Source organism: Thermobia domestica, chromosome 8, assembly GCF_964235325.1.
Source record: "Thermobia domestica chromosome 8, izTheDome1.hap1.1, whole genome shotgun sequence".
Lineage (NCBI taxonomy): Eukaryota > Metazoa > Arthropoda > Insecta > Zygentoma > Lepismatidae > Thermobia > Thermobia domestica.
In genome coordinates, this window is record NC_137461.1 from 25550387 (window position 1) to 25622475 (window position 72089).

The 72089-nt window shown below is 35.8% G+C and overlaps 1 protein-coding gene across 1 annotated transcript; it reads left to right on the top strand.

Moving 5' to 3' along the window:
- The first annotated feature begins 14758 nt into the window (after positions 1-14758).
- Positions 14759-59723, top strand: LOC145692067 (odorant receptor coreceptor-like). The gene is made up of 5 exons (XM_081767357.1): positions 14759-15804; positions 34761-34860; positions 37452-37556; positions 38542-38697; positions 59454-59723. Exons 1-5 carry the CDS (start codon positions 14759-14761, stop codon positions 59721-59723), a joined length of 1677 nt encoding a protein of 558 aa, XP_081623483.1.
- Positions 59724-72089: the final 12366 nt, after the last annotated feature.

Sequence of the window (72089 nt, forward strand, 5' to 3'; positions counted from 1 at the left end):
TGCATGTGAATTATGCTAGATCTAGCACCAAGATGCTAGATATGGCTTCACTGGTGGAAATGTTTGAAACGAAAATAGGTGGCAGTAGTAAGGACAGTGTGACCACTTCACTTTTTCCAGAAAAGTTGTAGCTGTCTCACAGGCTTGAGCTTCAGTTAAAATGTTATCTTTGATATATTTGCTGTTTACTTTTCCTTATTTTGAAAATTAAAAAAGAAAAGAAAAATATAATACCCATTATAATATTTAAAAATAAGCGCAAACTACATATAACCATTTCATTGAAGCCTGATGTATAGGCGGATATGAACCCAAGGGCGCCTATCCTGTGGGGTTTGGGAGACCTCCCCAATGCTCATGTGACCCCCATGTATTTTTATGAGTATGTAATTTTATATGGATTTTTATTGTTAATTTTTTATTGCTACGTATTGTTATATGCAGGGTAGATTGATTTAAATCAGTCTGATTTAAATCACGATTTTAATCAAGATTTAAATCGCTTGATTTTTTAAATAAAAATCGTTGATTTAAATCAAAATCCGAAATAAATTAATTTAAAGTGAAAATAAGTAAAATCCCGTTTCTGTTTTGTTATTTCGATTATGGAAGATAATAATCATAATACAATGAGACTCAAATGTATTTAAGCACAGTATGAAAACGAGTATCATGCAGGGGATGATTAGGGAAAATCCCGCTTTGAACGGGTAACGGGTGAATCCTGCTTTCTTCTCTCCGTAACATACGGTTTTTAAATCGTTAACTATTCCAACGGGAAAATAACCATGGCCATTTAAGGCGAAAATTCTCTTGTGTCCACGTCTATTTGTAGTGTTGCCACGAGACGAGACATTTCTCGTGTCCCGTCTCGTCTCGTCTCGTAAACGAGACGAGACACGAGACGAGACGGAACCCTTTTAGACGAGACACGAGACGGGACAGACTGCTTGTCCCGTCTCGAAAACGAGACGAGACACGAGACGAGACGGGACGTCTCGTGAAATGTCTCGTCCCGTCTCGTGTCTCGAAAATGCAAACGCTGGCGGGAATGGCCAAGATTGAAATTGCCAGTGGTCATATAGATTGCAAAAGGAAAATCCCCTTTGTGAGAAAACATGTTGAAAAGCCTTCATAGAAAAGTGTCCTCTGTCTATTGAATGAATCAATCGTGATACATGAGCTTCCAGGAATATCATCCTTAATGTCTTGTCCCCAATTCCCCTTGCTGTAAACTGAGGAATTCTCATTTCTTTTTTTTTTCAATTTCTGGCTGGAATGATGACAAACAAAATCAAAGACAGGGAAGATTTTTACAAGGTCAGGAAACCGAACTACCACCCCATCTATTCAATTTGAAAACTGGATAAGGTCTACACTCATTACAGGCTGTAGTTGAAAGTTCTGGTTGAGATGGCGGATTCTCTGGTGGCGGTATTCTTTTTGCTATATGAACCGAAATTAACCGAAAACGGCAATCGAAGTATGTCATCTTGCAACTAATATTTTGTCTTCTCTCTCGTTCTCTCTCTCTCTCTCTCTCACACACACACACACATACACACAAAAATACACTTTTACCATTTTACCAATCGCTCGCTTATTATACAGCAGTCATGTTGTAAAATTCACCTCTTCGTTTGGAAGGCGGGCGCAGGACAAAAAAAGCAGATATTATCGACGAACCCTTCAAATTGTTTGCTTTCAGCAAATTTATGATACTAACAATAACACTTTAAATGAAGAGGTTTTACAGGGGGACCTTCGTTTTGTTACGCGGAAATGTTTGATCTGACCAGTGTGCGAAATTGCCCTCTGCTTCCAAGGTTCGCCGACCCTACTGTTCCTTTCCTCTTTTAAGGTCGCGTCATAACTACCCTTCTTTGAAAACCGAAGATGCAGTAAAATTGTGACGTCACGGCGAGAGCAGAAACAGCTTTCGCCCAAGGTCCTTGTCATTCACCCTTGTTTGTTTCTTTGATTTTTGCAGGAAAGTGAGTGATTCTTGCTTTCCTGTATTAAGAAAACATTAATTACTGTAGTGCTCGTGTTAGCCTATAAGCATGTCGAATTCTACACTAAGTATTTGTCGCAATTATAGTAGAAATACTACGGGTTCCAAAGTTATTTATCATGTATTTCCCTCAGTTCCTTTGCGGAAAGTTTGGCGAAAGAAATGCTGTCGGAAAGATATCTTTAAAGTTGAAAACGCCAGCGTCTATTCCGATCATTTTATTCCCGAAGCTTATGGACATAATTTAAAATGTGAGCTTCTAAATATTCTACCCAAGAAAAAGTTTAAACAAGACGTGCCTTCACTAAACTTACCTTTACTATACGGAACCGTGTTGATGTAAATAATGAAAGAATTAAATGTACGGAAGTTAGGTGTTTAAAGAAAAAACAAATCAGACATTGGGGTGCAGCCAGATGAAATAACTATTGTGACTGAAATAAAAAATAACTCTTTGTTTATGTTATTTTTCGTTTGTTTTGTGGAGAGTGAGGGGCATAAACCAAAGGAAGAGCTCTCCTTTTTGCGTAAAGAGAACGAAAAACTGAAGTCTAACAGTATGTACAAAGCCAAAATAATATGTTTATAAACGAAGTTAAAATAATTGGAAAGCAAATATAATAAAGAATTAATTTCAAAGGCCAGTTCTAAAATATAATATTGTGATCGTTTCAATAAAGTGGTTAATAACCAGAAGTGGATATATTACGAAAAAGTTTTATACAGGGCCAAGTAAATATGCTAATGAATGGCAAGAAAAAACTAAGATGGATTGATTAAGATATCATTCGTGCATTAACACAACATGCCTCATTGATAAATTATACAATCATCTGCGGTTACAAGTTCGAATCCCCGTACCCAATGTGTCAACATTTCGACGTTGTATGATTGCGAATAGATCACGACAATATAAGAAACTTTAATCCAAAATGGCCACCCAAAAATCAACTTTTTTTAGACTACTAGCTAATCTGGGTGTACTGTCATGAGTTTGTTACACAAACGGGGCAACCACCATATAGTGGCACACATCCTGCGGTTATGGGAACAGATTTGTACCATGGAGGTGAAGACTGGCCCCAAGCATTCTTTGGTCCGATGTGTCGTTCAGCTCCCATTACTATGGCACTTTAAGTAGAGCTTACTGTGCAGTAACATATAAAATTTCAATCAAATACTTTCCATTACTCAATAAAATTATTTGGTTCCGAGCTTTTTTTAAAAAAAAAAATAATTGCAACAAATCTAAACATGCTAAAATGAAAAGTAGTTTTTGGATTGGTATGGAAACCTAAAGGCTGGAATATATGAAATCAAAGTGTACACACATATCTATCTCTCTATCTCTATTTATCTATATATCTTTCCATCTCTCTGTCTCTCTGTCTGTCTGTCTGTCTCTCTCTCTCTGTCTGTCTGTCTGTCTGTCTGTCTCTCTCTCTCTCTCTCTCTCTCTCTCACTATATATATATATATATATATATGTATACAGACACTATAAAGCAAGTGGGCTGATAGTACACGATAGTGTCGGGGATGGTGACACCTTTACATCGAACTTTGCTTGTCGTGTAAACATTATTTGACATTAGTGTCTTCATCTTCAACGTACCTATGAGCAATTTACTGTATATTTGTGTATTGAAACTGGTGAAACAAATTTCAATGTTTCAGAATGTAAAAAAAAAAAAAAAGCCAGGGTCGAGAAGCCTCAGACAACTAACAGCAGAGATATATTATCTTGTAAACTATTTGCCCTTGCCTTGTGAGCTTATTTGAATTTATTTTTAAGACCTTTAGGCAACTTTGGCCCACCCCGAATGGATGATGATGGGAAAATTAGTGGAATGAAGAAAGTGGTAGGATACTAGACAACTTCGAGAAAACACACACATTCGAAAAATGAAATGAAATGAAAGGAAATATTTGAGTTTTAGGTCCCACGGTAATGCCGGTTAGGCTAAAGGAGACGGCGATGATGAGTAATGAATGAAATAGTGGAATGAAGAAAGTGGGATGCAACGGGAGAACTCCGAGAAAACCCACGCACCCGGTGTTTGTCCACCACAAAGTTCACTTGGCAGGGGCTGGGATCGAACCCGAGACCCCAAGCGCCAGAGGTGAAAGCTCTACCACTGAGCTACCGCGGCCCCCACACACATTCGATGTTTGTCCACCACAAAGCTTACATGGCACTAACCGAGATCGAACCGACTACCACATACACCAGAGGTGAAGGCTTCACGGTGTAGTTACCGTGACATTTCTTGTCTTTGTGTTCTGGTTAATACTTGTAACTTAGTTGTATCTTGATTAGCATGGGGCAGCCTGCTACATTTAACTTTCGTTCCCATGGTATGCTGCCATATTTTTTACGAGACGAGACAAACGAGACGAGACGAGACGAGACGGGACAGAACCTCTCGAGACGAGACACGAGACGGGACGAGCGCATTTTTTCGAGACGAGACACGAGACGAGGCACGCTTTACACGAGACGAGACGAGACAGCCTGAAGTCTCGTCTCGTCTCGTCTCGTGGCAACACTATCTATTTGTTTGTTTCCAGCTAATAGGAGTGCATTTAGAGGGGTTCGATCCCCTCTCCTAAAAAAATAAAATAAAATAAAACTAAGCGAAATTTATATACTAAATACATAGAAGTTCCTCGGGACCATAATACGGCAAATTTTGGATGTGTTAAAATATTGAATAATACTTTTGATAAAGTGGATACTTGCAAATATCTAGGATCAGTATTAACAGACGAAAACGATATTTACGAAGAAATTAAATGCCGACTAAAAGCAGGGAATTCGTATTATTATTCAGTTCAAAATCTCTTGTCGCGAATTCTGTCGAGGAATTTGAAGCTAAAAATATATAAAACTATATCATGCCTCTTGTTCTGTATGTTTGGGAAACATGGTCGTTTACTATGATGGATGAACATAGACTAAAAGTATTTGAGAACAAGATCCTGAGACCAATATTCGGACCCAAGAGGAACGGGAATGCGGAATGGCGGAAACTTCACAACGAGGAACTACATAATTTATACGGATTACCAAACATGTTAGGGTCATCAAGTCTAGGAGGCTTAGGTGGGCAGATCATGTAGTTAGAATGGAAGAAAGTAGAAACGCTTTCAAAGTTTTGACTGGAAGACCAATCGAAAAACGACCATTAGGAAGACCTAGGCGCAGCTGGAAGGACAATATTAAGATGCATCTCGCAGAAACAGGAATATAAAGTAGAAACTGGATCCAATTGGCTAAGGATAGAAGTCAATGGATAGCTATTGTAAACGTGGCATTGAAGCTCCGGGTTCCATAGGTCATAGAGTTAGTTACTTAATTTTAGGTGCAATTTATGTACTTTATATGTATTTCGTGCGCTAGCTTGTTCGGATCTTTTTTTTTTTTTTTTTTTTTTTTTTAATATGCCCCTGCGAAATATCAGTAACTTTCGTGAAAAGAAAAGTGTTATGTTGATAAACGTTACTATACTTTCTCCTTAATGCTGAAGAAACATTGTTTGGGATTGAAATAGGTTAACGATTGGGGATTAATTCAAATTTCAACCTCAATACTTTCACTTAAATGGCATAATTAATATTTAATACTAATTCCTAATGTTTTTCTTCAGTTCGCAATTTGTATTATACGAGGAGAAAGATTTGATTTAAATCAAAAAATCGATTTAAATCAAAACATCAACAAAAATTATTTTTAAAAAAATCACGATTTTTCCCACGCTGGTTATATGTGTATTTTTATGAGTATACAATATTTGACATATTTTGAGTTCAATTTGTCTTAAACCCCTCATATATGCCTTCTTACACCCTTATGTGCAACAAAATGCACATCTGAATGGGCTAACGTTACAGAGAAATCGTCGTATTTGCTTGAACCGTCCGCTAGAGCAAAAATTAAGGAGGCTTACTAGATTTAATTATTCGTTTTAACATGAAAAACTAATTAGTAACTAAAATTGGGATAACATTTTACTGTATGTCTTTGTTTATTGATTTGCTTATTTACTATTAACACTAGCAGTGTTACCAGTAACATTTTGATTAAGTCCCTAAGGCTAAGGTAAAACGTTCCTACTTCTCACCGAAAAGTTCCGAAGGGAAATTTTAATTTAAATATTAATACGGGAAATATTACACATGCCATTATGCATAACCTGTAGGCCATATATATTTTCACTCACCAGATATCTTTTATGCGTGGTAATGCTTTGATCAAACGAAGATGAAACAATAAGCATCGATAAACTTCGAATCTGATATGAAGAGGGGCTAAGTACAAGCTACCTCTCTACGAAATATAGCTTATATTTATATTAGTAAAGCTTATCAAACGTTAAAAGTTGTTGATTATGCCTGATCAAACAATGATCAAACGATTGGAACAATAAACAGTCCAATCGAAGGTGAACGGGAAGGGGGTGGGGGAGCAGTCCTACTTTTCTAACCTCTATAGCTCTTTTCAGGGGCAGATCCAGGACCGACTTCTGAGGGGGGGCGGTAGGTTTTCATATGGCTACTCTTAAGGGCTTCAAACTTTCGGATGGGTTTTATTTATATATATAAAATAAGAAAGTCTCCTCTTCTGGAATCCGATCGCCCCCCCCCCCTGGCTCTTTTAGTAAAATTGATCAAACATTGGAAATTGTTTATTGAACTTGGTCAAACAAAGATCAAACGATTACCATCGAGCAATTTCGAATTTGGCTTGAAGGGCCTAGCATGTAGTTTGCTCCTCCTACTAAGAATAGTTTATATTTATGCTGGTGAAAATATTCAAACGTCAGAAATTGTTGAATATAACTTATCAAACGATGATCAAATGATTCGCACACAAAAAAATAAATTCATCGTAAAGGAGGACTGTGTATTGACTTCTAGTGTTCAGTGTGAGGTGGGTCTAACTGCACTCAGGTCAAGAAAGGGACTGTGTATTGATTTCTAGTGTTATAATATACTGCCTACAATGTAAAGCAATATAGAAAACCATACATAAATCCCAGTGACGTTTCGTGACATAAATGTTCGGTAGTTTACAGCCATTATAAAATTCTAATCCAATAATAATTCTTTCAGTATTCTAAAGTAAAACGCTAAAAATCAATGAATCATATATAACAACCGCATATACTTAAACATAATAAAAAGTACTCATTTATAACAAATTGTCGATTTCACTGGTATGTGAATCAATTCTGCCGTTCCTCGGGGCAGCCAATTCGTCAATAACTTTTTTGAAGTCTAGATTTTACCATTTTTCTCCATTGACACTATAGATAATTCATAGAGATGATTCTGAATTATGACTTTTCTTTAAATCCTTTTCTATTCTTTAACTACTCTTTGGTTAGCAAGAGGCTGCGCCCCCAGACCCCCGAGTTTACTTGGCCTATGGCCTAGCATTTCTTATCTATCAGCCTTTGCATCAACATTGAATTTCGTGAACTTGCTCCTCATATTTCCTAAATTTGCCCATCCGGAGGCTTCACCTCTACACACTGTCTTTGCTGGGCCTACGGCCTCGCACCTCTTGAACCCACAGTTCTATCGTTCCTTTTCATATTTTTAACTACCTAAAAGATAGGATTTTTGTATCCCAAGAAAACGCCCATTTAAATAGCATGGGAATTTTTCATCCCTCTTTAGACCCCTAAAAAATTAAAAATATTCACTTCTTGCAATTTTCCTGTGGATTAGTCCCGGAAGGCTACAATCATGTCAAGTTTCATCATTCTAATCCTACCGGAAGTACGTAAACATTTTGGGGTGTAGAAGACGTCCCATATAAATAATATGGGAAAGATTTTTCAGTTCCCCATAAAACCACTCTACGCTTGGAAATTTTTATTTCTAATGGATTCACTTAGGTAACGCTAAAGAAAACGTACAACCATATGGCATTTCAAATTTTTATTCCAATTCTAAGTACCTGAAACATGAGATTATAGGCCCCAAAAAAGGCGCATTTAAATAACATTGGAAAATTCTTCATCCCCTCTTTCGACCCCCTAAAAATTAAAAATATTGACTCCCGAAAAGCTCCAATCATGCCAAATTTAATCATTGTAGTCCTACAGGAAGTGCTCAATAATTTATGTCAGCTCATGAAGTTTTCTATATAGTTAAGATACAACAAAGCAACTTTAAGTTTCTGAAGTGGACATATCAATATTCATGTTTCATTCATTTGTTCCAAGCATAATCTTCGTAGTATTGACGAAAATGACATGAAATGTTTTCAGTATAACGTCCTTAGATTATGTCCTTAGTTTAAAACAGAAGAAGAATAAAGCAAGTGGACTCGTATTCTATTTAAAGAACAACCGATTCATTTATTGATTGAGTTTTAATGGGGACACAATGTTTTTTTTTTTTTTTTTTTGATGCTACTCAAAAAAAAATATAGGAAGGCAAACATTCTGTGTTGCTAACTATCAGAAATAAAGATTACATGAGGGTTTGTATTTTGTCGTGATTTTCGAAACATGTCATTCTGATCGCTTTCAGCATTAAATATTGGGCTTCAGAAAGCACCTCCAAATGACAATTGACTCAAAGTAGATGAACCAATGATGCGTAACTGTGCTTCTTGCGAATTCTAATAGTGCTCTTATTTGAACGATGTACTATGATTTTGTTCGTTGAGAAACGGACTTCTTCTAGATGATTGGTATTTATTTTCATCATTCAATATTTGATAAATATATTCCAGGAATTCTTCAGTTTCGTTGGGCACACCGTTGCGTTGCCCCCGCACATATCAAATTGAGGGTTATTGACAATACAATTCAAAGAGTCACTTTTAGTTTACTTCGATCAGACATTTTGTTCTCAAGTTATGGTTGTTGTTACATTTGTTCCACAAATTTTTGGCTGGTCATAACGCAGAAAGCATGCATTTCTGCAACCAGGTTATTCTATACTTTTCGTTTTATCTAGATGTTAGGAATCACCTCCCAAACGTTCTCAGTGTTCTTTTGAAACACTCTGTATATATAAATTTGGTCACACCTTTCGGTGCTCCAGTATTAGGTACTGGCAGTAGTGGTATCCCGGAAAACTATATATATATATATATAGGCCCGGATTTAGGGGGCGTGCAAAAGTAACACTAAAGAAAACGTACAACCATACCGAATTTCAAATTTTTATGTCCTAAGCATTTCCAGGGCAATTCCTCATTCACGCCACATTTGAAAACTCAACTTAATTCAAATATACTGGCACTTATTTGGTGGACCCTTCCTCAGAAAATCCTGGATCCGGCCCTATATATACAGGGTGGGCCATTTTAATTAATCCATGGAAATATCTGAAAAATGATAAAACATAGAAGAAATTTTTGAAGTACACGTTATATATTGCTAAGGGGGAAAACCAATTCCGCCAAAAGTACCCCTCCCTGCCCCCCTAAGTGGGGGTAACGGGGGGTAACTTTGAAATGTCAAATGGGAACATGGGTCGAGTAATACCTCGTTCGAAAGGTCTTGGAAAACTAAGTAACGCTGTACCAAAAGATATTTCATATTGTGCACCAGTTTCAAAATGGCCGCCATGATATTGTTCGGAAACTCCAGTACCCGTAATATGAAAACCATGGAAGGTAAATGAATGGAACAAAATTGAAATAAGTAAATATCATAGGGCATATCGAATGATGTAATCCCTGTGATCCCAGTGGCCTCCCTGAAGGGGTCTTGTGGGCTAACTTCAAAATTCCAATGTCCGACCGGACAACGGTTCGGGCGTACTTTTGACCTACCCAATGCTGTTTGGAAGGCAGACTTCATGCATAGAGAATTGGTGCACTAAGTTAACGCGGATGGCCACAGTTCCATTTTCATTAACTATTAGCATTCATGTCATATTGTGAGCTTGAGGGACGAAACGGTGTGTACGTATATCCCCGAAATGCTTTCTAAATAACCAGCACGCATTGCATAATTTTTTTTTTTTTTTTAGTCACTACAGCGTCATCCTTACAAACAACTGTTTCAACCACACCATACCTATTTGTAAGGTTAGCCTTAATTTACAAATTAAAGTAGAGTTCTCATTTGAACTTCCAAAGTTACTTTCCACCCCACTCACATACAGAGCACAGGGAGAGATTATTTTGCAGGACTTGGATTTCTCTCTATACATTATGGCAATTTTACTCTAATATTTTTATCTCTGTTGTATTATTCTCGAGCCTTGGAACGCCTCCGTGGTTTTCCTATTTAATTTTCGTTATTTTCATTTATGTCTAACCGTATTCATACTATGGGCACTAGACGTTTTCTTAGACACAGTCACCTGTCTTTGCGATCATTTTGAAAACGGTGTCTCATGTCGAAAATTTACTTACAGAAGCTGTTTGATATTAATTTGTCTATGTAACGTGATGTTACTCGCTTCAAGCTGCTATTTGAAATTTTCAAGTTGGCCCCGGATACCTTTCAGTTGGCCTCTGGAGTCACCCCGACAACACCTCTCGATGTGCCTTACGTCAGTTAGCTACTCCAGTTTTTCTTTTGTTGATTTATCTCCAATCGCTTTCATACTACGGGTACTAAACCTTGTCTCTGACACGGATACTATGTTTCGGCGGCCTTTTGAGAACACTGCCATTTCACATCAATCGTTTTCTCCTGCAATATGTTAGATTTTGCAAGATTTATCGAACGAGGTACCACTCGACTCATGTTTTACTATTTGAAATTTTGAAGTTAGCCCCCAAGACCCCTTTAGGGAGGCTACTGGGATCACAAGGATCACACCATTCGATATGCCCTACGATATTTACGTATTTCAATTTTGTTCCATTCATTTACCTTCCATGGTTTTCACACTGCGGATACTGGAGTTTCCGAATCATATTATGGCGGCCATTTTGAAACCGGTGCACAATATGGAACATCTTTTGGTACAGCGTTACTTAGTTTTCCAAGACCTTTCGAACGAGGTATTACTCGACCCATGTTCCCATTTGACATTTCAAAGTTACCCCCCGTTACCCCCATTTAGGGGGGGCGAGGAGGGGTACTTTTGGCGGAATTGGTTTTCCCCCTTAGCAATATATAACGTGTACTTGAAACATTTCTTCTATATTTTATCATTTTTCAGATATTTCCATGGATTAATTAAAATGGCCCACCCTGTATATATATATATATATATATATATATATATATATATATATATATATATATATATATATATGTAGATAGATATAGATATAGATATATAGTTGATTTTCAATTTAACGTCCCTTTCAACAGCGAGGCTATATGAAACGGAGCCTACTGATTAACGTGAATCACAAGCACATTAGCTCACGCCGGGTATCGAACCCGGGTCTCCATTGCCAAAGGTTCGTACGCTAACCGCTTAGCCAGGAAAGAGCTCCAGAAGGCCATGAGACCGTGCTGGCTCAGTAGTTGAGCAAATACTTCTGACATGTCTTATTCCTGGTTTGATCTAAGCTCCGGCCAAGTGGATTTTGCTATGGACAAACACCATGTAAGTTGATTTCGTCTGGGTTTTTCGGTCTCCTTTAAGCTCGTTTATCCCGCCATTATCATGTATTAGCCTCGGTGCATAATTGTGTGACATTAAACTAAAATTAAGAAATAAAATAAAATCTTTTAAGTTTTACGTCCCAAGGTTATTCCAGCTAGGCTAAAGGAGACAGTGGTGATGAGAAATGAATGAAATGATAGAATAAAGCCAGTGGAAGAAAGGGAGAACTCCAAGGAAACTCACGCACACAATGTTTGTCCACCACGAAGTTCACTTGGCGCTAGCTGGGATCGAATCATGGGCCGCATCCACTAGATGTAAATACTCTATCACTGAGCCACAGTGGTACAGCACTTATTTCTGGTGCCTGCTGTTCCTGGTTGGATCCAAGCTGCCGCCAAAGGGCTTTGTGGTGAACAAACAGTGCATAAGTGGTTTTTACTATCCTGTTCTCTTTTACCTATTTTATTGCACCATTATAATTTTTTACCCTCGGTGCATAATTATGTGACATTAAACTGAAAAAGAAAGTTAAGTTTTTCGAAATGTTTTTATATAAAAAAATGTAAGTTCTTTTCTAGGGAGGTTGGAAAGGATTATGGAAAAACATACAGAGTGAGAGAATGATTTCATATACAGAGTCTTTCAAAACAACACCGATAACGTTTGAGAGGTGATTCCTGACACCAAGATAAAAGACAAAAACTATAGACCATCCTGGGTGCACAGGTGCACAAATGCTTTCTTTCGGAGTTATAGGCTGCCGAAAATATGAAAAAAAGAAATTTTAAAGATCCATAGCTCCAAAATTATGGGACCTATCATTGTCGGATCAAGACTTCACTTAGGAACTAGTATGACCCTATCCAAATATCCAAATTTCAGAATCCTGAAGTGCTTTCGCAACAATTTTTATAAAGGTAGTTGGATGTACTTCAAATTGTATGTTCATAGCCAAACTCCCTCTTTAAAAATTGCTTCGTGAATGCCAGGATTTTGAAACATGGAATTTTGGATAGTGCACATACTAGTTTTTAGGTGAAGTCTTGACCCGACTACGATAGGTCCCATAGTTTTTGAGCTATGGACGTTTAAAGTTCATTTTTTCATGTTTTCGGAAGCCTATAATTCTGAAAGGAAGCATTTGTGCACCCAGGATGATCTATACCTTTTGTCTTATCTTGGTATCAGGAATCACATCCCAAACGTTGTCGGTGTTGTTTTGAAACACCCTGTATACTCGTAAGCTCTACGGTAACAAATTATGTTAAGTGAAAGTAGGATTACGTAAACCCATTTGCAATGTAATTAAATTCTCCCATTGAATAACATTACCCTTTTGACATAATGTAATGACTTTTTATCACTAACTTTGGAAGGGTTAAAAATATATAATCTTACTTCAAAGGAATTCTCTTCCCAAGAACTGATCTCCTGGAAGAAGGAGATGGGGGGAGGTAAAACAAATCGGAATTGGACACTGAATTAAAGATTCGTACAACCTGGTGATCGCGTTTAGAATTTGAAATTTCAAAATAAGATCTCTAAATTTTAATCCTATGGTTATGCCGATTAGGCCAAATGTAATGATGAGAAATAAATGAAATGGTAGAATGAAGAAAGTGGGAGCAAACGAGAGAATCCGGAAAAGCCCACGAGCACGGTGTTTGTCCACCACAAAGTCCACACAGCGCGAGCTGGGATCGAACCAGGGACCCCAAGCAGTGGGATTGAATGCTCTACCACCTTTTTTTTTTTAAAAAAAAAGATCAACCAATCATGCCTCAGTTTCCTGAGCAACCTGAGTTTCCTCGTATACAAGGCCTCTTTGACCTTTACCAAATTCGAGAGGGACACGAACACATACATATCCAGGACGGTTAAGATTCCAAAGGCTCTCCCACCGGGAATCGAACCCGGGGACCCAGTACACCAAAGGCGAACGTGCTAGCCACTGGACCAGCGGGGAGGGATATCACTGAGCCACTGAGATCCCCAATTTGTAATTTGATTCACGGTATGAGCAGTTCCAGATCTACATATAGGCTAAACAAGCTGTAAATTAGGACCTCCTCTTTTGAGGCCCCAAAAATTAAAGAAAAAGGTAAAATCAACGTTTCCAAAATATATCTAAGAAAACAATAAATAAAATAAATAAAATAAAACCTACATATAGTAACGGTGCTTTCTGTTGTGTAGGCCTATATAATGTAAGTAACGCGGCCCCTTCCGCTGGCCTGCCTCCTAAGATCATAGTTTCTTCATTTCTGTAAATAGGGTGCTTACGTTCATCTGGTCACATAAAGAGCCCCATTACCTTCAGTAGCTTAGGGCCCCACTAAACCTAAATCCAGTTCTGGGTATGTGCGTTTGCACACCATTTTCTTTGACGTTTCTCTGCTAAAAGCTTTTGCAGTCACAAAAAGTGTTTCAAACCACATGATTATTTATGCATTAAAACGCGACATGTAACAGATAATTACAAAACTTCGAAGTTCCCAATAAGTAAGATACGTTACGAAATCATTTCAAACTTAATGACAACATTTCAATTCATTATTACGTGGAGCCATTAAAAATAAATCGCATTTAATATCAAGGAAAAAGATCAAAGATTACGAATGAAATATAACTTTGTACGTACTCTTGGTAATCAATTTTTTCCCCTTTAAAGTGTAAGCATTAACTCAAATCTTTGCAAACAGTACCTCATTTTGTCCTTTCTTTTACAAATGAAAATGTAGCGACGATATTATGTATTTATTAAGAGAACCAACGTTATAATTACGGTTGTTTGCACACATAGGTAATAATTACAGTGCAGTCTCACTAATATTCTGTGGTTACGTCACTTAATTAGAGAGTTGATACAATGTCTCATGTCTTGAATAATATAACGTGGTGAATATCATTGCTCTTTGTTGTATTATTTCGTAAGTCAGTGGATGGCTTGTGTGCTGAATGATCTACTCCGTTTACAGAAATTTGTCACTAAAACAAGTATCACATATATTGACAATTACCATAACCTCAAATTGTCCGTACTCACGAATACAAATTGTTTCGGTCTTGCCCTGAGAAACTGTCAATTAGTTTACGAATTGCCCGTTAATGTAATCGGAATATTAAGTATTATCTCGACTCCAATCAACTGGATAGTGTGCTTAACATAGTATCTTGATAAGGCAATCAGAAACAAACATGCTTGGTTTTCAAAGTTTACAAGTGTGCCTTCAGTTCAATTTTCGCTTGCTAAAAGTTGCTGGCCATTGGATAACAGAATCAGCTCAAGATAATAATAACAGACAAAATGCAGCTCTGCATTGGTCGTACTGGTTATTACTTTTGTATCGTGTTTTCGTAACGCTTATCACTACAATTCATGTCATTTCAGTTGTAGCAGGGTGTCTGAAGAACGCGGATAAATTTAAGGATCAGCCCATGATTGGTGCGATGGGGTTGTTTGCATTTCAAGCTCTTGTGAAGTTAGTTTATATTATTCTCAAGAGGGCAAAGATCAAAAATGTACTCAGTACTTGGAACGATACATACACACATTCATCGTTTATTTGGTCTCGTATCAATGCCATTGAGTCATCAACGAAATCATCCAAAACGGTTTCAACTTGTCTTCTGGCTTCTTATGTAGTTTTGGCAATTCAATGGTGTTTAGCACCAATGTCTGTTTCTAAAGATACTACAGAGGAATATAATATTACTACGTTTATTAATGTTACATCTTCAACAAAACCACTTCCATTTTTGGCTTGGTTTCCATTAGATTTTGAAAGATCACCAATCTACACTTTTATCTTTGCCTTTCAAGTTGTTGCAAGTTTGTATTTTGCACTTATTGTTGCTGCTTTTGATGGATTATTTTGTGCATTATTGTCACAAGCTGTGAATCAGATGGATCATTTAAGAGATTCGCTTGGATTCCTGATTGATGTTTGTATTGAAAATGAACCATTGTTGAAGGACAATATAAAATCCCCTAATAGGACAGCTATTGATAATTTGGCTTCAGAAATTGCTGGTGGGCTTTATAGAAGGTACATAACATCCTCGTCTGGCAGCCGCATTAGACCAATTGAATTGCCTTATGATCAAACGATGAATAAAAGCACGAATTTAATAGTCAAGAGTGGACGTAACAAAGGCTTCAGTCATTTTGGTGGTGAGGACTATTGGGAAAACATGAGAACGTCTATGAGTTACTGCATTCACCATCATCAGTATTTAATCAGGTAGGTCCTAACATTATGTCCTTTTCATACATGTGAAGTTCCTTAGTTAATCTATAATCAACGGAAAGCTTCAAGAAAACCAATGTTGCCAAGACTTTGATACATAAACTCACTAGATGAAAGATGAAATGACTCAAATTTGGGTAAAATGTCGCTAAAAATTAAAACCATATTACTTCCATCATAATTAACATAGTAAAGTACTAACATTATACGATTTTTAAAAAATATACAAAAATTTAAAATTGACGAAAGAAACATCTGTCACTAGTCATGATTTAAGATTTATCTGGTAGGAAGGAACTTGGAATAACAGGGGTGCCAAAGTATTGGTGGTAACCCAGGTTGAGCACGGTTGAAGAAATGGTCCGGGGGTATTTAATATTTTCTTATGGGGCAACGAATTCCACTCCGGGGACACCTGCCCTGAAAACACTAGCACTCACTCCAATTTAGGTCTCACTTCGTGTCTCAACGGGGACCAGTGATGGCTAAGGGGAAGCGTTCATCTCTGGTGCATGGGGTCCTTAGTTCGATCCCAGCTTGCGCCAAGTGAAGCTTGTGATGGATAAACACCTTGTGTGTAGACTTCCTCGGGGTTTCCTTCCACTGTCTTCATTTCACAATTTTATTCATTTCTCATCATCACCGTCTCCTTTATCCTACCCGGCATATTCGTCGGACGTAAACCTCAAATATTTCATTTTTTTTTTGTGTGTGTCTCAAGGGAAGCTATGCAAATTATAAAACATTGAAGATTGGAATTGTTTCCGTTCGAGAGCAAATGGTAAATGAAAATAAAGTGTGACTGCGTGAGGGGTTGTAACGTTACATGTTTGATCAACACCTCCTTGCTTGTACTGATTAAAATAAACAAAAAGAAAAGGAAAGAAATATTTAGAACTTGCTTGATTACAGGAGGGCAAAGTGTTCGCAACTCAAACGTCGCTAGTTATGTACGTACAATAACTCGCCAAATCGTCATTTAAAAATCGCCAAAGAGTTGAATTGATTTTAGTTTAGCGTCCCTTTCAGCAGCGAGGCTATATGAGAAGTGGACCTACTGATTAACGTGGAATCCGAACCACATGAGTTCCCGCCGGGAATCGAACCCGGGTCTCCCAAAAATCGCCAAAGAAGTCGCTAATCGGAAAAACGATTTTTTGTCTCTATAATGGAAGTCAAAGTCCCTTGATTTAATGACTTTCCCTCTAAATTGGCAACTCTGAGGAAAACTAGGGCAGATTTCGTCCACACAGTGATGTCAACCTGGAACGTTATAAATACCATCTCGAGAGGCAGAAATTCCTATTTTGCTCTTGAGATTCCTACGCTATACTAATAACATAATTTGTTGGATCAAAAGATCCAATATATTTCAGGCAAAAACTCTCTTGTAGGCCTTATATCTGGAGAATTACTGATTGTGTAGCCAAGCCAAAGCTAACAATTTACTCAGTATGATGTGCTTGTTCCGAAAAAATATGGAAACTTGATTTAGGGGCCGTTCAAAAATTTTATGGCCCTTGATCCAAAAGAAATAAATATATTTTGTTCAATCAAACATTTTCTTGTACGCCCCATCTTTTGAGATATACATACAGCGTAGCCAAACCATAACTAACAATTTACGCAGTATGATGTTTTCATTCCGTAAAAAAATATGAAAAACTAGATTTAGGGGCCGTTTAAAAATGTTGGTCCCTGATCCAAAAACTAATTAGGTATATTTGCCAAGATCGAAATCTTTTGATGGATTTTTTGGATCATTCCTAAAAGTCTTTCCAAGATCACAATCTTTTGATCCATTTTTTGGACCATTCCTAAAATTCTTGTTAAGCTTAGAAAATATGAACAGTGAAATTGGTGTATATCAGCCACTTTCTTCAATATATGAGTAAATGATCCAAAAAATTTCCATCGTCTATGTTTATCAAGCAGTTTATGAACACATATTTTCCTTAATTGAAAGAGACAATTAAAAATGCTGATGAAAATAACGAAATTTTGTTGTGAGTTTAATATTTTCATCACGCTTTTGTGCCATGATCTTCCACTGAACGTAATCAAACTAAACAAAGTTCATTGTTTAGTTATTTTGTATGGAAAGTTTTGGAAGTATACGAAACCAACGTTCCTTTCACAAGTCACTACATAAATCACTTTAACACTAACATGGATTTTGTAGTTTTGAGAAAAGGCAATTTGCGTTTATTGAAGACTTATCTGTCTACTCCCCCTTAGTCATTTTTTTTTCTTTTTTGCTTCAATGGAATTGATATATGAAAAATTCAATAAATCCTCTCAAAATTTCCTTTATCGAATTTCGAGAAATCGTTGTTAAAAAAATCCGCAGATGGATACTTCCCACGGGTTGCCATCACTGCGTCCATACACAATATTACCTCCTTGGAGAGCTGTCTTCAGGTATGGTTTTTAAAGAATCGTAATTGTTTTTAGAAATACATATCTAGGTATTTATGTGTACATTTTTGTGTGCTGATGTGCCACCACATGTACATGGTCTGCCAAAACCAACTATATATATATATATATATATATATATATATATATATATATGTAAAATTAGACACATAAAAAACTTAAGCATATTTTTATCATGTCATAATTATGCTAAAATTATATCAAACTTTATTATTGTGTGCTCCTTACTTACCTACTTAGGTAGATGTTAAAAAAATGTTTTGTTTATTTTTGCAAATCAATTATGATTACAAAAAAATAGATCTATGAAAAGCAACAACAAATAAAACAGTAATTTTTAAATCTTACGTCAAAACTTTATCGAAAACTTCCAATATGTGATCCAGCCGTATTTCTGTAAATTTCAAATCCAATCTTCGCTTTGCAATACACAGGGCCGGCCCTAGGGAATTTGACGCTCCATGGAATGATATCATTTGTCGCCTCTCTTTCTCCGGAAACAACAAAGCTTAAAAGTCGCAATTTCACGTATGATACCCCATCATGAGCAACGAAAGGGAGGGAAAAGGACTCGCACTAAGAAAGACCTCAGCACTATAAAATACAATATCATTGTATGTGTTTTTTCTTCAAATAAGAATCTGTTATATTACTGAACTAGATAAAAATACCCATTCTTCGCATGGGCGCTGTATTTGGAAGTCAAAGGCTGTGGGAGTATCTCCATTGATCTCAGCGACCGGGAAAACTATGGATTTGACACTAATATTGCTAATTTCGGATTATTTTTACATATCTCGATAACTCCCCACCTTCAGGTAACATCCGGCCCGCATATAATGGTATCTGAATTTCAAAGTCATCCCTAATGCAAGTGTCACGATTGATCTCAGCGACCGCGAAAACTATGGATTTACACTAATATCCGTTATTTTCTACTACCATACTTTTATATGTCCCAGCAAACGGCCTCTCTGAGGCATCCTGGTTCGAATAAAAAAAAAAAACGTTCCGTCGTGGTCTGGGACCTGGACGAAGGTACTCGTGACCAAAATTTGGTAGCTCTCGCAGACCGCAGACAGTCAGACACAGAATCAAACTCTTTATTTTATTTATATTAGATGATAAAGCAAACACACTTGAAGAGGAAAGATGGGTAATCCTTATTATAGAATTCAATATCGAGCTTCAATCTTAATATATCAGTTTGCAATCCCAGTGCAACAAGCTCTTTTATCTTTAATTCTTGATTTTCCGTCTATAACTGTTAAAACATGTTTTTTTTTGTTTTTTTTTTTAAAAGCTTCTTTCCATCTTCAAAAATAGGGAACTGGTTTGTGACAAAGGTAAGACAAGTTTTCAAATCAATACTGTGATACTAACTAAATAGAATTGGTGCTCGCCTCTGTTTCGAGAATTGAGTTCTTGTATTTGACAATAAACAAGCAATTTATGCTGGGATTTGTTTGACCATTTGCTTTAGTTCTGTCCATATGACCTTAAAATAATGCTACCTAAACATCACTTATGAATGTAGTATTCAAATAGAAGGTAAGCTAGTAAATTTAACTACCATCATCATGAAGTCTGTTTCCAACAACAAAAGAAAAATAATGCTTATATTAAATAATATAGTTATGACAGATTTTGCTGCTACTGAAAACTTGCAGCCCCGTGCAAATGCACGTGTGGCACATACGGTAGAGCTGGCCCTGGCGGTTTACGTTATGAAGTCTTTCGGAAGTTAACTTTTGTCACATGTGCTAATGCAAAGGAGAAAGAGGAATAAATTTTAAATTTGGCCAATCCAAACCACACATTAACCATTGAAGAATCCTATTTCATGATATTGTATATGAGAAGAGTAGGAAAAAAGTGATCGATCTGGCTCAACATTAGCCATAAGAGAACAACTCACAAGCCCCTGGGAAAATGACCACCGTGCACCGTGAGCCCACGGTCTTTTATAACCTCAAATTTAGGGGTGAATTTAATCCCTTTTATGAGCACTTTTAAGGGGGTGTATTCGTTCTCTTTTATGACCACGTTTAAGGGGTGAACTCGTTCCGTTTTACGAGCCCCTCCCTGGGAATTGACCACCATACAACGTGAGCCCATGGTCTTTTACAACCTCCATTTTAGGGGTGAACTCGTTCTCTTTTACGACCTCCATTTTAAGGGGTGTACTCGTTCCCTTTTATGAGCATATTTTTCAACCCCTATGTTAATTACGAACACATAGAAGAGCAGATAACAGATAGCACTATTTTAACATAGCAGATATCATGTAAGATTAAGAGCAGAAGACTACATAACATAGCAGGGTATACTCGTTCTCTTTTATGAGCACTTTTTCAACATAGCAGACAAAGAACATAGCAAAGGGGTACGAACACATAACATAACAAGGGTGAACTCGTTTTCAACCCCTATTTTAACATAGGAGATAACACATAAGATTACGAACACATAGAAGAGCAGATAACACATAACACTACGTAACACACAGAAGATCAGATAACAGATAAGAATATGAAACATAGAAGGGGTGTATTCGTTCCCTTTTATGAGCACTTTTCCAGCCCTTATTTTAACATATCAGAAATTACGAACACATAGAAGAGCAGATAACACATAACATAGCAAAGGTGAACTCGTTCCCTTTTACAAGCATATTTTCCAACCCCTATTTGAACATAGCAGAATATGAACATACAACAGAACAGATTCGTTCCCATTTATGAACACTATTTCAGGGTGAACTCGTTCCCTTTTTCAACCCCTATTTTAACATAGCAGAAATTACATAGCACAGCTAATAAAAGAACATGGTTTATTTTAGAAATTACACTGAGACTACGTAACACACAACATCCTCCATTTTAAGGGGTGTATTCATTCTCCAACCCTTACGAACACATAGCAGAAATTACGAACACACAGAAGATCAGATAATACATAAGACTACGTAACATTTCAAGGGTGAACTCGTTCCCTTTTCCAACCCCTATTTTAACATAGCAGAAATTACACTGAGACAATGAACACACAGCAGAACAGATAATACATAGCACAGCTAATAAAAGAACATGGCTTATTTTTCAACCCCTATTTTAACATAGCAGAAATTACACTGAGACTATGAACACACAGCAGAACAGATAATACATAGCACAGCTAATAAAAGAGCATGGCTTATTTTCCAACCCTTATTTTAACATAGCAGAAATTACACTGAGACTATGAACACATAGCAGAGCATAAGACTACGTAACACACAACAACCTCCATTTTAGGGGTGGACTCGTTCTCTTTTATGAGCATATTTTTCAACCCCTACGAACACATAGCAGATGTGTATTCGTTTTCAACCCCTTAGCATAAGACTATGCAACATAGCAGTTACGAACACATAGCAGAGCAGATAATAAACACAACAACCTCCATTTTAGGGGTGTATTCATTCTCTTTTATGACCACTTTTCCAACCCCTATTTTAACATGAGACTATCAACACTACGTTACACACAACCACCTCCATTTTAAGGGTGTACACGTTCCCTTTTCCAACCCTTATTTTAACATAGCAGAAACTACACTGAGACTATGAACATACAGCAGAACAGATAATACATAAGAATACGTAACACACAAGGGTGTATTCATTCCCTTTTATGAGCATATTTTTCAACCCCTATTTTAACATAGCAGAAATTATACTGAGACTATGAACACACAACAGAACAGATAATACATAGCACAGCTAATAAAAGAGCATGGCTTATTTTCCAACCCCTATTTTAACATAGCAGAAATTACACTGAGACTACGTAACACACAACATCCTCCATTTTAAGGGGTGTATTCATTCTCCAACCCTTACGAACACATAGCAGAAATTACGAACACACAGAAGATCAGATAATACATAAGACTACGTAACATTTCAAGGGTGAACTCGTTCCCTTTTCCAACCCCTATTTTAACATAGCACATCAGACAGAGACTACGAAACATAGCAGAGGTGAAAATGAAATGAAATCTTTGAGTTTTACGTCCCACGCTTATGCTGGTTAGGCTAAAGGAGACGATGATGATGAGTAATGAATGAAATGGTGGAATGACGAAAGTGGGAGGAAACGGGAGAACCCCGAGAAAACCCACGCACACGGTGTTTGGCCACCACAAAGTTCACTTGGCGGGGGCTGGGATCGAACCCGGGACCCCAAACACCAGAGGTGAACGCTCTACCACTGAGCCACCGCGGCCCCATAGCAGAGGTGAATACACAGCAGATACATAAGACTTGTTCCAGCCTTATTTAGAGTATAGTATATTTTCCAACCCATGATCTTTTACGACCTCCATTTTAGAGGGTGAACTTAGAAATTACATAAAACTAAGACAATAATGAGGTTGTATTCGTTCCATGGAAGATTAAACATAGTCCATTTTAAAGGGTGGGCCTATTTTCCAAACATTTTTCAACCATTATTTGAACATAACAGATAATACATTCGAACTCTATAGCAAAGATTCTTTTAAGGAGTGAACTTGTTCTAACCTATACTTGAACATAGCAGAGATGATTATTTAAAGAATGCGAAACTTCCGTGTTTTGTTATCAGTTACATAATAACTTCCGCCATATGTAGATAATTCTCATTACGTCATTCATCCGGATTTTAAAAAACATTGACCTAGTTTTCTCTTTAACAGACAATAACTTGTCATTCAACGATAGGAATCCCTGAACGTAATGTAATCAATCACAAAGGTATAAAAAAAGAGGGGAATTCCCGAGCATGACTCATACTATTGCGCAATATTACGCAATGCGGTCAGACAGGTATAAAAGACTGACCGACATGTTTTTTTGTAATCACTTCATGTTTACCGTGTGAAGCGTAAAGTTCAGATATTTTTTGTGTGTGTGCGTTTATATTATTAGTGTGGTTTATTAATAGTGTGGTTTTGTTTTCTTTTGTAAGTAAGACATTTTATAATAATAATATTAATATTATATTATAAAAACTCAGTTCAAAATTATTATAGTAACTTTGAAGAGTTAGTTAAAAAAATGGCAACAAAAAAGGTTAAATCAAATATTATCAATTCTGATACTCTATTTAATAATAATTTAAAAAAAAAATATTTTAAAATGTGATACTGATTTAAATGAGGATAGTGGATGTTTTTTAAAGAATAAAAGAAAAGACTGTTTAGATATATTAAAACAGGAACAAGATAATTCAGCTTTTAAAGTAAATTTTTCTTTGACTACAACTTTTGTAAAACCAATAGATTTAGAAACATGTAGATTCTTTGTAAATAGTGGTAACGAAATTATTTTGCCGAGTACAGATGTGAATTCTATAATAGAAAAACTATTTAATAAAATTTTAGTTGAACAAGAAAATAGAGCGAACAGTTAAAATAGCACAAAATAAAGTATTACAAAATCCTAAATTTAGAATAAAATATCCTATAACAAAAGTGCAGGTGAAGACAGAAACTCTGCCACAAGGAATTATGGATAGTACACTTCCAGATCTGTTTTCAGGCATAGTGCCTAAACGTATTATTATTGGTTTTGTTACTAATGCTGCTTTCAATGGTACTTATCAAACAAACCCATTCAATTTTCAACATTTTAGTATGTCATTTTTTACATTGTATGTTGATGGAAATCCAATGCCCTTCAAACCTTTACAACCAGATTTTGATAATAAGGTATATGTACAAGCATATTCTACGTTATTTACAGGTTCAGGTATTTATTATTCTAATCAAGGTAATAATATTTCACTCGCTGAATATCCTAATGGTTATACTCTACTGGTGTTTGATTTAACTCCTGATTCAAGCGCAAGTGCTGCATTTCATACTAGTCCACAACGGCAAGGAAGTGTACGTTTAGAGGTTCATTTTAAAGAAGCACTGTCATCTCCTGTAACAATAATTATTTATGGTGAATTCTCTTCAGAATTAGAAATTGATTTCCAGAGAAAAATATATATTAATTAAAGAAAAAAATGTTAAATACAATTGAGCTTTATGAAGCATTACAACAAAATTTGCCTAAAGATCATTTTATTGGTGTATATGCTGCTGATGAGTTACCTTTGTTTATTCATACATTTCCAGCCGCCATAATTATAAACACTGATTCTAGTGATAAGCCTGGTGAACATTGGGTTGCTGTTTATATATCTAATATGTGTGTGGGAGAGTATTTCGATAGCTATGGTATACCTCCCTATATACAACATCATATAAGGTTTTTAAAACGAAACTGTCTGTATTATACATGGAATAATAGACGTATTCAAGGTGATTTATCTCAATTTTGTGGACATTACTGTTTCCTATATTTAGCATGTCGTGCATCTGGTTATTCGATGCAGAATTTTTAAAACAAATTCTCACTCACTACTATTGATGCTAATGATATTATGCTTTATTCATTTATGAGAGTATGACGATGTTATTTTTTTTAAACTCCGCCATTGCCGGTCCCAAGCCCTGGATGAGAAAGGAGGTGGGTTGGGGGTGTTGCTACCCCCGTAAAAGAAAATAATGTTGGGTTGGAAACGAGTACACTTCTATTCTCTGCTATGTTAAAATAAGGGTTGGAAAACGAGTACACCCCTAAAATGCTGTGTGTTCATTGTCTCAGTGTAATTTCTGCTATGTTAAAATAGGGGTTGGAAAAGGGAACGAGTTCACCCTTGAAATGTTACGTAGTCTTATGTATTATCTGATCTTCTGTGTGTTCGTAATTTCTGCTATGTGTTCGTAAGGGTTGGAGAATGAATACACCCCTTAAAATGGAGGATGTTGTGTGTTACGTAGTCTCAGTGTAATTTCTGAAATAAACCATGTTCTTTTATTAGCTGTGCTATGTAATTTCTGCTATGTTAAAATAGGGGTTGAAAAAGGGAACGAGTTCACCCTGAAATAGTGTTCATAAATGGGAACGAATCTGTTCTGTTGTATGTTCATATTCTGCTATGTTCAAATAGGGGTTGGAAAATATGCTCGTAAAAGGGAATGAGTTCACCTTTGCTATGTTATGTGTTATCTGCTCTTCTATGTGTTCGTAATTTCTGCTATGTTAAAATAATGTTTGGAAAAGTGCTCATAAAAGGGAACGAATACACCCTTTCTATGTTTCATATTCTTATCTGTTATCTGATCTTCTGTGTGTTACGTAGTGTTATGTGTTATCTGCTCTTCTATGTGTTCGTAATCTTATGTGTTATCTCCTATGTTAAAATAGGGGTTGAAAACGAGTTCACCCTTGTTATGTTATGTGTTCGTACCCCTTTGCTATGTTCTTTGTCTGCTATGTTGAAAAAGTGCTCATAAAAGAGAACGAGTATATCCTGCTATGTTACGTAGTCTTATGTCATTTTTGTTATGTTAAAATAGGGGTTGAAAAATATGCTCATAAAAGAGAACGAGTTCACCCTTAAAATGGAGGCCTGCTATGTTATGTAGTCTTCTGCTCTTAATCTTACATGATATCTGCTATGTTAAAATAGTGCTATGTGTTATCTGCTCTTCTATGTGTTCGTAATTAACATAGGGGTTGAAAAATATGCTCATAAAAGGGAACGAGTACACCCCTTAAAATGGAGGTCGTAAAAGAGAACGAGTTCACCCCTAAAATGGAGGTTGTAAAAGACCATGGGCTCACGTTGTACGGTGGTCAATTCCCAGGGGGGCTCGTAAAAGGGAACGAGTTCACCCCTTAAACGTGGTCATAAAAGAGAACGAATACACCCCCTTAAAAGTGCTCATAAAAGGGATTAAATTCACCCCTAAATTTGAGGTTATAAAAGACCGTGGGCTCACGGTGCACGGTGGTCACTTTCCCAGGGGCTTGTGAGTTGTTCTCTAATGGCTAATGTTGAGCCAGATCGATCACTTTTTTCCTACTGAGAAGAAATGGAATTTTTAGGGCCTAGGTGCACCAAGGAAACACACGCTAACCACTAGAATAACAGGCGGAGATGACTCACATGTCATAACTTTAGTTAGTTTCTTCATTTGTGCAGATCAGTTTTCGTAGGTTTCCTTAAGAAAATTTACCTCGACTAACTCAGAATTTTCCCTTTTCTTATCAAATATTACTTAGTTCGTTGAGTGTACAATTCCTATGACAGAAGTTATCTTTTAAAATAAATTTATCTATATTAAAGGAAGTGCCAACCACGTTTGTTTTGTTCATTTGTTTTAGTTACTATTTTCTTTCTTTTTCCTTCACTTTCTTTTACAACAAAATACCCACAGAAATACACTCAGTCAGAAATTATTGCAAATTATGCTACTTTGATAGGACTCAAACACAAATACTATTTTCTTAATTTATTTGTGGAAAACTTAAAAAAAAAAATAAGCATTTATGTTGGTAAATCACTCAGCGTGATAATTTTCCTGGATTTTCACGTTTTATCGAAAAAATCCCTTATTCCTTTCTTTTTGCTAAATTTCGCTACGAAATTTCCCTCGATTCGTAAAATTTCCCTCAAACTACGAACTCTGGTTTAGACACGACAATTGTGTTGATTGATCTTACTACAAGCAAGAAAAGTCGCCTCATTACTGAATGAACATTCTCATACTTGTTGCTCCATTTGGATAAGATAATACAGTAATTAAGAGTAAATGAGGCTTCTTAATAAGTGCTAGAAACAAGAAACTCTGACTCCTTGTCTTTGGCAGCGAAAGCCTCAAACTGCTTCCCTAACTTAAGCTTTCTCTCAATTTTAAATAATTACTGAATTTTTCTTTCACTTTTATAAGTGTCTATTGTTGATTTGAGTTCAAATTGCATTGTCTGAAGGTCTTAAGTTCCTTACATTCTCTTTGAGAATTTTATCTTGCTTCATTCAATTTTATTTCGTAGATATGGAATCTATATTATCCAAGAAATCTGAAATGAAATAACAAAATACAAATTTTGGAGCACATATATATAAACTGCTTTTAATATTTTTATGACATTTGTAACATGATAAAGATTAGTTTATTGATTTTATTAAAAGGCGCGATTTCACAAAAAGTAGGCACTTACTTGTAGGACATCCTGTATTTTAATTGAATTTGTAAACAATGCATTTTTTGTGTGTAAAATTATATTTGTAAAAATGTGGTACACTAGAATCTTGTAGCAAGTCTTATTTAAAAATGTAAGATCCATTTTTTTATACTTCGAAAGTGGCGTAGTGTTAAAAAATATGAACTTAAAATCAAAAGCGATAGAACTAGTAGATATATCGTAATGTTTTAATAGAAAAACAAGAGGAGAGGTGGAATCTATTGTTGACACGCAAAATCAGGATCAAAAAAGTTTCTACCTACCACTGCTTTTTGGAGGGGAGGGGGGAGGTATGAAAATTTATGTAGGTTGTAAACGCAAATAGTACATTTCTAGGACTTCCGCTTTCAATAGAGAAATGAAATGAAATCTTGAAGGTTTACGTCCCACGACGAGCCGGTTAGGCTAAAGGAGACGATGATGATGCGAGATGAGTGAAATGGTGGAATGAAGAAAGTGGGAGGAAACGGGAGAACCTCGAGAAAACCCACGTACACGGTGTTTGTTTACCACGAAGTCCATACGGCACGAGCTAGGATCGAACCACGGACCCCAAACACCGGAGGTGAACACTCTACCACTGAGCCACCGCGCCCCCCGCTTTCAATAGAGAAATTAGGGCGGAGATTAATTCAAAATTGTTCCAATACTTAATTCATATCAGTAAATACTTTTTTAGTAAGACTATTCATTGATTTGGATTGATTATTTTAACAAAAGAAACACTGACCAAAGCTTAAAACACACTTTATTTTAAATTATAATTTGTAACCGGTTTCGGATATCTAACATATCCTTCTTCAGTCCTTTTTCCTTTTTCGATATTCTCTGAAGAAGGATATGTTAGATATCCGAAACCGTTACAAATTATAATTTAAAATAAAGTATGTTTTAAGCTTTGGTCAGTGTTTCTTTTGTTAAAATATTTTATTCAAGGATGTATCCACGAGGTCCTGCCCCACCAAACGATCCCTCCCTCCTCCAAATATATATATATATATATAAATGCTCGTATGTTACACTTTTAAAATTTGGTTTCACACTTAAAGAAAAGTTTTCAGTGTAATGTTCCACAGTTATGCTAAGAGAGACATCATACTTAGAGAATATGAAGTATTTATAATAGAATTTTTTTAACTTTTAAAATACTTAATATTTCTGAACCCAAGACGAGTGTAGATTTTTTTTCGCAATTTCATCTTCAACAAGGTTGAGTCGTGCTTCTTTTGAGACATGAAATTGTGGTTTACCTTACTGAAGAGTAGAGATGCTAGAAACCTGGCTTTCATGGGATGGATTATTTCCCTAATAAAAAATAAAAATTATTTTTAAAAGAGATTTTAGAAAAAAGGAAACTTTAGCTTTCTTAGCTTTTTATGACAATCTTGTTCAAGTTCAATTTTTGTTCCGGTAGTAGATTCTACAAAGAAAATCTGTTTAGAATGTACAACAGACGCGCATGCAGAAATTTTTGTTGAGAGGGTTCCAAGCTTTGTTGGGTGGGAGGTTTCAATACTGCAAGCCACTAAATCTATGTAGTATTAACCGTTAACGTACGAAGCCTAAATCGTCAATGTTGTTTGCCAAGTTGGGGTCTTTTTGGGATCACAAGTACTATTTTAATTTCTCAACTTATTGTTTTAAACTATTTTTAACGAATCTATCCTTCATCTAATCATGTACCAGATATCCCTAAATGATTGCAGGGTACATATAGAAATCGAGAATAAATTGGTTCCTATAGTAACAGCAGTATCATTAATGTCCTAAAGGTTAAAAGAGTGTTATTCTACACCCGTAAAGACGATAAGTAGGGTAGGATGAGGGAATGGCGGTCACCTAAGCAAAAATCGTTATAATCTAGCTCGTAAAGCACGAAAAGTTCCCCCGGTAAGTCGATCCTATAGGTAATTCTGTCTAGTTTATTGTGACCAATTTCAAATACATCTCTTATTTCATTGCCAAGCTAAAAAATAAATATTGAACATACTCAATTGACCGTTATTTCCCACACGGTTGGGTAATGGCAGTCAGGGATTTCCCCATGCTTTACATATGAGAAAAAACTTCAACACCATTAAGATTTGAAATTTATTCATTAACTTTAGAATAGTTAGGTATCTACAAGAAGATATAATAAACCACAGTTTCGTGTAAAGAGTATTTTAAAAAAAAACTACTTATTCATGGACGTTACATGTATTTTTCGTCTACACCTTAATATATTTGAAATATGAATCTATTGGTATTGGCAAAAAATCATCAAGTGAATATCTACGTCTGGATCCAGTGGAAGTTCCTTGTTCAACTTCATGATCTCTGGCCTCTGAGTTAGATTACTCTTGAAGAGCTTTGTTTGGAGGTTGACTGTCAAGACTTATTTATTATCGTTTATTTTAATGTCGGGGAGCCCCGATCACTGACTGCCATTACCTCATTCGTTTGACCGAGGCAAACCAAAACGCATGTTTTGTGTAAAACACGATCAACACGAACATACAAGCAAATGAATGCATTAATTTATAGATTGCTTTAGAACTATATAAGCATAGTGTCTACGTAAAAAGTCACTTAATAATATTATCAAATGGAATAAAAGTGCCGAATATTTTGTCTAATATTACATAAAATGCAGCGAAAACAACAACTCCTTCATTTAATACCTAGCACTCCTACAATGGCGTCGCTCTCAAAATTACTTTATCTGACAGCTGCCAGTAAGGCACCATCATCTGCTTCTATTTATGACAAGCTTTTCACGCTATATCAAACTGACCGGGGCTACCTCCTGACCGGAGCTACCCCTCTATCCCCTAATAGCAACATACTTCCACCTATATTAAAAAAGGAAGTTTAGAACTAGATTTGTTTTATAAAAGAAAGAGTACTGATGAAGCGTAAGATCAAATTTTCCTGCTATATCAATCATTTCCCTGTTAAATTAGTTCAGTTTTATTGTGAAAGTATACAAAAGTATGTCGAGTTTTTTTGGTTGGGTCCAAACTAATCGCCTTACCCCTGACAAAAAAAAAAAAAAAAAAAAAAAAAACTTACCGGTATGAGCCATAAGTTCAGTCCGGGTCTGCCCACCTTGATTGGTTAATTCCAAACTGGTATTCCACTTGGGGCAAACAACTGTACCTTATGCAACCCCCCACACACCATAAGTGTCGCTTTAGTTACCTAACCTTTTCAAGTACCTGGAAGTTATAGGCCTACATCTTGTTATATGTGTTTCACTGGCTCCCTAAATTCATTTCGGCAGATAAGAAAAATGTAATATCAACAAACAAACAAACAAACAAACAAAAACATACACGAGAACTTTTTTCTTTCTATTTTGTTATAAACGTTTGCTTACATCTTGTACTTCGTTCAGAAACACTTTATTCTAACTTGTAAGTTGCAGAGATTTCAGTTTGCAAGACTAAAGCCATAAAATGACTATTTCGGGTGGTAATTTAACATAATTATTACCGAATACCTGCTTTCTTTACTGTTATATTGAGCATTTTTTTTTTTAAATATGAGACTTGTGAGTACCGTCTTTAACATTCTTCTTCTTGCATTTTAGAAACCTTAGTAAATGTTATAATATAGAAATAATGACGTTTTCCCCTACGAAATCTAGTACATTTTGAGAACAGTAATTGCTAACATTTTAAAACTTTTACTAAAATCTTCTTCTTCTTCTTCTTCTTCGTCTTTCTGTATGTTAATATACTACCTCCATAAAGAATTCTGAAGGACTAGAATATTCTCTACATCCACCGATTTGCACTTTCCATTTCTTATCGAATGATCGATATTCTTAGAGTCTTGAATTTCTTAAAGAATTTTCTCCTCAGATTGCAAAAAAATAACATTTCTTCATGTGATAAAAAGCTACAAACAGAGCTCCTTTCTGGCTAAGCGGTTAGCGTACGTACCTTTGGTGTGGGAGACTCGGGTTCGATTCATAGGGGAGCCGATGTGGTTCGGAATCCACGTTAATCTGTTGGTCCATGTCTCATGTAGCCTCGTTGCTGAAAGGGACGCTAAACACAAAATGAACTCAAAAAACGAAAATGGAACGCCCTATGATCTCTCCACTAAATTCGAATCATTTTGAAAAGCCCAAAACTTTCTAGGTAAAATATCCGAAGAAAAAAGCTTCTTTTTTAAAAAAAAAGAAGAAAAAGAAAGCAATATTTTTTTCAGCTCTCGTATCTCTACTGAACAGAGTCACTAGCATTCTTCGTCGGGTACTACATTAGCATAGAAGGTTCGTAGATCCAGTGGACCAGACGTGGATTCTTTCGCTGGGCAACTGGATTCATGTCCGATATGCTTTCTCTTTATAGTAACACCCCCCAAATATATTTTTCTAACTAATAAATAAGTAACTAACGAACTCTATGACCTACCAAACCTGAAGGTACAATGCCACGTTCACAAAATCTCTTTATTGACTTCCATTCTTAGCCAACTGGATCCAGGTTCCACTTTGTATTCTTATTTCTGTGAGATTCATCTTAATATTATCCTCCCATCTGTGCCTATGCCTTTCTAATTGTCATTTTCCGATTCGGATATACATATTTATGTGTGCCTATATGTCCGTGTGTGTGTTCCATGGTTGACTCTAGCAAACTAAAGCAGACAATGAGAAATTAATGATAATAATGAAGTGAGAAAATCGCTGCGCTCAATGGGATTTGAAACCTTTATAGAGAGATCTCAGGCCCAATAGATTGTTCTATCGTTTCAACTGGTATTTGATTGAAGAGTAAGCCTTAGAAATGAAATGAAATCTCTAAAGTTTTACTTCCCAGTGTTATGCCGGCTAGGCTAAAGGTGAAGGTAGTAATGCGAAATGAATGCAAGGGTGGAATGAATAAAGTGGAAGGAAACGGGAGGACCCTGAGAAAACCCACGTGCACGTTATTTGACCATCACGAAGCTTACTTGGCGAGAGCTGGGATTGAACCAAGGGCCCCATATACCGGAGGTGAATGCTCTACCACAGAGCCACCGCGGCCCCAGAGTAAGGCTTAAGTATAGAAGTGAACACAGAGGATACAAGTAATTCTTTGAGAAATATTTCCTATTCTCTAGTCATTGGGGTTACAGTTTTAAAGAAAAATGGCTCGAGATTAAAATGGCAAATCCACTTTCATCTCCTTATAAATCCCTGGCGTCTGTAGGTCAACGTACACGGGGTTTGCGCGGATAAACTGGGTTCGATTCCCGCTGGGGGCTGAAGCAATTCGAGTTCCAATTTAAATTGACAGTCCATGTCTCATGTAGTGTTGATGCTGAATGGAACGCCTCTACTTTAAATCAATAATTCTTCTGAAACACTCAGGACCGGAATAACCCATCTGGAGGCCCGGGGCTAGAAGACATATATGGCCCCTGATGACTTCTAATACATTTCTGTGAAAATATAGTAGGAAAATTAAGGGAATATGTTTAATATTATTTGACATATTTAATTTTATGGTGATTATTTATCTTTATAATTCTTTTCAGATTGCCAGTTGAGATTTTGATCAGAGTGGAGGCTCCTATCCACCTAGTGGTCCGGGGCTACAGACCCCCAAAGCCCCTCCCTTAATTTGGCCCTGCACACACTTGATATATTATAAATAGTCGTCATAACATGTAATCTACAGAAATATATCAGAAACCATATTTCGTATTATCGTCTTTATTTCACTATTATATTGATTTCGCGATTATTTTTGTCGTGTATAAGTTTTCACAAATCCTTAATATAAAATCCATCCATCTCACTAATCAACATGTGTGACTTTGAATTTCCACAGTACAACACCGTATATATTGTATAGTGAGAAAGAATTATTTTTTTAGTTGAGTCGCATTGTTATGCACTGAAACTAGGAAAACAGTAATATTTAGATGGGTGATAATAGTAGAATGAGGAAAATGAGAGAAAGCAGGAGAACGGCGAACAAACCACGGACCGTTGTTTCTCCACTTCAAACCACTCTTGTTGAGAACTGGGATCGATCTAAGTTCCCATCGTGTACCAGAGGAAAGCGTTCTACAACTGACCTACCGTGGCACCAATGAGAATGAATATTCACTAACCACCACACGTAATTAAAAGAAAACTCTTCCTATTTTTAGGACCTTGCTCAAAATATCATATTAATATAGTAAACACTCTTAATTAATATAATAATATATTTCATTTTTTGTATTTCACACAGTTTCCTTTTTCTACTCAATGTTCATTCTTCTAAAATCTTCTGTACAGAATACACAATGAAACTTTTCAAATAGTATAAGTAGGCATTTTAAACCATCACGAAGACTTTAACATTCCTAATATTCAAATCTACATCTAGTTGTCCAAACTATAGCTTTAATTAAGCAGATCCAATATAAAATTCTACTACTGCTACTATTGCTATTTCTACTGCTGCTACGGAACTTCACCCGAATTTGAGAGACGTAATAATGGCCATACCCCTATAATAATGGTAATAATGGACTTTTGTTTATTACTACGTGGTAGTGGCATCAATGTAAATGTGAAGTGTAAATTGCAAATTGTATTCCTTAAGAGTTACAGCTTAACTGTTAGTAATAGTTTCAATTAGTTATTTACTCTCAGTTAGTAATACAGTAATAGTTTTTTTTATTTCAATAATTTTTACTATTTAAATACTGTTCTTGGCGAAATCTAGTGCAACTATGTTGTCAAATGACTAATGATGTATTCTATTCTATTCTCATTTTCGATCCTAATAACACTTTCGGTGAATGAAACCAGGGAGCTGGGAATCTTTCGGGTTTGCAAACAAGATAATGCTGAATTTTGTCGGTATCAGGGATGCAGTCCGGTTTGAATTACAGATTTGTAGTAGGTAAGCTTTATAGCACAAGTGAAGGAGTTCTTTGGCAGAAATACATTATGTTATCAAACGCGAATTGCAGTGTTCTATAGGAGTTACCAGAGACAGGGCTTTGCAGGCAGTGGGTGAACATGCGCAAAGGCGGATGGGGAAGAAAGCTATAGAGTCTTGTGAGGCGAATTTCTTTCAAATTATTGGTATTATTTCAATATACGTAAGAAATGTTATAGGATAGTCATTCTGAAAGTCATGACCTTAGTATCTTCATGCAAATAAATATTTATTACCAAACAGACATATAAATAAATTTCCTTGCACTATATACATTTTTCTTTTTCACTACTAGTCAAAGAAATCTCCCTTGTAATGGTTTCTTTCTCAAACAAAGTGATTTCTTTATCATAAAACATTATTATGAATTTCATTTCTTCTTCTTCTTCTATTATTGTTATTATTACTTCTTTCATAAAGTATTAAGAAAGTGAAAAATGAGAAAAGAGATATGAAATCAAAGTTTTTTTTTGAAATATCTCTTTCAGATTCACAGACACATTGGAAGAACTGTTTTCTGCATCCATGCTGATTCAATTTCTCTACAGTACAGGTCTCCTCTGTGTTTTGGCTTTTGAAGCTACTTTGGTAAGTGTGATTAAAGTTTGTTGACTAAGAAGGAGTCTAATCGCTAATGGAATTAATATAAATGCTATTAGTGCAATTAGACACGAACTGGAACATGATGATTTTTTTTTACAATTTTTGTTCACAACTTCTTCCTAATTCCCTATAAGAACATCTAAGGGAATGTCCAAATGAGCAATCCTTGTTTTGTACTTCGTTAATGAATGTTGGTTTATCAAATACCTTATGAACTGAATCTGAGCTCAAGAGCGATCTTCAATGAGGGAGTGAGCACAATCAAACTATGGTGCGAGCCTTGTTTAAGATAAGTGAGAACTCCATGAGAATAACATGCGCGAGATCAAGCTAACGCACGTTTGTTTAAGAATTGTACTATAGACAACACTGTCAGAAAGGAACAAAAGGGTAATAACATTAAGTATAGACGAAAATAAAATGGCTAACTTAAATCTAAATTACTATGGAAGTAAATTATAGCCAAGAGACACGATTTCCAATAAACAGTACGCAGGTAACCCTATTAAAATTATATTCGTAGCGGAACTGAAATAGCCAAGTCTTGTTGACGGCAATGAATGTGAACAAACGACTTTGGTGATGCAAGAATCACATGACGTGAACTGACATGCAATAGGAACACTTCATGTGCTGTGATGAATTTATATTATAGTCTTTACCATACCAGGACGTAAGTTCGCGTAGCGAATATCGCTTGAAGCCTTGGCTCGGGTCTGTCTTCTGCTATTGAAGTTTGAAGGTTGTTACGTGACAGTGTGGACGATGCTATTATGCCGTTCTGTAAGATCAATTCTGTCCTTATGTGAAACGTTGATTATGTAGTACTATGCATAAATATTAAGGAACCATGTCGTCCATAGCCTAAAGAATTTCTTCTTATGGGATGGCATCTATCAAGATGATTTTGAACCCTGTTATAAAGCTAAGTCAATCGCAGCATTTTTATGGAGCACGAACAGGAACTCTCCTACTTCTTCTGGTTTCCAAAACTGATATTCGCGGTTTCGCTTTTCTCGACCATCGTCTCTCTGTAGAAAGTTGAGTGTTTTGCAGCAAGAATCATACCACATTTGATTAACCGCATTATTTGTATCAGACCATTTCTCGGCTGATTCAGGCACTTTGAGCTTGTTCACATTTTTATGTGTAAAGGTACCCAAGAAAGTTCTGGCATCCACCAATTTCGAACATCGATATGTCACATAAGACATAAATGAAAGATCAAAAATAGTCCCCATTAGCATTGACGACCTTCTGCCAACATTCTGGAGGGCCATGGTTTCAATCGCAGTAGAACTTGGACTGTGAAGGGAAGAAGGTATAAAATGCGATTTGTACCTCTACTGGAAATTTGAAGTGGCGTCCACTAAGGTGATTGTCCAAGTAATTGAACAAGTGATAAGCAGATGCCGCAATATTTGGGCAGTATGGAGGATGATATAGTGTTTCCCATCCAAGGCCTAGCATGGTATCCCGGCTCATCCTAGCCACGTGAAGCTTAGCATTGTCCTGTAACAGAAGGAATCCTTGCGATTCAGAAGTGCTGGCTCCAGAGTTTTGAGCTCTCCTTGAACACGGCTCAACTTCTGACAGTGCAAAGTTGCATTGATACTGTGACCAGCTGGTAGTAGTTCCCGATGCGCGATGGCGCGACCACTCCACCAAACACAAAGGACAACTTTCTTCTGGTGCAGTGCTGGTTTTGACTGTTTTTGAACGTACATGGGATGCTAATCAATGATGACGGCGCCGTGGAGTTTAGTACATGATCCACTTTTCATCACATGCCAACACAATGTCCAGAAATGGCCGTTTCCTCAGACTAGACAGCAAAGAAACACAGTTGTCTACTCGCGTTGCCTTCTGGCTAGTGAAGCTGGATGATCTAGAAGAGAATGTGAAAAGAAATTGGAGAAAGCCGAGAGAATCTAGGAACACGATGTTGTCCATCACAAACTTTCATGATCAGGGATTGTACAGAAAATTCGTCTGATCAGAGTTGAGCGTTGTATTGTTGAGTCAATGTGACACCATCTGTTTAAAGATCCAATCTATTACTATCATTAAGCTGAACTACATTACGTGTATAAGGATAAATGCTTAAGTGTAGTTTGCGAAAGGAATCTAGTGAAGTGCTCAGCTTGCGTATTCCATAAGAACGTTCCAGTCCACACGGATGTTGTTGCTAAGGGCGCAGTGAGAGTCCTGGTTTCGGTGATATTTAGCATGGAAACAATGTCCGAGTGAACTGAGGCATGATAATACAGTATGCGAATTCAATGTGTAGCGACTGAACGATTACCTCCAACGAACTAACACAGTTACATAATTCAAACTGATTTATTAATTCTTCCATAGATGCCACTATTTGTCATGTCAGTGTTGAGCCGGAAACTTTTGAAAAATACCCTCGTATTTCTTGTAACATACTTACAGGGAAAAATAAATTTAATAGTGACTCCTCTAGTTTGATAGTGATATATAAGTCCTACACTATTCCATACACTATTGTTTTATATACTGTATTTCGTTAATGTTTATTATATGTATACTGTATATAACTTTCATTTCAGATCCGCGGCTTCGACATGAAGACGTTGACTCTTGTGGTATTCCTGTTGGTCTCTGTTATACAGTTGTTTGCTATTTGTTCATATGGAAACAAGATCCTGTCAGAAGTAAGTATGCTGTTAAAATTTACTGTAATTTAATGTCGTGACAGTTCATGGTTTTCAACTACATAAATTAACACAATTCATATGTAACTTTCATTTCTTGTGAATCAAAATTAACAAATATGTTGATATTTATCATTTTGATGAAAGTACAGCTTTTGAAACGTGATTTTATCGCTTCGCTCTTGTGTTAATGCTAGACTCCTAGGGCGGTATTCAGACAGAATTAATTAATCGAGTGTTAGTCAAAGTCTAGTTAGTATCATACTAGCTTTATACTAAGGAAGGTGCACTTTTTGATATTCAGAGTCTACTTTGTGTACAACTAAAAACATGATTTGGGTATGATTAACTTATATAAAACCAATGCATCGGTTGACAGAAATAAATGTAGCAACTACGGAAAAGTAGATCAGCGCATGCGTAGTCTGTAAAAATGAAAACACATGAAATACGAAATACGAAATGATGTGTCGCACACTAAACCGTGAGTAAAAGATTAGCCTCTGCTTTAGATTAATTAGCCACATGTGATTAACTTCGTCAAATACTACGTCCTAATCAGAGACTCTGAATACAATTTTGATAACCATTCGTTAGTCAACCCCCGTAGTACGGCGTTAATCAGACCTCAAAACGACTCTCCATAAGGCCCCTAGAGTTAATTCCAGATTGTGTTATTTTAGTGCATTTTCGAAATATGCACATTAAATAGTAGAAAATGATATGCAGGGGGTAGTAGAAAATAAGTATGAATTGGGGAGTACAGAAAATATACATCAAGTGGTAGGCATACGAAATGCATGATAAATAGATCTTAAAACTCTGTTTTAAGATAAATACTTATTTATTTGTAGTGTTGGATGTAATTGCTATAATATCATCGAGTTAAAATTAGGCTCTGTTTGTTTGATATGACTTATTATGGCAATCGCTGCTCGGGCTTAGGATCCAAAGTGTAAATTCAATTTTCATTTGTAATTTTCAGAGTACGAGAGTGACAGAAGAAGCGTATTCCAAGGCATGGCACAAAGGCTCCGAAGATGTACGTAATGTTCTACAGCTAATATTTCAACGGAGTCAGAGGGCACTAGTTCTCTCCGGGGCCAATATATTTACTGTGGATCTCGAAACATTTGCTAACGTAAGTGAAGTATATTAATTGTTCTATAATAATAACAAATAAGGTGTGCAGTTGGGGTACAGACTAATGTTGTTTGTTAGTTTTTCTCGTAGCACAGTCAGGGTTATGTGGAGGCTAAAAAACGCAAGAACTACTGAATAAATCGTCTCCAAATTTATTCAATAAGTTGATTTGTAAAAGTTAGGAAATAAATTCGATGTTGGAGCAATATACAAACCGAAAGTAGTAGAAATCAGCCGTTTTCTATTCCTATGTTGATCGCTATGAAGCATACGCTTTAATAGATAATGGGAAGCGGTTTTCTACAATCGATTAATAGTCGTAAATATATATATATATATATATATATATATATATATATATATATATATATATATATATATATATATATATATATATATATATATATATGTATATATATATATATATATATATATATATATATATTTTACCTCGGCCCTTAACTGTGTTCTAAAATTGGAAGTAGTAGAAACCCCCTGCAACTTCCCGTTTCAATATTGATATACGTAGAGCAAAAACCATAAGAAATAGTGAGAAACGTTTTCTTAGACTCGTTCTAGAAATATTTTCTCTCTCTCTCTATTCTGTACTAAAATCGAAAGTGACAGAAATCAATGTTGATCGTCATAGAATAAACCTGTAATATGTAGCTAGAAGCGTTTTCTGTAGTGAATTGTCCCCAAAATGTATTCTTTCTCAAATCAAATATAGAGCTATCTACTGGAACCGGAAGTAGCAAAAATCAACCACTTACGGTTTTAACGTTGGTCATTATAGAGTAAAACCGTAAAAGACTGTAAAAAGCAGCTATCCGCAATTAATTAAGCATTTCAAGAATACATTCCCACTCCAATCTCTTCTCTCTGTTAAAATCGGAAGTGCCAGAAAATCAAATACATTCAGTTTAATCGATTCCTATATAATGGTGCCTACCGTCTCCCTTTGGTACTGGCTCCTAGAATAGTCCCTAAAGGAACAGTTGATAACAACCTGGTTCAGCTTTCACGCCCTGTTCAAACGGAAATTAGCAACAATAAAAGAAATGAGTGATGCGACATGAGTAGCCACAGTGGCTCGGAAATCCAGGTTTAACGGTGTTTTACTTTTGCACACATGTATGCATATATACGATTGGCAAGCTGATGATTCCTTAAGTATTCGCTTACACGCAAACAAAAGAGGAAAAAATTACCTTAAATGAATTCCTATTTATTGAATGCATGCGCATATGAGAAAGGATACTGATAACACAAATTTTCAATTGATAAAGCATCGGTACTTCAGCCAAAAACGCTATGCACACACTTCAGAAATATTAAGCACTTAGTATGACAAGAAAAAAACACAAGCTATATGTATGTCAAATGAAAGAACTTAGAATATAGCTCTCATGGTTATTATTTTTTATCGTATGCACTAAAACGCTGTTTGCGTCGAAGTTGGGCTTTCACTGTAAAACAGGGGCAGTAAGTATGTGGACCGGGCAAAGCACCAGTTTCCAGCGAGGTTTTGTTGTTTCAATGACGCACTTTATAAAATTATAATGAATACATTTTGTTCACTATCTCTGTTGAGGCTTTGGTTGAATTACACAAAACATTTAATACTTAATCGAAGTGATATGCATACTAGAATAGAAGTAAGTTCATCTAATGGAGGCTTTTACGTGCCTTACTTTATTAACATCAAACGCAAAATCCTTGCTTCTGCTAAAACTCGGGGAGATTAAGTCGCAATGTCTTTGGTTGGCAGTGTCTTTTAAGATTTTCTATGGAATATTTACAAGTGTTATATTCATACTCAATGCAAATATAGTTATGATATGTTGAGTAGTTCTGGAAACACGTCTTTTAGTTTCGTGGGAAACGAAGAACTTAAGATTGCAGTTAAATAAGTGTTGCAGACCAACTTTAAAAATTCAGTCTATAACTAATGAATTCTGACACAATAGTCTAATATAAAACAGTTTAAAAAAAAATACAGATGAGGTAATTGTAGAGCTTGACAAATCTGTCTACAATTCAAACAGATTACAAGCATAGTTCTCCCCGTAATTGAGATAATGAAGTGTCGTTGTGTCGGACTCGCACCTTTCTGCAATGTAACAATTTCGTATCTAAAAAGGTTTCCAAACTTTGATAATCATTTATATGAAAAGTGTATATAAAAGAGTCTTAGTAGCCAAAATTATGGTTTGGTAACTTCACTTAAGAAAGGAAAAAGTTTGCTGTTTCGAAGCATTTTGCTAATGAGATAAACATTTCGTTCAATAAAGACTGGTTTCTTTGTATTATTGAAGGCGCCAGTCTGTCAAGAGAACACGTGTGTGCAGAGAAAAGAAGTAGTTTCTCACCAGTTCTAAAGCGTTCAGAGAAAAGCAAGAAAATAGCTTTTTCGTTCACATGAATAAAATATTAATTTTGCATGGTAATTAAAAATCCGCGAAAATATACAGTTTGTCCAATAAGTGAGTTGTTATGGCCGACCTGACGGTCATAATAGTAAAAACAGTAGTTAGATTCGATTGTCTTGAATTTATAAGTCGTCTCATGGAATACATTTCACTTCTGTCCTTAAGTTTGCACTGAAACTGGAAGTAATAGAAAGGGAGTAAATCTTCTGATTTGCAATGTGGCACTACATAAAGCAATTAAATGTACGAGTATCTGTATTAAACTTTCTAGCTTTTATTCCTTAAAGTAAACCATGTTGTGCTGCAGCTATTAATGAAACATTTTCTTATGAAGTACGAACAAAATTTCCGAAAATTTTTTTTTGAACAACTTCACCCGAGAAACCTCACCACCAAAACTAACTACCCCATCTATATTTTTCCATAAAAAATGACTTATGAAATATCTTACGGTCATTAAAGAAATATTTGTTTATAAAATATCAGCAAAATTAGGCGAGTCGTATTTCACAAAACTATAAGAAAAGAAAAAGAAAATGCCATCCTCAATAAAATCACCTAAGTGCACTTGTTTTCAAATCGATTCAGCTTCTGAAGAGTAAGACGTATATCCTCCATAAGGTCTATTCAATCCGGAAGTCCTTAATCACTGCAATGAGAAATGGTTTACAAGAAAAATGGTAATAGATAGCGACCAAAAGTTTTCTGCAGTCCATTCAAGGATCCAAAAGTACATACCATCAAAACTCACAACACTTTATAAAAACCGGAAGTGGTTCGAATTTACTACTATCTCTGGTTTTAATAATGTTTTCTGCAGACCAAAAACGGTAAGAGATATCTAAATGCAGTTTTTTTTTTTTTTTTTTTTTTTTTGCAATCGATTCAATTCTCTACAAGTAGCTTCTGTCTTATCCTTTAACCATATTTTGATACTGAATTGGTTCAAATTAACGATTTTCGGTTTCATCCTTTATTGCCATACAACAAAAGCAGTAACGTATATCTAGTAATTGCTTTTTGATGTGGATTCAGTGTCCGAGGAACAGCTTGTATCTTTGACTTTATTAATCTATTGCAACCAGCAGTTATAGTTGTACTACTTCAAGCTTGTGTACTGAATTCCTGAAGTTTGGAAGTTTACCGTAGTTCCACACTGTGAAACGAAACTCACTCTTTTGCTAAATATAAACTCACTTCTTTTTTTAATTTTAATCTTTCAGTGAATCTTTCTTATTTATAGGGTTAGGAAAAAAATTTGGAAGAATGACTGTAGAGAATTATATAAAAACTTTTAAGTTTAGAATTGGGTTCAGATGCATTGAATAGCATGGCCTCAAGGTGGGTGTATGTCAGGATGTATGCACGAAAGGATGAACAAAGATATCAAAAAATAACTTTTTCCTGTGTCTGTGGCCATGAAGCATATCAATCCGCTAGAATCTTGAATTTTATTTTTTCAGGATCACCATACTTTTCTCTCCTTTCGTCGCTTGAAAGTAAAAATGATAAAAGATACGCAGAATAAATTTTTGAAAATGATGTAATGTTCTAAGAATAAATTTTCTATCATAACCCTAATTGAAACTGGGAGTGGTCAAAACTAATAACTTGCGGTATAACTTGGATCGCTATATAATAAATACCACAAAAGATAACGAGAAGATATTTTTAGTAATCGATAATGCTTCACACCAATATATATATCTCCATTTTAAGCTATCTACGAAAACCTGGAGCACAAATAAACTACTTCGGTTTTAACGGTGATTGTCATAGAGAAAATACAGTAGTAGATACTGAAAAGTGGTTTCCTATGACCAATTAGATGTCCTGAAAGTACTTTCCATCTCCACCTTAATAATTCTAATAACACAAGATACAGTATAAATATATTACTACTTTCGATTTCAATAAATTTAAAACATGACGGTAATACAAATCAAACCCATCACGCGGTATACATATTATATTGCTATATTTGCAATTAACTACAGAGAGTTTCTTCTTTTAATCGTGACACACACTTGCTTGTAAAATTTATATTTCACTTAACGAAATTCAGTGCATGCTTTCTCTACTGCTTTATTATATGATTATTACTTATAATTAAAATTGGTCAATGGGCCATCATGATTTAGTAAAAATTACTCATTCTTATTGGGTATGGTATCTGGTTATATCCCAGCTCTCGCTAAGGTTATTTCGTTGTACCGTGTATGTTACTTTCTTGGGACTTTTCGTCTCCTACTACTTTATTCATTTCATCCTTTCACTTATTATATAATTGCCGTCTCCTTAGCTTCTTAGCACAATCGTTAGACTTTAAAACGAACTAGTTAAGATTAAGGTGACAGCACGGAAACATAATTCATCCACACCATAGGATTTCTTTCTTTCACAATGGATATATTTTCCACGATAACAATTGTGAAATGTTATTTGAACTCTGCATCTTGTAGTATTTTGATCATTATCATTGTTTTGAGCTATAACGGACCATTTATCCTAGTCATAAAAATATGTTTCGGGATGACTCCCGCAAATCTCTAAGATTTCTATTAAAGATATAGTTTCTTCATTAGTTAGGAGTTGGTGAATTGTCTGAAATTTAACCAATTATGGCCAGCTAAATGAGTGAATTCACCTTTACTTATTCCATGGATAGCTGGCGTTAAGATCGCCGATTTCTCTGTAACATTTTTGAGGAGGGAAGGGCACTTAGACGTGTGTTTGGTTCCAGACAAAGGTCTAAGGAATGTACATAGGATTTTAAGACAATTTGAATTCAACTTATGCCAAAATATTATATATTCATAAAACATACAAGTAACAATAAAAAAATACATTGCATGGGTATATGCACAAATGTGATATGCAAGGGCGCCGATCCTAGGGGGCCGATGGGGTGCGGGGGCCCCTCAAAGCTCATGTGCGCCCCCTCAAAGTATTTATAGATTTACAATATTTGACGTAATTTGAATGCAATTTGTCTTAAAATCCTCATACTTTCTGCATTTAAATGCCCCCCCCCAATTTACAGAGAAATCGGCGCCCTTGGTGATATGTCCATTTTTTTTTTTTTTTTCGAAAATCAGGTTTTGACTGATATGGATAATGTCCGAAGTGTTTGTGCACTTGTAGTACATTACATAAAACTAAAAGAACCTCAAGTAAATATTCCATTAATAAAAACAAACTTTTACATGAACCTCTTATTTATGAGATGCCTTGAATTTTGTGTCCTGCAAAAATTAAAGCATGGACATACCACCATTGTCCAAATACCCATCAATATAAAAAAATATTCATAAAAATACATGCTGGCCTACATGATCATTGGAGGCCCGCCTTCCGCATGGGCGTAATTGGCTGTCGTCTGAAATACAGCAAAACGTACTGTGAGCGAAACGACTGGAAAGACTGTACCCCAACCACCCTGAAATATTGTTCACCTGCTTCTCTGCAGCAAGGGATATTGGCTGTGTTTTTTGTCAGATGTTGAATGTTGAATCTTGTTTAAGTGTGCTTCTGTACTAATGTTTAGTATCAATCTTTCTCTGTAAGGCTATACGAAACGTAGTCCAACAATTTTATGTTTGAGTCTAAACCAATAGAATGCGTTACAATTTCAACCCTCTCCCACTGTAAATCGAACCACATGCATTAATGGCGCGCTCTAGATGCTAGACCTATATAAAGGATTACTGTTGATTCAATTATTATAAATATTTCGTAGTTCGAAATCGTATATTAGGCATCATAATACAAATTACGGTTATTAAAGATATATCATAACGTGTTGAACATTCTGTTTCAAGTTTTTCTGTTTACTGTAGCAGATGTTTTCGGAATTGCACCTTCAACGCGCCGTTTGATTTATTTAACTGTCAAATGGTACATTTCTAATAACAGTACAGTAAAAAGTCACAAGCATCACATTGTGACTTCCAAAAATCAACTTATTTTGCTAAGCGAGCTTGAATTTTAAAAATCTCTTAATTCAGCCTGGTGCTTGAAATTCAAATTTGTGGCAGAAGATGAATTCTGCCTATAAAATATCAGAGAAATATCTGCCTATAAAATATCAGAAGATGCCCCATCACGGCGAAATTAAGATACCGCCAATTTCACAGTAATTATGTGATATCTTCAAAGAGATAACAGATAATGGAAAAATGCAACAAGAGCTCACTAGACAGTATTATTTTAGATAAGATATCGTTTAGAAAATCTTCATTTATTTTCGCGTTTCTAAATGGCTGCCAACGGAAAGCTACTAGGTGACTTATGATAACGGTATCTTATGTAATAAGATATCATATAGTTATTGTATATAAATTAGCGGTATTTTCATTTTACCTTGATTAGGCCTCTTGAGGCAACTCATCCATACCGATACTAATTACTAGTGGCGGATCTATCTCAAGGCTGGGGGATCCTAGGCCCCAATTTGTAGAGTGACAGAAATATTTCAAGTATTATTGATATATTTTTGAAATTTTATAGTAAGCGCTGCCTTTTATTTTTTATTGCTTAGAGCCTTCACCTCTGGTGCTTGGGGTCCTGGGTTCAAACCCTGCTCCCGCCAAGTGAACTTTGTGATGGACAAACACCGTGTCCGTGGGTTTTCTCGGGGTTCCCCCGTTTCCTCCCACTTTCTTCATTCCACCATTTTATTCATTACTCATCATCACCGTCTCCTTTAGCCTCGCTGGCATAATCGTGAGACGTAAAACTCAAAAATTTCATTTCATTTTCATTTCATTTATTGCATTTTTAAAACTGTTAGCTATTTCTAGTTCCTGCTGAGTGCGTATACGGATTTCAAATTAAAATGATTTTCATAAACTCATGATATCGTACCCTTTGTTCTGGCCACCTCATCATTTTTTACCTTCCATATCCGCTACTGGCAATTACTATCCATAAATACGGTGAAAGTGTACAGCTGTCTCTCCCCATTGGGCTACTAGCTATTGAAGGGACTTAAAAATGCAAGTAGCTAAATTTCCTGCATTTGTGAAGTCACTTTCAATTGACAAGTGTGAATTCACCATACGTAAGTGAAGGTAATTTATTCGTAACTCCAGAAATAATAAACATTGTTCAAACGTGAAGCACGAAGATATATATTTGCTTTAATAATTCTATAATGAAAATTGGCATTGATTAAGTCGAATTTCCGATTGTAAGGACCAACCACAACACAACTTACATATAAATAAAATAGCTATAAATATAAGTTTGAAAAGATGCGATGTTGGTGAACATTTTCGAGAAGTCTTTCCGATTCTGCGTTCTGTGACCTTACAGTATATTGCTTCTCATCTTAGTAAACTACTTTAAACAAACAAGGAACACACTGAAGGCTGACGTAATTGGGCCAGGAAAATAAGACCATCAACGATTACCTAAATACACTACTCGTGAATTCGTGACTACTACCACTTCTTCAAAATTGCTTATTACATTTTTCTACCACATTCCTTCCCTTGTTTTCCTTAGTGTTTCCTTTTGTATTTTCTCTGATTGCAAAACCATGCTCTTACATCACACACAGAGCAGCTGTAAGCAAACATACCTTACAAGAAGCATTGAAAATTACTCAAAAAATGAGGCTAATTAAAGACTTCATCAAGAGCATCATTAAATCGGAAAGATCGATATTGCGTGATATGGTTCACCCTTTAGTTCCATTTAATAACCACTGACTGTATATTGAAAAAAAATATGTATTGCAGGGTAGACACCACATACACAGAAAATGATTCTGGCATTACTGTATAATATTGCTTCATTGTTCAAATAACGTTTTTTTCTTTTCTTAATCTGAAGAATTTCAGTGATGGAAAAAATTTGTATATCTTGAAAGCTGTCAGCTGTTACGAGTAAAACTCAATGATTTAATTGTAACTGTTTGTAACAGTAGAGCACACATAATTTCATGAAGGAGATAGGAAGTTCAAGCTTCCAATTTTTTATTGTTTCAGGCTTTGTATACATATCATAATACGTAAACTTTTAATTTTTCGTAATATTATGTTTAAGAGACGTTAAGAGTCTTCAACCCGGCGAAATTAAAATGCCGCTAATTTTACAGTAATTATGTGATATCTTCAAATAGATAAAATATAATCGAAATGTGTAATAAGAGCGCCCTAGACAATATTATTTTACATGAGAAACCGTTATCACGACTCACTTATCTGCTTTCGATTTCGAGCCATTTTAAAAATCGGCATTTATTTTCGCGTTTCTAAACAGCTGAAAACGGAATGCCGCTAGGTGACTTGTGATAACGATATCTCACGCAAAATAATATTGTCTAGGGCGCTCTTGTTCCAGATTTCAAATATCTTTTATCTATTTGAATATATCACATAATTACTGTAAAATTAGCGGTATTTTAATTTCGTCGGGATGAAGACTCTTAAAACTGGGGAACACCTCTTGCTTACGCCAATGGACAACCATTTGAGACTCCACTACTACAAGGGTAAATCATTATTTGCATCTGCTGAAACAGTTACGTCAGTTGGGAGGGAAAGGGATGAACCTCTTCGTAAGATTAAGTGATATGTAAATATAGATTTGTGATCACTCAAACTCAAGTGGAATATATATTAATATTAATCAATTATATAATAAAACATGGACCTGTTGGGTGTAGAAATTTGTCCGCCCCAAGCAAAATCTAATACAACGCTGGCTATTTGAATTTTTTAAAAACTTATAACATTGTTACTTATCCTTAGGATGACCTTATCTGAGACGTATGAGTTTCTAATAAAAATAAATCAAGCCGCAAAAGAATTTAATATATATAATTATCGTTTCGTAAAGTTTAAAATTGATGCTGAAAGATAACAGTGCTATGTGTTAAAGTGAAACTAACATTTTTCATTAAGTTCTTTATTATGACACTAAGAAGTTAGGAGTACTTATGTTATTTTAAATAAGAATTAACCAGACTTAAATTTATGATCATTTTGTTTTCTTTCTGGCAGGTTTTGGCTGCATCATTTACCTACTTCATGGTCCTTATTCAGCTGGGATAAGCTCTCTACAGTTGTCTGAAATGGAATTGTACACATTAATCATGTGGATTGGTCTATGTATGATAGTTGTTAATTTAACAACCACGTCATTAACACAAGCTTAAATAAGTAATGAAGAATTAGTCATAAAAGAGAAGGAGCCCTCATAGCTGCGATATTTTCTTAGTCTACACGAAAGTACTAACTAGTCAGACTATGCACCAATATCATCTTTAGATCTTCAGTGGAATTGTAAAACATGAATTGTATTATAAGTAGATCACAAGATAAAATAAAAATGTGTAGCATCTTTAATACATACGTAACTAAGTATTGAATAACAAGTTTATCACCCAATGAAAGCATCCTTGATAGTCGAGATGTGTTTCGATTACCTGAAAATACTGGATAGCCAGTCAATAATGTACAAAAGCATCAACAACTAGAATAGTTTTATAATGATATTTAACTAGTGAACAGTTATTCAAGCATACAATTTCAGGATCCTTTGACAGTTGGAATGTACTTTTCCTTCCTTTTTATTTCGCTCAATGTACCGAATAGTCTGATAGTAACACAACAAAAGCATCCTGCACAGCATAGTTTTCGTTTTGTTTATCAGAAAATATTGAAAGAATGGTAGTCACCAGAGAACATTACTCTTAACTGTCGTGATAACTCTTCATTTATTTGGAGGTACTGAATAGTTAGGAATAGTTACAAAAAAAATACGAGTCTATACAACGAGTCTCGTATGCCTAATAACTATGACGCGTTTTCTTTCATGAAACCATTAAATAAGCTGCTTAATAAACATTAAAATTTAATTAAATAAATTGAGTTTCTCTTTTTATTTCATAAGTGTTTTATTTATCTTATCTTACATTTTAAATATACTGATCATGTCAATCATCAGCAGAGTTGAATTCCGATGACGAAGAATGCACTCAGTGCAGTTGAATCATAAATTAAAATTATTTTTGTAATATTAGCGATTAGTGAAAAAATCCAAACATTAAACAAGTACTGATCTCGTAAATATGACCAAAATGATACAGTTTAGTGTGAAAGCTTATGTGTAGCTCTTGAGAAAAATCAAGAACAACTTTGTAAATCTGAAATGAGGTTTTTTACAAGGGCTGCACTATCTATTAAAGTGAATCTTATAATGAATTATATTATCATTAAGTGATACTGATGATGAGCTGTACTATCAGCAAGTGAAACTGATGTTGAAGTATACTATCATTAAGTGAACTGATGATGAGCTATACTATCAATAAATGAAATTGATGTTGAAGTGTACTATCATTAAGTGAAACTGATGATGAGCTATACTATCAGTAAGTGAAACTAATGTTGAAGTATATTATTATTAAGTGAAATTCATGATGAAGTGACTTGCCAATTATGGCAGAATACTCATGAATAATAACAATAATAGTTTTCCAATTTTAGTTCTAAGCAGAAGGACTATTTAATGACGTAATTAGATTAAAGGAAACATAAATGCTATATGGTATTTACTTCTAGTTCTACAAAATACGGATCTAAACTATAGTAGCGAATAACTATTATAATATTTGGCGATCTTTGGTTGCTACAAGGTGCAAAATTTATGACTTCAACATTGTATGGCATTATAATACCTACATTACTTTCAAACCAAAGATCCAATGTTAAGTTCATTCAAAATCATTTCGTATTAGCCTTTTGTATTATTTACAGAGAAAAGAAATCAAAGTTGTGAGAAGCTTAATACACATGTAAACCGTTTCATCTATCTTGTTCAGGTAATTGATTTAGTAAGTATACACGTTTGGAAAATTTGTGTCTTTTCTAAGAGTCTTTTAAGAATAAATTTGCACTCATAAAGCACTTGTTTAAAAGCAAGTCTTGCTCTTTCTACATTAATCAACCGTCCGTTCACTAATGCACTATTTTCCAAATTTTAGAAAATTTCTGTTTCATTTCACTTTTCATCTACGACTCTCTCTCTCTCTCTCTCTCTCTCTCTCTCTCTCTCTCTCTATATATATATATATATATATATATATATATATATATATATATATATATATATATATATATATATATATATGTGTGTGTGTGTGTGTGTGTGCAATTAGGGACAATGGGCAGGAGCCCCAATCCATCAGAGATCTCCACAATACGGGAACAGTATCTTGCTGCAACGGCGTATCTACGAAGTGATTGAATAATTCAAAAATTGTCACAGAAGTGTTACGCACGAGGAAAACGAAGGACGAACATCTACGGTCGCAAATGATGACAACATGGAGTGGGTACGTGGTATGGTTCTTTTAGACTCTCCAATGCGGCAACAAACTGTTCCCGCAAGTTTTTAATAGATTGAGGCACGGTCCCTAATACATCGTCCGAACAAGGAAACCGGACCACCGCTTGTTGTTCCTCTTTGGTGCACACTTCTAATTGATCGGACATAATCTATCTGCAACAAACGGAAGACTAATGAAGGAATTAGAATGAAACATTCATACCATTTCTACTTCAGCATACCAATAAATAAACGAGGATAGAGCTCAGTATGAACAATGTAAGAAAAGACTATGTCAAAGTAACGCATAACGTTTGACTTACCCTCGTATATATATATATAGGTAACCAAGACATTTCGGTTGCTTTGTGGAGGCCTATGTTCGATTGGTCCTCCCATCATGAGTTGAATACGAATGGAGATAACGAGAAGGGCAGTTGTTGCTGTGGGTATATCCTACATACTAATTGGCTGTGGCAGTTCAGGTACATCATTAACTTGCGTAAGGACAGATTGAACATGGGAATTCCACAGAGCGTCATAAGGGCGTGTGTGCTATACGAGTTCAACCCGGGGTCAAATGCCGCTGCAGCTCGCAAACACTCGAAGACCCACCACGCGCCCGAAGACTAACACATGTACAAAATTAAGATCTTCAGGCTGCAATTCAGGTGAACAGTGACCAAACATGTGAGGAACTGAGACTACAATTCAGGGTAATGTAGAAACTATTCGGCAGCATCTCCATTAACTTGGGAAGCATTATAAGTTGTGTCCCGGGCCCCACATAATTTGAATGTCGGTCAGCCCTCGAAACTTTATAAGATAGAACAGTATTTTCCTGTCTACTAACCCTAGAATCTGTTTGCAATACGTCACAAGGAAAGCATCAATGGATATAAGTTCACTGTTATTTTGGAAAAGGCAAAACCAAATAGCTCTGTTTGATTTTCATTTTTTAGCATAAACATAGAAGTTTCGTAGCACCTTCGCTCTTCACATCATGCACTGACTTCTCGATGTTACAGCACTGTTGCTTGATTGTAGCAATGTAACTATAAATACATAAGCATGATGCAGTTTCGCTCCATATAGAGTTCCAGCATACATTTTCCTAGTTTGTAAGGCCGTACAAATGTATGAAGTGGATAAATGTTTCATGCACATTTGACAAACTCTGAAGAGGTGAAATAATAGTTTCTGTTCTTGATTTGCACTGCGTACTTTCAACCGAAACAAATTATCAAGCATTGATTCAAGTAACTATAGTATAGAGGCGAAATGATGGGGAAAACATTTCCGGTTCAAAAATGAATGCTTGCTCCAGGCTGTAGAAAATCTTTGAGATAAGATGAGACGAAAACGTTCTATAAACATTTAACATGATTATCTATTTAAAAACTTACTTCCAAAATTACATTTTCTATTAGAAAACTGAGTTAGAATTGTGTTTCGTGCAAATAAACAAATTTGATCTAAGGATATGAAGTCTTCTCTTTCTATTCTTCTCCACACCGACATTTGGAAAGCTTTTAGTCAATTTGCATCACATTTGTGTAATGTTCATATTTTTGTGCCATACAGTGTAATACTCGACACGAAGCATTTTCTCAATTCTTTACTAAAGGTCCCACAAAATAGACTTCTTGCCCCTAAAGGCTTCTTTCGTCATTCGTGTCTTTGCTTTTGTTTCACGTTTACACATAATATGATCACTAACAAAACTCTCGAGGTATCGTAAAGTAGTGTTGAGGATAGTCGTTTAAGGATTTTTAATTCGAGTCCTGTTAACGCCAAATTCAAGAAATCTTCGTTATTTTTTAACAAGATTTAGGTAACCTAAAATTTAGTGACTATCTCTGTAATTTCCCTTTTCTCTTTACTGTTAGTACAATAAAACTCAAGGACATTATGCAAAGTTTTTTTCTAAACCAACTTTTGTGTACATTGCCTTTTCCCCATTTTTCCTGTGTCATTCTATTCTGCTGTCTGTTTCTACTTGCTTGTATGACAACTAATAAAATAAAATGAAATGAAATCTTTAGCTTTACGTCCCACGGGTATACCGGTTACGCTAAAGGAGACGGTGATGATGAGAAATGAATAAAATTGTGTAACGAAAAGAGTTGGAGGAAACGGAAAACCCCAAGAAAACCCACCAGCACCGTGTTTGTCTACCAGAAAGTCCACACGTCCGAGCTGGGATCAAACCAGGGACCCCAAGCACCGGAGCTGAATGCTCTACCACTGAGCCACCGCTTCCCCTCAACTAATAAAAGTCACAATAAGATGCTGAAGTATGACATTATACTTTCTAACTCGCATTACAGTGAAGAAAATGAACAAACTGAAGTTTGCTTCTTCTGCAATTTTTGGACAGAGTGAGGTTATATTTCCTGCCTTTCCGCCTCACCAGGATTCTACTGGGTGCAACGCTCTCAAGTGAATCTCACAAAAGACATTATCATCTGAGATTTAAACCTGCTTAGGCAACATCAAAACAGCGGTAATCATAGGGTGTGGGAGGTTACACCTCAGGCACCAGTTTTCATATTTTAATTTAAGGAAAAAATGTAGGTGGGACCAGTCCGGAACCCAGAATATAAACCGTAAAAATACCGTCAAACAGAGTTCGACTGAGAGATATAAACTTTACGAAAGATACTTCTAGATTTTATCTCTAGACTTCAACAAACCGCTAGACAACTCACCAATTGAGACGATAGATGTTTGTCAGCTGTGAGACCAACAAGTTAATATTTTAAAGCTTTAACAGCAAACACAGTATTAGTTCGTAACTTAAAGAAAATAACTTTGCTCTACCTTTACCTAATAATTTAGAGTGCCTCTTATAAAATTACTTGTTCATGTTCTACTTCAAATTAGATTTTACTAAATTTCATCTCCAAATATATAAGGCGTTATAATGGCACTTAGTTGTTGAGCGAATTACAATCGTTATGCAAATTCATTTTTATAACATGCTGATTTCATTCATGGTAGCATTTGCTGTAATTTTGCATTCCTTTCTGGTCAATTTTTATAACAGTGGCACTTTTAAAAGGTAATGTTGAACTATTCACCTGTTCTTCTCCCCATCTTGTTTCTATATTTGAGATAGTCGTTTCGTTTCGATCATCATTACTTTTCACTTTCAAACATTTATTTTCACCCCCTATTTTTCACAGCCCTTCGTCAAGTTTTATAACATCTTATTGATTTTCTTTTAGATTCTGCGAAACCGTCGTATCATCTGTACGGTGTAAATACCTTATCATTCTACATCCTCCAGAAATGCCGTCTTCACTATGTAAACTCGTTTTCATTTTCTCTTCTAGATAGATATTAAGTAAGGTCGGCGTGAGTTAACATTTCTGTCAAATTCCAGATCCAATTGCACACTCCTCTCCTATTATAACACTTATGTCTTGGTTCTTATATGCAAGTTTATTTTTTTAGAGATTCTTCGATCTTTTCATTCCAACCCAACCTTCTTTACAACTCAGAATAACCATTTCCAATTCACTCGGTCCAAAATCTTTTCTAGATCAATAAATACAATAAATAATAAAGGTAACATACACGTTTTTTTCCTTTTTCCTAAAAAGTCTTCCACTGACTACTCGTAATAAACTATTTGCATCAACTAATAATAACATTTCCGCTTCAGTGTTAAGGAGATAGCACTTGAAATACAATTTGAGTTGAGTTGAGTTTTAGTTTAGCGTCCCTTTCAGCAGCGAGGCTATATGAGACGTGGACCTACTGATTAACTTGGAATTCGAACCACATGAGCTCGCGCCGGGAATCGAACCCGGGTCTCCCACGCCAAAGACGCGTATGCTAACCGCTTAGCCACGGAGGAGCTGAAATACAATTTGAAAGTTCAGATGGGTTTCTTATAAGAGAATAATTTTGAAAATTCAAGTTGGATCAAGTGCTTTTTATTAAACAGATAACTTTACATCATTGCAATTAGTCTTTTAAATTGATTTCCAATCTTGAATGATATGTGCATACGTTACTTAGAAGTTTCAGTTTAACAGTTGCCATTCTTTGCCATTGCCTCACTTTGTCATCTGAAACAAAAGAACAAAACAGTAAAGCAGATATTTTCATTAAATACACAGTATTTACATTATTCACTATTACAAAGGCTCAATATGTTTCTGTTTCATACGGTAGAGGTAACTTATATATTTTAGATATATAATTTATAACGATAATCGTGCTCATTCTAATCATAAAATAGTTGTTTCTTACAAAATTTATAAGTGTTTCTAGTGCTTGAATTGTAACATAGAACAGTAACCACTTTTGTAACTTAAAATAAACAGCTGCGTTTCGATAGCATACTTTAAATTTCTAGACGATTCATTGCTTCTAGTAGTTGTGACAATTTGGCATTTGATACTTTGGGTTATTACTGTATATCAAGAACTTAACCCCGTTTTTGGACATTATCCTTTTCTTATACGTTTTTTTTCCATTCAATTTATAAACTTCCGCTCGTCTTCAAATTGCTGTTCCATTGTTTGAGCTATAAGAGGTTTATAGGCTATTTTATATTTTCAAAGTGTAGAGCTTTCTGTAAATCTCGAAGTGTGCTATAGTTATCCATGTGTGTTACCAACTTGTGTCTGTAGTTACTTCCGTGTTGAGTTTGACGGTGTTGGTCGTAGTTTTGTCCATTAGTTGGATTGGTATGGCCATTCCTGTTTACGAAACGAGATGAGGTCCTTCAACTCAAATATGTACTTTCCGAAACAGACGCTGCTTTCACGACATATTTTCCAGCCAAGGCAATCCTATTTTTTTACGTATATGAAAGTTTCAGCATGGTAAGCTCTTGTCCATTTCGGTAGGTGAGTTATTGAATTATATATATGAGTATTATGGACATTTGTGAGTCTAGAGTTATAGATGTGCAGATATTTTAAGTTTTCGCTGTTTTGGTTGATTTGTTTGTGTGGAAGTGTAAGAAAGTATCTTTGAGTGAGTTGACGTGTATTTTCCTAATGCAGAAATCACATATCTTCCCGTCACTGAGGTCACATGAGACGTAAACTATTGGTTATACCATATATTTACCATAAAATTGGACAATCTCAGGCAGAGTAGACAAAGAGAAAGAGACTTGTTCTATTCACTGCACATTGAAAGTGGTCAGTATATAATTAAGAAAAAGGGCTGGTGTTTCGCTTGAAAAGGAGGAAAATGAACGAAAGTGCATGAACAACAGTAGTGTGCTACTTCGGGAAGACACTCACTGGGTTTTGTGTTAGTCATGTATGGACATTGAGTATTACAAATACTTTATAATTCAGGCCATGGAATCCTTTCCAAGTAACAACAACATACTAATAGCTTTAAGTGCATAAAATGCTTTTTAACAAAAAGCACGGACTCGGGTATGTATGTGTTCACATTGGGAGAATGAAACATTTGTAGCAGTCTCTATGCTGACTCACTGATATAGACATAATCAGTCTTGAAGGGTCACTTGGACAATAAAGCACTTCATTTATGTTGTTGATTTATTGATATATTATTACAGTTTCTACTCATGCTGACGCTGACATGGATACAGTATTTAGCCAATTATATCTGACGATTACTTGTTTTTTTCTTGAGGTGTATGATACAACTATTCGAAGCATTGATCATGGAACAAATAATTAAACTGACACAGTTCAATCTAATCAAATCTTATATTTTCTAAGTAATGTCATCTTCTAATATAAATAAAATAAAGAGTTTGTTTGTCAGCGTGTCTGTCTGTTTGTGTGCGGCCTGGGGATCAGACGAGTGGACCGAGAGTTACAATTTTTTTCACGCGTACCTTGGTTCAGGTCCCAGATCAAGACGAAGAGTTTTTTTTTTTCAAAATTCGTAAAAGTAAAAGTAGTAGTAGAAAAAGTAGTAGCAGACATGTAAAAGTAGTAGAAAATAACCGATATTAGTGTCAAATTCATAGTTTCCGCGGTCGCTGAGATCTATGGTGACACTTCCATGAGCGATGGCTTTCACATTCAGCTATCATTGTATGAGGGTAGGGGTTTTCTGCGAGGGGGGAAGTACCGAGACATGTAAAAATAATCCAAAATGACTGATATTAGTGTCCAATCCATAGTTTTCGCAGCCATCGAGATGATTGGTGATTCATATAGGCGTTGACTTTCAAATACAGCCCCCCCCCCATGCGAAGAATGGATATTTCAGCTAGTCTTCTATGACGTTTCAACTTGTATAATGTTATTACATGAATGGAGCCCACACACTACTTGCTATAATGTTTCCTGCAGCGGACGTGTGATAACAATAATTAAATTTAGTGCATTTACCAAGTTGCCTCAATTAATCAACTAACATGATTCACGTTTTGCAGAACGATTCTCTTAAAATAGTTTTCAATCTGCATCATATACGTACACAACTCATATACATTACAAAAACGTAGTAGAACCCTGTATATTTACTTACCAGAACCAGAAATGTTTCTTATCTTAATCTTATACTAGCTCCAGAGCCCACTCCAATACTCCAATTGGCTGAAGTGTTGCCAGTGTGAACTTGACCAGTAAATATTTCTTTGCCAGTGTTGTTTCTCGGACTTGTTTCAACGTCAGCTTCAGCTGTTTTGTTGCTATTCTCGGTTTCGTTTGTAGTTTCGGCATCAGCATTGGTCGAATCATTTTCCTTCGATTGTTGGTGCTCCTTCATGAACAGTTACAAATTGATATTATTAAGAAGCGTTAAAATGAAATAAAGGAAAATTGTAGATGGAAAGTTTAAAACAGTAATTAAAAACACACACATGCAAGAATGAATTGCATATTTACTACATTTAACAACTACCATAATAAGAAAAGATAACACAATCATTTGCGTTATGGTGTTAAAGCAATAACTAACCATTGTTAGGGAGTGCTCAGCACTAATTGTACTTTTTTTTGATTAAATCCACTTTGAAATTCACATTCATGTGGTGAAAAAATGTACAGAATTTAATGTGAACCTTACCATTGTACAGAAATATAACCCATCTAATTACACTATACAGTCGTAAAAGTTATGATAAAACAATGCTTAATATTGCTTAGTATACGTATTTGAAATAAACCTAATCTTAAACATTATATTGAATATTGTCCGGTACAAAGTTAAATAATTGTGGTTTAAGTGGAAAAATATAGCCGTTGCAATTAAAATAATTGCGCATTAAATTTTGCTCAGTATATTTTAACCACTTCGTGGTATTTCACACCTCTCAGGTTAGGCTCCGCATTTCGAGAACAACGGTCTATTGGATCTAAAAATATAGAACACAAAACATGCTTCGTCGAGAAGTGACATTGGGAAGGAATAGTGCAGTTTCTGATGGCAATGGACGTTAAGACATTGTAAGTACGCTCGCAAAGAGCTCTGTTAGTGACTCTGGTAAAAAATACACATAGACAGTCCTGACATGTAAACCGAGAATGTGAACCCTTCAATTATCTTGTTAATATCATTCATTTAATAAGCTCTTTTAGTAATGGTTTATCTTATATGCTCTTTGTTATATATAATTGTAATAAATTAATTTTCTTCATGTAATGCCTATAAAAGTAAATTTCTAACTCTATACTACCTCTCTCAATCTTAGTCTATCATTCAATCAATCATATTATTTTTAAAGATTTGTTACGGCTCCCCCCGAGGAATTTAAGCTCTCGTTGTTAAAACTGTCTTGTGTACATTTCACATACTTGTAAGGCAAGACTTTATTTTCATATTTCATTATATTTATATTTTCTGTTACGATATGCCAAAACTCGTACACAACCATCTTTCATACCTCTCACCATGAATTCCACTTCAGACAACAATACCAATAATACTTCTGGTACAGTTTCTATCATTCCCGACATATATGATCCAAGTACGCACCCATCCGCGAAATTATTTTTAAAGAATTTTCTCAAAATCGCATACCCCCGCCTGTCACGCGGGAGACCGGGGTTCGATTCGCCGCCGGGGAGCCATAACAAATCTTTAAAAATAATATGATTGATTGAATGATTGACTAAGATTGAGAGAGGTAGTATAGAGTTAGAAATTCACTTTTATAGGCATTACATGAAGAAAACTAATTTATTGCAATTATATATAACAAAGAGCATATAAGATAAACCATTACCAAAAGAGCTTATTAAAATAATGTTATTAACAAGATAATTGAAGGGTTCACATTCTCGGTTTACATGTCAGGACTGTCTATGTGTATTTTTTTTACCAGAGTCACTAACAGAGCTCTTTGCGAGCGTACTTACAGTGTCTTAACGTCCATTGCCATCAGAAACTGCACTATTCCTTCCCAATGTCACTTCTCGACGAAGCAAGAGTGGTAACTAGGAGGTTGATTGATTCTTCTGCCCACTTTGACTGAATTGTCTACAGTTTTTATAGTACTTTCATTTCACGGAACTGGAATTGTTTTTGTTTTCACTTTTCTAAATTCGTCCGTGTTACCTACAAACATGTTGTTACTTCTATTTAAAATGTTTTCACTCTGCTATATTGTTCTAGAAACTTAGAGTTGATCCGTTAACTGTGTACTTCTATATTATTATTTTTAAACCTCAAAATGAGAAATGTCTTAATCCTCGGCTTAAAAAAAGAAATGTTTGTCATCTGTTCTTATGAACTAGTGACTTTTAAACCTCAAAATAAAACACTAAAGGGTGTGAACACATGGGATGGAAAAAAAAACACTGACGTGCGAAGAAGGTCCATGTGAAAATGCAGAAGGCTGCAAACTGGAATCCCGTGGAGTAGTGCTGGTTGCATATCGTACCGGAGTACTAGTCGCTCTGGAGCTGGAAGTATCTGGAGACAGGGCTGTTTGCATCTCTCAGGAACAGGAATTCTCTGGAGGCATGCTGGCTGCATTTCTCAGGAACAATAAATCTCTGTAGACAGGGCTGTTTGCATCTCTCAGGAACAGGAATTCTCTGGAGGCATGTTGGCTGCATTTCTCAGGAACAGAAGTCTCTGTAGAGAGGGCTCTTTGCATCTCTCAGGAACAGGAATTGTCTGGAGGCATGCTGACTGCATTTCTCAGGTACAAGAAGTGTCTGTAGACAGGGTTGTTCGCATCTCTCAGGAACAGGAATTCTCTGGAGACATTGCCGGCTGCATCCCTCTGGATTCTGGAAATGACTGTCCCAGGGCGGGTGGAGCACGGGTCCAGGAAGTAGGACGTAAATGAAAAGAACTCAAAAAACATAAAGTACGCTCGTGCATGAGTATCTCTGTTAGGTTGTAGGCAAGGCTGTTTATATTCAAATTTCATTGTATGAAAAGAAGAGAAAAAAATGGAAAGAAAGGTGAAAAGAAAAAAATAATGAACCAGGTATGCATCCCAAGAATTGTTGTTGACAAAGGTCACGGGTGAAAAAAAATGTAATCGGTGACAGACAGAAAATAGTGCAAGCTGTTTGTAGGAGGCAATAATTAATGCAAGTGATTGGAGCTAATCGGGAGTCGAAGGCAGGAATTTGTGGAACGAGGGACAACACAATAAACTGCAAGGAGGAAAAGGGATGGAAGTAGGAGTGAATTATTATTATTATTATTATTATTATTATTATTATTATTATTATTATTATTATTATTATTATTATTATTATTATTATTGTAGTCCCTATAATCTGGTGTAGTTCTTTTGTTGTGGTCCTCAACAGAAACAAAATATTTTGGTAGAAGAGTAACAGTATGGAGAGGCGATTTTGTCCACTAGCATAAGTAGGTCATACTGCATCATAGAGAATTCAGGGTAAATGACCTGTGCGGAGGTATATTCTTGGAGGTGTGTACCGTAATTGTGTGCGAGTAGAAGGAAGGTTCAAGGGTGAAAGTTTAGTGTTTGTGTAAGTGCTGTGGGAACCGGATATTATTATGAGAGAGGAAGAAATTTGGTACGTATTACCTAGAAATTTTCATTTATTTTTATTTATTTATTTTCGTTGTTGTTGTTGTTGTTGTGGAAATAAAGTAAACACCTAAATTTGAAAATAAACAGTATGTTACGCTGAATTAGTGAGTGATTATGATGTATCAAAGGCAAAGGGGTCGTAGGAAAGGAAAGGACATAGTGGCGGAGTAGTATTTCGTTGGAGTGGGTCACGACGTAACCGTATATTTGAATCGAAAGAAACGGAATTTAGTCGCTTTGTATTAAGATGCTATGAAAAGGGTAAAGGGTGGGTGTGTCTTTTATTATATAAATAATGTCTATAGAACGTGAGTTGTATGGAAATATTCAACAGATTTCATTCGTGTATCCTAAGGTGTGCACAAATGTTTAAACAGTACCAGCTGTTTAAAATTAAGATACAAGAAGGAAATAAGTGAATATAAATAAGTACTTTTCCTTGCATGCTTAGGTAAAGGTGTGCTGAGTACATTCAGCGTCGCTAGTGTTTAAGTGGCGGATTACGTACGGGAAGGGAAGACAGGGGAAAAGGGAAAAGAGGGTAAGGTGTATCGGGAAATGAACCAACGCCTCAATATGAAATCAGGATTTGGGAGGTGAGATATGAATGCATTGTACGGCCGAAATGATTGCACGGAAGAAAGATTTGTTTGAAGTGTGTTGCCTACCTAACAGGGAATTTGAAAATAAAGTTCCTTTTGAAATATGAGTCCATGGCAGAACGAGAGGCAAAGTCCGAAGTTTTGCCAGCTGAAAACTTTAATTAGACGATTTCAAAAAACGCTTATATTTCATTTCGAACTCTGAATTAGGTGTTGTTGGTGGTACGTAATGTTTCAAACGAGTCTTTCCTATAAGGGTGGGTTTACCCTCTATGTCAACGAGGACTTCGTTTGGAGAAACAGTTGATATGAACCTATAAGGTCCTTTATAAATTCTGGATAGTGGTTTACAAGTACCAGGCTGAGAGGATGTGTCCGAAATCATAACTTGAGAGTCCGGTATAAACTCTGTGGGCGGTTTGCTTGATTCGACTTTTTTCTTGAAGTCAAGAAATGCTTGGTGCTTCCTATATTCAACTAAATCCCTAATGTCTTTCAGTGCCAAAAGGCGGTCCTGTAAATCTAGATGTTCTTTCTCAACATGTAGCAAGTTATCTATAAGTAGGCGAGGAGGTACTCCATATAACAATTCATGAGATGATACACCTAAAGATGTTAATGGAGTCTTGTTAAGTGCGGAAGTGGCGTGAGGCAAATATTTTGGCCAGAGTTTTTGGTTAGATTGACACAGAAATTTAAGACTGGTTTGCAATGTACCCAGACGTTGTTCAACTTTTCCTAGTGTGAAATGCTGATATGGTAATCCATACTTAACTGTAATGTTGAGTGATTTGAGAAAGCTCAGGGATAAAGTGGAAGTGTGGCTTGACTGACGGTCCGTATAAATACAGGAAGGAACACCAAAGGGAATGATTATTTGATTAGTAAGGAAGGAAATGAAATTGTCAGTATTTGGGGTAGTGATGGGTTGTGTAATGGTAAAGCCTGTGCAATGTTCGATTGCGGCATAGAAATATAGGTCACTGGCTATGAATTTCCCTGCTAAGTCCAAGCTATAAACCGAAAATAGGGGAGCTTGGGGACAACGTTGTATGTTGGGGTTGTTGGGCAAATAATTGCGTTTGAAAATTGCACACTGTTTGCAAGATTTGAGTTCACTCGCTAACCAAGATTTCAAGCGGGGTACGTAATATTTATAACGTATCATCCAGTAAAGTTTGTTAAAGCCTACATGAGTAAGTTCACCGTGATATTCCTGAAATAAAGCACGTTTTAGCGCGTCCGGAATACAGACAAGCAAACGGGTTTGCGAGGCACGATACATTTTTCTGTACAAGATGTTGTTCTTAAGAACGTACTGTTTTGTGAGACGTTGAAAGGCCGGGTCTGATTCATTTTTGGTATTTAGAGTCGTAATAATTTTGCCAAAAAAACGGTCCTGAAGCTGGAGATTTGGTAGGTCAGTGTTGTCACCTATTGTAGTTAGAACAGTAGGAGGAGTGTTCTCCAAGGATAGGTGGGTCTGGTCAGTATTAGTCGTATTGGTAAAGAGGACGGCATCGGGAGTGTCATCCTGTTCTAAGGCAATGGCGTCTGGTGTGACGTCCAGAGGAAAACGGCTAAGTAGGTCGGCCACTGCGTTAGACTGACTTTTTACGTGTTTGATTGTAAAAGTGAAAGTGTTGATATAAGTGATCCACCGGAGAATTTTTGCGTTTGGGATAACAGTTTTCGTAATAGCGATAAGGGAAATGTTATCAGTGATCAAAGTAAAATGTTTTCCCAGAAGGTATTTTTCTAATTTCTTAAGCGAAAAGAAAATTGCATACAATTCCTGATGAAAAATTGGGAGTGGGTTGACAGTTTTCGGATGCCTGGAAGAAACATAACAGACGGGCTGAATGACATTAGAGATAAGGTCTTTTTGTAACAATACGGCGCCAACGCCTAGGGCTGAGGAATCGCACATTAAAATATGTTCTGTGTTCTTTGTGGAGTACAAAGCAAGAACTGGTGGGGAAGTGAGGAGGTGCTTCATCTAGTCGAAGGCACGGTCTCTTTCAGGAGTCCATATCAATTTGCGATTTCCATTCGAAATAGCTTCATAAAGTGGAGCTAATATGAGAGAAATGTGATGGAAAAATTTCCTAAAGTAATTAGCCGAAGCTAACCAACTTTTTAACCCTTTGATGGTAGTCGGTTTGGGTGCATTGGCGAGGACAGCGGTTTTCTCGGGATCAGGTTTGACTGTATGATTTTCCACAATATGACCTAAGCATTTAATCCGTCTAGCGCCAAATACTGATTTGTTGATATTGAACAGCAAAGAATGTTTTGCAGCTGTATGAAAAAATGCGCGTAAAACTGCCATCATGTGATCAAAAGAATCAGCATGGATATACATGTCATCTACGAACGAGGTGATGTTATTGGTATATAAATCCCGAAAGATAGTTTGCAGTACCTGTTGTAATAAAATAGATGAATTTTTGAAACCCTGTGGAATTGAAGTGAGTTGCATATGATTGAAGGGCAAAGAGAGGCCCTTTAAACTAAAGGCTGTTGCAGGGCGATCATCAGGATGAAGGGATAACTGATGAAAAGAGGAATGGAGATCAAAACTCGAAAAAAAAGTGGAATCACTAAGCGAATCTATAACGTCCTGTATGTCCTCTAATGGAGAAGCTAAAGTACGGCATTTCCCATTCAAAACCCTCAAATCAAATACGGCCCTAAGAGATCCAGAATTTGGTTTTAGAACAAAGAGGATGTTGTTTTTATAGGGGGAATCCGATTTTTCAAAAATCCCTTGGTTCAAAAGTTGTATAACTAACTCTCTCGCTTTGGGGCGTAATTTGTGCGGAATGACAAAAGAGTTACACTGAAATGGAGTTTTGTCTTCTAAATCTAATGTTGCCACAAAAGAATCTATCTTGGTAAAATGGTCACTTGCCCATTGAAATAAAAAGGCATATTCGGAGAGTAATTCCCGCATTTGAGCTTGTTGATCCTCGTTCATGTCTGGAGAGAGCTTAAATTTACTAATATCTATGAGATGACCAATTTCTTTAAGACGCTTTTCTTTGTTGCGTGCCGCATCTTCGTCTGTAGGAAAATATATTTGCCTAACAGTTAGGATATTGTGGTCACTGTCTTGTTGGGAAAAAAGAGAACCAATAACTACCGGATTATGAGCCTGAATTGTTTGCTTTTTGTTTGTGAGATTAGCTAACGGGAGAACACGCTTTTGTGTGGAAACTACAGTATGTGCCATATAACATTTACTTAAATTCCGAGAAATCGGTGTATGAAGGCGAAACTGTGCATCAGGGAAATAACCATTAGTAGCAAGTGGCACGAGTATAACAGAATGAGGGGGAATAACAGTAGTGCGTCGCGCAAAAAATACAACCTGAGGTTTGGAGTATTTTTGAAAGAAATGCGAGATGTTAATACTAACTAGGTTTTTATCTTTTACAGTATATGGCATTTTTCCAAAATGTTTCAAGGACAAAGTGCCTTGTGAGTAATCCAAAATTGATTGGTGATCTTGCAAAAAACGTGATGAAAGAAGGGGTGGGAAATTTTTGAAGGGAACTAACCGAAAAAGAATGGAGTAATTACGACCATTAAAGTTAATTTTGAGAATAGTAGCGCGATTTAATTGGACGCGTTTGTCTGACAAACCGTGAAGAAGGGACGGGAAATCGAAAGTATGCGCATTCGGTTCCAATAATTCAAATGGAAATAATCCTACGTCTGCACCACTATCGAGGCAAAAAAGTAATTCTTTGTTTGCGTAAGTGCCCTGTATATACGGAGAATTTCCGTTAAACTGCAAGGAAAGGGTATGGTAGTCCTGGCTAGTCGCTGTGGGAGATGAAGAGGAAGGGGGGAGAGAAGATTGGGTGGTTAATGCGCGGTGAGGTGACTCCCGCGCTAATTTTGGCCGTTTTTTGAATTCTTAGGCGTGTTTTGTGTGGTCCCAGGGACAGAAGGAGGGAACGAAGGTGGGGGATATTGGAAAAAAGTTTGATAAAACGGGTAGGGAAGAATAGGTATTTGGGTAGATTGTGTGGTAAAAACATTCTGGGATGGAGGTTGTTTGTTCTGACTAGAGCGCCACTGTTTCTTGGGGTTCTTCCGTTTGGTATTGTTTGTAGATGAAGGTTCGTTTGTGGAGTTATGAGAAGGATGGGAAGGGGTTGAAGAAACGTGTTGGCAGCATTGATGTTGCTGTGGGTTATAGTTAGTGCAGGAGGGTGTACTGGGATTGGTGGTATGGGAATGTGGAAGGGAAGTGGAGTGCATAGCGCAAGGTGCACATGAGGTAGAGGTGGAAGCAGTGGAATGAAAATGTGGAGGAGTCGGTGAAGAGCAGTGTTGATAGGAGGTTGTGAAAGAATTGGTGGGATGGGAATGTGGGAGGAAGGAAGAGGAAGGTGAGTGAGTTGGCTTCGGGGAAGAAGGTCGGGATGGTTTGGAGGAGTAGAAGCGGTTATGAGGACTTGGAGAACGGGAACGGGAGGGAGCAAAATGGACAGATGTGGATTGGGAATTTGAAAGAGTATTAACATGGAGACGGAGTTGAGATATTTGATCTGTTAGTTGGGAAATAGCCTGCGCTGTGGTATCGGTTGCGGTTGTGGAATGTGCCTTTGTTTCATTTTCCCGTTTGTGGACAAGGTGGTTGGTCCGTTCCAGCAAGGTTACTTCGTCTAAGAGGGTGGGATAATCTGACATTGTGCGCGTTCCAAAACAACGAATATATTCAGGTAACATATTAGAAACACATTCTAACAAGAATTCCTGTAAGTCTAGCTGGGTATAAGCTTGGTCTGCTAAATGCTTTTTGGAAAAGACATAATGAGAGAGAGGTTCGTTGGGGAGCTGAACGCGTGAGCGGTATTGGTGAATACGGGAACGGGGGACCTGATCTTGATCAAACTGACGTAAGAATTTTGATTGGATGGTTGCCCAAGGTTGGGATGAAAGGGTCTGGGTGGAAAACCAGAAATGAGCGGGTCCAGCTAAGGATTTCTCAAAAATTTGCACACATTTTGAGTCTGACCAATTATTAACTAATGCTATTTTGAGAAAATTCTTTAAAAATAATTCCGCGGATGGGTGCGTACTTGGATCATGTATGTCGGGAATGATAGAAACTGTACCAGAAGTATTATTGGTATTGTTGTCTGAAGTGGAATTCATGGTGAGAGGTATGAAAGATCCTTGTGTACGAGTTATAGGCATATCATAACAGAAAATATAAGTTTAATGAAATATGAAAATAAAAGTCTTGCCTTACAAGTATGTAAAATGTACACAAGACAGTTTTAACAACGAGAGCTTAAATTCCTCGGGGGGAGCCATAACAAATCTTAAAAATAATATATGATTGATTGAATGATTGACTAAGATTGAGAGAGGTAGTATAGAGTTAGAAATTCACTTTTATAGGTATTACATGAAGAGAACTAATTTATTACAATAATATATATAACAAGGAGCATATGAGATAAACCATTACCAAAAGGGCTTATTAAATGAATGATATTTACAAGATATTGAAGGGTTCACATTCTCGTTTTACATGTCAGGACTGTCTATGTGTATTTTTTACCAGAGTCACTAACAGAGCTCTTTGTGAGCGTATTTACAGTGTCTTAACGTCCATTGTCATCAGAAACTGAACTATTCCTTCCCAATGTCACTTCTCGACGAAGCAAGAGTGGTAACTAGGAGGTTGATTGATTCTTCTGCCCACTTTGACTGAATTGTCTACAGTTTTTATAGTACTTTCATTTCACGGAACTGGAATTGTTTTTGTTTTCCCTTTTCTAAATTCGTCCGTGTTACCTACAAACATGTTGTTACTTCTATTTAAAATGTTTTCACTCTGCTATATTGTTCTAGAAACTAAGAGTTGATCCGTTAACTGTGTACTTCTATATTATTATTTTTAAACCTCAAAATGAGAAATGTCTTAATCCTCGGCTCAAAAAAAAAAAAAAAATATCTGTCATCTGTTCTTATGAACTAGTGACTTTTAAACCTCAAAATGAGGAATGTCGTAGCCCTGCTCCTAGTGCTCCGGTACAATATGCAACCAGCACTACTCCACGGCATTATAGTTTGCAGCCTTCTGCATTTTCACATGGACCTTCTTCGCATGTCATTGTTTTTTTTTTTCATCCCATGTGTTCACACCCTTTAGTGTTTTATTTTGAGGTTTAAAAGTCACTAGTTCATAAGAACAGATGACAGACAGTTTTTTGAGCCGAGGATTAAGACATTCCTCATTTTGAGGTTTAAAAATAATAATATAGAAGTACACAGTTAACGGATCAACTCTAAGTTTCTAGAACAATATAGCAGAGTGAAAACATTTTAAATAGAAGTAACAACATGTTTGTAGGTAACACGGACGAATTTAGAAAAGTGAAAACAAAAACAATTCCAGTTCCGTGAAATGAAAGTACTATAAAAACTGTAGACAATTCAGTCAAAGTGGGTAGAAGTATCAATCAACCTCCTAGTTACCACTCTTGCTTCGTCGAGAAGTGACATTGGGAAGGAATAGTGCAGTTTCTGATGGCAGTGGACGTTAAGACACTGTAAGTACGCTCGCAAAGAGCTCTGTTAGTGACTCTGGTAAAAAAAATACAGATAGACAGTCCTTACATGTAAAACGAGAATGTAAACCCTTCAATTATCTTGTTAATATCATTATTTTAATAAGCTCTTTTGGTAATGATTTATCTTATATGCTCTTTGTTATATATAATTGTAATAAATTAATTTTCTTCATGTAATGCCTATAAAAGTAAATTTCTAACTCTATACTACCTCTCTCAATCTTAGTCTATCATTCAATCAATCATATTATTTTTAAAGATTTGTTACATAATTACTAAAATTCTTGAATTTAGCGCTTTGTTTGTAGCATGCTGCAAAACACACACACACCAACATACCCAAAATACAGTAGTTATCCTCTATAAATGAACCAAATTTATAATAGCTGTTTTTGCTAAAACTATTGTTGTTATATGAACTTTGATTGTTGTAAGGGTAATTGTTAAATTTCATTATTTTTGTGAATTGCGACAAGTTATGATTTGATTATGGTTTGTTGTTAATATTCATTGAAAAATAATGTAAAACTATTCTGCCACAAGTCGTCTATAATTTTATTTTAAAGTATAAATAATGCTAGAATTGAATGAGTTGCTTTGAAAACTTCATGATTCTATAGAAAATGCGACTTTCTATTTATTTATTTATTTATTTTGAAATACCTCAGAACAAGTAGTTCATTTCGTATAATGATAAGAAAGCTCTACTTTTTCAAACAGAGGTCGATCATTTCATGTCTATCATTATTTGCAAAAATAATTGTTTTTTTCTTTTTATTTTCTTATAATTTTACTTTTCTGACTCATGAGCTATTCAAAACTACTGATTCAATTTGTTACCAAGTTATAAAATTACTGCCGGCAATGTTTGATATCACATTGAATGAAATGAAATGATATCTTCAAGTTTTACATCCCACGGTTATGCCGGCGTGGTTAAAGGAAACGGTAAGAAATGAATGAAATGATGGAATGAAGAAAGTAGAAGGGAACGAGAGAACCCCAAGAAAAGCCATGCACACGGTGATTGTCTACCACAAAATTCACTGGGATCAAACCCAGGAACCCGTGCATCAGAGGTTAACGCTCTACCACTGAACCATCGCTGCTCCCATATCACACTATATTATGTGAATAAATGTTATGACCTAACACATTGGTCTTTCTCCGTACTAACCCAAGCATTAAAATGTGTCATGCTGCAATATTTCAAAAATATATATCATTATAATATGAACAATATTACAATGATTAACCACAGAAATCTTTCTCTTAAATAAACTCAACCCACTCCTAGAATACGATTTCTTTTAGAAAACAGTGTCCAAAATTTTCTCACGACTACACAGAGAGAAAAATATCCTCTGTGCTCATGTAGATTATTTGATATTCTAGGATTGTTAATGAAATATTAAGTTTCAAGTATGAACGAAATTGCCAAAACTCTTTCTGAGAAAGATTTTGTAAACGATACACTTATAAGAATAAACGTAATGAATAATACTTTTCTGAGAAAAATAATTTGTACGTGTTGTACGCTGCCTTCCATTATCTATAACTGTTCTTGTAGTGTATGTCTTTGCTACGCTTTCTTCAAGTTCTTGGGTTCTAGATTCTGAATTATATTGTGTAGGACTATAGTTGCGAACATGCTAGAATAGTAAGTAAATTGAGAATGCAGGACTATAGGAATATCGTTAACACGCCTGAGAGGGAAAGATATATCATAGCTATATAAAGTAGTATTATAAGGTAAGTGTGGGTACTAAATAATAGATAAACCATTATTTTTCATCGCCCTTCATTATAGCGTCTATGTAATTATTCAGAGATGGCTTCAATAGCACAGCGCATGATGTTTAATATTCAATGTAATAAGCGTTCATCCAAATAGCATAAACCAATATTACTTAGGTACATCAACAAATGATCAATCGTGTAGTACACTAATCCTGTTGACCCATACATATTTTATAATAACTTTTATCCTCATATAATAAACACGGTATTATTTGTGATATATTTCTCTCTTGCTTACTCATGAGTCATATGTATAATTAACAAGATTATTTCCAACGTGTACCACTTATAAGAATATTACTTCCAAAAATAATCGTGTTCTACTTCAATCTCCGCGTCAATTATAGTAATACTGAGCATTATTTCAAATCAATATTATATAATTACTGGCATGTGATACAATTCCTGATATATTTGTAAACCATGTTAATGACGAAGGATTACATAATGGAATCCTTTTCGATTTCGGTTAGAAGAAATAGTAATTAATGTAACTTTTTATTACACGGGTTCGTCGTACAAAGCTTTATAATTAAGCTGAAGTTAGTTGTGCTGATAACCTATTTATAATCAGAAAGAATATTATTACTTCCAGAAATACTAATTTCTGCGATTAAATCGACAGTTAGCATCGTTCTATCTAAATCAATCTATAAATTACAACAGAGATTATAAAGTATATAGAGAAACAACAAAGTTGTATTGATTTTTGTATTGTTTGCTCCAACCAAAATAAATGTCAAAGATGCTGACACATGGATAATAACATATAACACCTAAACTGAATTAACATTTAAGTAAACAATACGTGACAATTATCGGCATATTATGGTCCGTATCAAACGATTTTATAGCCTTCAATATATTTAAAAATTGACATTTAAAAAATTGTTTTATGAAAGATAGACACAATTATTAGAGTTGGCTTGCAAAAAATGTAAATTTTCGATTTCTACCATCCAGTAGATTGCCTTTGTTTTCTACGTAATACATAGCTTAAACATTCCTTAGAGAAATGTATAAAGCAAATATTTTATTTTGATTTTCTATGACACATTAACTAACTAACTAACTAACTCTATGGCTTATGGAACCCGGAGGTTCAATGCCGCGTTCACAAAAGCTCTCCACTGACTTCTATCGTTAGCCAATTGGATACAGTTTCTACTTTGGATTCCAATCTCTGCGAGATCCATCTTAATATTGTCCTCCCATCTGGGCCTAGGTCTTACTAATGGTCGTTTTCCGATTGGTCTTCCAGTCAAGACTTTGAAAGCGTTTCTATTTTCTTCCATTCTAGCTACATGACCCGTCCACCTAAGCCTTCTAGACTTGACGACCCTAACAATGTTGGGTAAACCATAGAACTTATGTAGTTCCTCATTATGAAGTTTCCGCCATTCTCCATTCCCGTTCCTCTTGGGTCCGAATATTCGTCTCAGGATCTTGTTCTCAAATACTTTCAGTTTATGTTCTTCCCTCAGAGACACATTAAACTCCACCATTTCTATGCGTGTTACACATATCGGTACGAACAAATAGATGGAAAGCTAATAATAAACTTTTTGATTTGAATGATCGATGGCAGATATAAAGAAATTAATTTGTCGAGTTCGAGTTTTATTAACGTAATAAGGCTTTCAATGTCTTCAAGTTCCTCTAAAGATGAAAAGGCGGCAAACTTTCCACCAAAATAAAATTAATTCAAACGTTTTAATGTGTTACCACCCTCCTCGCATGTGAAAAAATGAACTCTAAAACTTCATGTTGCTAAGAACATTGACTTACTTGTAGATCAAGAAGCATAGAAAGTTACATTATTATTCTTCTATATTAAGACCATAGCAGAGTACAAGTTTAATGAAGTAAACCAAACTACTAGTAAGAAATTCAGCAAAGTTCAACCGTATTCAGGGTCTCAAGCATAGAACTCCTACTGAAATATATATCTTCCTTACTCGACTTAAATACGTCTTCACTCGTTTCTCTTCGCAAACTGAAGAGAAACTTTTACAAGTAGTATACTATTTTTCTAAGAACGAACATGAGCTGAATAATCACAAAATAACTAGGTAAGTATTGGCAATCTGTATATTTGGTTGTAAATTTATCTGAAGAAGTTACGACAAAGTATATCCGTAATGGGGCTACAGTAGGTTGTATGGTAAATACCTCACCAAACGTAGCTATTCCCTACGTAGTTATGACCTCTATGTCCCTTATAATGCACAAAAGCATTCTTTGATTCTTTGAGATACTATTGATATCTGCAATTTTCTCGTTTACCCACAACTTCCAGCTTTGACTTTCAATTATCAAAATTAAAGGAATTACACTTTGAATTTGTATTGCGTACATTTCGAGTTTTGTGACAATATTTTCAACAGCTTGAGAATGAAACGTGAACAAATTAAACTTATACTGCCACTCTTTCAAACAGAAGTTTCAAAAATGTGTAACTAATAACATATTAATATTGTATTAAAACTTGAAACCGCCCATATTTCACATTCCATGTCCCATAAAGAATCAAATATTAATAAGTGGATGATGAGAGACCGAAAGGTCATGTTGGTTAGAATTTCAAATAAAAGTGGACCGAAAATTTTATTCAGTGAGTAAAGTTATGAAATTAACCA

What these genes read in the sequence shown, in the direction of transcription:
- LOC145692067 (XM_081767357.1), top strand. Translation starts at nt 14,759, where the DNA reads ATGCTTGGTTTTCAAAGTTTACAAGTGTGCCTTCAGTTCAATTTTCGC. An exon ending in TGGCTTTTGAAGCTACTTTG is followed by an intron (nt 34,861 to 37,451) that starts GTAAGTGTGATT and finishes CTTTCATTTCAG; the next exon opens with ATCCGCGGCTTCGACATGAA. An exon ending in GAAACAAGATCCTGTCAGAA is followed by an intron (nt 37,557 to 38,541) that starts GTAAGTATGCTG and finishes TGTAATTTTCAG; the next exon opens with AGTACGAGAGTGACAGAAGA.